This window comes from Cricetulus griseus, chromosome 3, assembly GCF_003668045.3.
Source record: "Cricetulus griseus strain 17A/GY chromosome 3, alternate assembly CriGri-PICRH-1.0, whole genome shotgun sequence".
NCBI lineage: Eukaryota > Metazoa > Chordata > Mammalia > Rodentia > Cricetidae > Cricetulus > Cricetulus griseus.
This window is the reverse complement of record NC_048596.1, coordinates 146,946,024-147,018,112: the sequence shown is the minus strand read 5'-3', so window position 1 is coordinate 147,018,112 and position 72,089 is coordinate 146,946,024. Positions and strand designations below refer to the sequence as shown.

The 72,089-nt window shown below is 46.3% G+C and overlaps 2 protein-coding genes across 4 annotated transcripts in view; both read right to left on the bottom strand.

Annotated features, from left to right (window-relative positions):
- Window positions 1-9,021, bottom strand: part of LOC100765471 (protein kinase C-binding protein NELL1) — an 864,465-nt gene extending 855,444 nt beyond the window's left edge. For all 3 annotated transcript variants that reach the window (XM_027410508.2, XM_027410509.2, XM_035442493.1), the window contains exons 1-2: window positions 8,967-9,021; window positions 1,096-1,224 (exon numbers count right to left, since the gene is read on the bottom strand). In XM_027410508.2, coding sequence (XP_027266309.1) covers window positions 1,096-1,224; window positions 8,967-9,021 — 184 coding nt within the window. The remainder of the gene's footprint in view (window positions 1-1,095; window positions 1,225-8,966) is intronic.
- A 9,763-nt stretch (window positions 9,022-18,784) lies between these two features.
- On the bottom strand, window positions 18,785-71,186 carry Slc6a5 (solute carrier family 6 member 5). The gene is made up of 15 exons (XM_027410507.2): window positions 70,653-71,186; window positions 68,162-68,300; window positions 65,628-65,759; window positions 65,013-65,186; window positions 55,679-55,820; window positions 53,149-53,281; window positions 48,591-48,725; window positions 46,654-46,757; window positions 43,835-43,959; window positions 39,592-39,704; window positions 38,618-38,749; window positions 37,084-37,183; window positions 30,668-30,768; window positions 26,144-26,311; window positions 18,785-23,276 (listed from the first exon to the last, which is right to left on the bottom strand). Exons 1-15 carry the CDS (start codon window positions 71,169-71,171, stop codon window positions 23,121-23,123), a joined length of 2,373 nt encoding a protein of 790 aa, XP_027266308.1. The 5' UTR covers window positions 71,172-71,186; the 3' UTR covers window positions 18,785-23,120.
- Window positions 71,187-72,089: the final 903 nt, after the last annotated feature.

Genomic DNA, 72,089 nt, shown 5'->3' with positions numbered 1-72,089 from the left:
TTCTTCTGTCCCTAGAGCTCAGATTTCTGCCTCTCCCCACCCCACACTTTCCTTTCAGCTTTCAAGTCCTAGCTGGCCTGCCCCAATTTCAAAGTGACCTTTCTCCAGTGACCACCGTCTCCCACCCAAACTGAATCAGAGCTGCCCATATTTGTCTTGATTGGCAGTCTATACACCCCCTCTATAGGTAAATTAAGCGACTTTGCTTCAACAACAATTTGTGGAATTTTCTGTTTTCTTTCTTATATTTTAGGGCACGGGCTGCATGTATCTTCTTTACTGTTGGAATGCTGTATAGTACACAGAAGGGTTCTAAAACAATGCCATCATTCACTAGACAGGAACTATATATGAGGCATTGTTGCAGAGGTCCCATTAGGGAGGTTCTGCAGGGATCTGTCATCTGGATGAAGATACCACGCACAGAGAAGCTAAGCCCCACAGGCAACAATAACAATGTTGGAAGGTGATTCCAGTCAGCAGGGCTCCAGAGCCCAGGCTTGGAAGCACTATTCTATCTTGGCTTTGTAGAGACTTGTTAGATGGTGTGTAGTCTGGTGTGTAGTAGGCAGAGCTAAGGAAGCTGCACCCAAAGAGAATGTAGCCATGGGCAAGCTCTTCCCACAGATAAAACAGAGGTGCAGGTACAGCGAAGATAGACACAATCTTGAGATAAATGGTCCATAAGCAAAGCATGGCTGATCAACAGCTTTCCAAGTTCTGTAACCTCATTCCACTACACCCAGCCCCAACAGTCCTCAAGGTGAGCATTCCACTACAGGTCCTCCCCACAGTCTTTGGGTAAGCATTACACTATGAGTGCATCCGCAGCATTCCTCTGGTGAGCATGCCACTACAGATTCCACACACACACACAGTCCTCAGGTGAACATTTTGCTGTCAACTGAGTATCTTTCCACCACATCCCCTCCTGCCTCATCCCACTCTCAGAATACCCCCTGTTTATCACATATTTCAGGAGAACAACACAAGAAAAGCAGTAAAGGTAATTCCCCAAACACAGGAACCGGAGCACACCCCAGACCCATCCTCCCCTACCCCTACCCCACGAAAAGAAGGATATATGCTTTTTACCGTGAAATAGAAATGCTTTGCTGGCATTGTGCAGTCCAGCCACCTGAGTGACTCCTAGGGTGGTGTTCACAAGGTCCAGTTCTGTAATAATGTCCATCTGAAGGTCAGGGTCCATCCCAAAGCCCAACACTGGGAAGAAACAGAACCATGTTGGTTTAGGAGACAGAATGCAGGCAGCAATCCATATAGAGAATATTACAGAGGAGAAGGATTCATCTGAGGCAGTTAGGAGTGCTGGGGAGCTCCCCTGGGGAGAACAGGAAAGCAACTCTCCCCTACACTCCCTCTCAAAGTTCAGTTCCTTTGTACCCTCCTCCCAACCCACTCCATTATAGATGGCTAGCCCCACACCCAAGCTCCCTGGGGCCAAATAATTTTCAGAATTCAGAATGTATCATAGGTTGAGAAGGAAGCATGGCCCACATGCTATGTTTTATGTAACATCCTCAGCAAAGTCTGGGTCAGTGCCCTATAATCAAATTCTATGGTATTTCTAGATTGAAAAAAAAAAGTGTGATTTGTTTCTCCTAAGTGAAATAATGACTTAAATAGCCCAACATCCTTTCAGGTCACATTCTGTCAACAAATGAATTCAACTCAGGACAGTTTTGTAATCTGATGAATTGTAAAGAAGTTTTGGGTCTCTAGACATTTTACGTGTGAGGATAGATTGGTGGATTTGGGACTGTGATGCTGATCAATCTGCCTCAGACACAGACACAACAAACCCTGCAGAGAGCAATCCCCATCACACAGGAAACACCCCCTGCAACACAGGGAAAGGAAGCAGGGAAGATGGGTGCTGTCCCTACTGGAGAACGGTAGCAGAAAGGACAATGCTCTGACTAGTAGGAACAGATGTCCCTCCCAAGGATTCTTGGATAGGAACTTAGATGCCTGACACTAAATGTGGCCGAATCCCCTAGTCTGGGAATGGCGGATCCCCCGAGGGTGTCTCTTACACAGGGTATGTTCTGTGGAATGGCTCATTCATGATTGCATAGTGATTTCCAATTACATGTATTAATAAGGCTACAGATCACTCTGAGGGACCATTGTTTGAAGCTGTTCGTGAAGGCTCTGCTTAGCTCCACTTAGCATCTCAATAGTGGGTTCTGATTGCGCAGTTGGAAATGTTTTAATCAGCAACAGCTGTCAACTTCTCTCTGATGGCAATGCAGTCTCCCAGGCGGGATGCAGAGAGCATGCACCCAATTTGTCCCATGGAGACTCAGTGAATATTCATCAGGACTTCCTAAGCCCCCACAGTCTCACCTGTCCTTCCCCTACCGCTCTTGCTTATATAGATTAAGGGAAGGAAAATTAGAAAACAGAAAGTGCCAGCCAAAGAGAAGGCTGGTCAGAAAGGGTGCTTTGGAGTTGAAACCCATCATTGTCAAGGCAGAAACTAGGTTAAACCAAAAGCATGGTGCATTTAACTGCCTTATCATTTTTTGTTGTTGTTGTTGTTTTGTTGTTTTGGGGTTTGGGGGTTGTTTTGTTTTGTTGTTGTTGTTGTTTTGGTCAGGCTCCCCCTACCTCAACCCCACCTTCTGAGCTGAGGGTGAGAACGTTCTCCTTGAAATGCAGCCAGTTACAAGACTGATGACCCAAACATAGCTCTCACATCCATCATTCACATTCCTTTATCAGCAGTTTGAGCATGGGGTCGCCTGCAGCACATACTAGGTACTGTACACGTTGAGGGCACTGAGGACATTCTCATGCAGGTTTTATTCCTGATAGAGTGAACAATGAAGATAGTTTGGCCAGCCAGGACCATCCTGGACTGTTCTAGAAACAGAGGAAGGATAGGCTGGGCTGTAGTGGAAGGAGTACAGAGGAGGGAGGCAGAAAGAGTCCAAAGGAAGTGTTCTCTCTTCTCCATTGATGTGATTAAACACTGCCCACAAGACATCATTGAGGGCAGTCAAGGCAGAAACTCAGAGCAGAAACCACGGAGGAACCTGCTTGCTGGCTCACTCACTGACACAGCTGCAGACTCATGCATAGCTAGCTTTCTTAAACAGCCCAGGACCACTTTCCCAGAGAACAGTGCTACCTAGAGAGGGCTGGGCCCTCATACATCAATTAACAACCTAGACAGTCCTTCACAGAAAGGCCGACAGACCAACCTGGTAAAGAAAATTACTCAATAAGTCTCTCTCTTCAAGGTCTGTGAGCTGGCTCATCAGGCAAGGACACCTGCCAACAAGCCTAAGCACTTGAGTTCAGATCCTCATGACCCACAAGGTGGAAAGAGAAAACCAACTCCCACAAGCTGTCACCTGACTTCCATCCTTGTGCCATGGCTAGCATCTCCCCACAGCCTCACCCCACATACACAATAAATAAATATTTTAAAAAATAAATAAGGACTCTCTTTGCAGGTGACCCTCTTCTCAGTTGATGGTTGGTGCTAACTATGGAGTGCAAGGGCCAGGTTAATAAAAGGCTTTGGGACCAGTGACAAGGACCTTGGCTATTATTCTGTTTCTAATGGACTATCAGTGGAAGGCTGTGGGGTGTGTGCTTAAGGAGAGGATGGAAGGGCTATGCTCTGATTTACATTTTAAACATGTGTTCATTTTTAAGCTTCCACTTGTGTGGTATTGCTCATGCTACATACCAGCTCGGTTCACAGTGCCCACTCTGAGCAAAGCAAAACCAGAAAAGATACCCTTCTGTCTTCCTGAGTCACAGCCCCACGAGCCTGCTGTCAGGACTTGTGAGCTTGGATGCCAGCCACTCCTGATCACCTTGAACAGGCAGGAAAGGAACTAATATTTCAGTTTGATCTATAGTGTTCTGAACCTATACAGCACAGATTAAATCAAAGGTGATCCCAGAGGACCTCCAAGCTGTCTTTCTCTGCCCAGGAACTTTGTCAGTGGCTGATACATGTGCTCTTATAATGGAACATTATAATGGAACATCTCTGTTGCCCCTGTGGCCTCCCACAGTACCTGGCATTTGACAGGTCCTTAATTCAGAATGGGGTTATTTGCTTGGTATTTGGGGATCTTTGGTCCTCACTGTGGTAGCAATGGCCTCAGAACACTAAGGAAGACCATGAAAAGACAAGAGGGCAGGCAAGTAAAGGAAACTTTCTAAACAGACTATGGTTGTCCTAGTTAGGGTTACTATTGCTGTGATGAAATACCACGACCAAAATCTATTTGGGAAGGAAAGAGTTTATTTGGCTTACACTTCATTGAAGCAAATCAGGGCAAGAACTCAAACAGTGCAGGAACCTAGAGGCAGGAGCTGATACAGAGGCCATGGAGGGAGGGGTGCTACTTACTGGCCTGCTGTCCTCACCCACAATGTGATGAGCTCACTCCCATCCATCACCTATTTAAAAAGTGCCCTGCAGGCTTGTTTGCTTGCAGCCTGATCTTATGGAGGCATTTTCTCAATTGAAGTTCCCTCTTTTCAAAGAACTACAGGTTGTGTCAAGTTGACATGAACTAGCCAGCCCAATAGTTGACTGAACTATTGGTCTCAAATCTTTACCCATCCCACATTCACCCTCTGTGTTGCGTGACTTCACAGTTCTTCCTACTGGAATGAATGAAGGCCACCTCTTCCTCGGCTCTGAACTCAGCTATGTACCTTGTCTTGTCTACTAGTGGCATCAGTGAAATTGCTTACAAAACCAGAGGTTATAATGTGCTCACATAGTGGGCCTTCCTCATCATGATGAGATCAGAGCCTTAGGAATTGGGCCTCTGGTTCATGAGAACAGTGCAGACACACAGTGCAGACAGCTTACCTAAATGTGGAGTGGCACTCAGCTGGACCCTGCCTACATAAGTCAACACCAGACCCACCTACATGCATCTGAACACAATAAATACTTGTTGCTGTGAGTCATGGCTTGAGATAGCATGCTGTGCAACAGTATTGTGGCAACAGTAATCACTGCAGAAACTGAAGACCCACTAAGGTGGTCAGCCTAAAAATACACAAGTCTCTCTGTCTAGGGAGTCTGCAATGGGACAAGTCTAAAAGGTGTCCAAGCAGATCCTGTGGGACTGGCAAAACACTCTAATAATGTCCTCAAGTCCCCAAAAAAGAACACAGTGCCCTCAATCCAGAAAATATTGTAGAAATACAAATCTTCTCTCTTGGGGAAGTATCACTCCTGAGAAACTCAGTTTGCTCATCTGCAGAAAGGACAGTGCTGCCTCCCTGACACCCAAGGTCTTGGTGGTGACATCACAAACAGGCTCGGGTACATACAGTAGGTACATACAATAGCTACATACAGTAGGTACTCAACCGGGGCTTGGTTCACATGCCTCTCATAAGACTAACTCTCCAGACCATTCCAGCCTTGATCCTGTACTCTGCAGAAGTTAAAGAAGAAACTCAGGTGGCCCTCCTCCTGGCTGCAAAATGTCTTGCTCCTTATATGAAGACACACCATACAAATGGTAAAAAAAAAAAAAAAAAAAAAAAAAAAAAAAAAGAAAAGAAAGAAAGAAAAAGAAAAGAAAGAAAAAAGAAAAAATAGAAAAGAAACCAATTGGCTTCCAGATGCAGTTCTGTTCTCTCCCTTTAATTAGTCCCTTTCAGGACAATGCCCAGTGCTGATAGAATAACACATTGCACATGGCATAGGGAATCAGGAAACCCATTAATAAGGAGCCATCTACATGGCCTTCCTGAACCTTGCATCATATGAGACACTGGCTCCATCAAACATGTTTTATTTTCAGGCTTCTGTCTCCTGTCCTTGCAGCCAGCTCCTGCCATTTCCTAGGAAACTCTATTAAAGTTTTCTACTTTTGACATAGCAGTTCTACAAATGGCTAAAAGTGGCCATTAGAATTAAGCAGGATAAAAAGCTCCTGGGGAGGAGATATTTTCAGAGCCAGCAAAGCAGCAGTCAGTATGACAGAGGCACTAGAGGTCTAGATCTGGTATTCAGAACTCACTTTAACTGAGATACCTGCTGTTTCCGGGGCCACTGCTGGCTGCTCCTCAGCCCTGGCCAAGGAGTGCTCCAGCCCAAAGCCCTTCAGTTTTCCTTTGATGCCCCAGACTGAAGCTTCCAGGCACAGCTTCCTCGGTCTGGCTCACTTCAGATCTAATCTGCCTCATGGTAGCCACTGCTTTTCTGGTTATGCAGAGCAAAGTGACACTAGAAGGAGACTCTACAACCTCCTCTAATGACCAGATTGCATGGCCACATGATCTCTTCTTAATGCCTTGAAGAGCAAGGTTCTCAAAGAGTATATATACTTCATCTTTCTACAAGTTGGCCCTTGCTTGATACGATTGGGGGAGGGGGATTGCTTCCAATAGAAAAATCTCTCCTTTCCAGCAGGAGGCAGCAGAGGCACTGAGTGGGCACCTGGAGATGTTGATGTTTGGGGTACCCCCTTCACTCTCTACCCTGATGAACCCCCCCCCAAAAAAAAGCTGGAAAGCAAGGAAGGCTTAAACACTGAGCTCATTGTACTGGCATTTCCAAGCTACAGGAGGAAAGAGGTGAATGCAGTATGCTCTATTAGTCTACCCATCCATTTACTCCAATGTGCCTGGAAAGCCCAGAACTGGAGAAGAGTGCACCCCGCCCCATCTCCACTCTGTGCTTCAAAGGTTCTCTGGGCCAGAGTGTTGTGAGCAGCTCCCTCACATACCTGCTATTAGATGGCTGTGTGTAAAGCTGCCTCAGCACTGCAGTTGTGCTTTAATTACAATGTGTCTGATATCATCTACTCATTTCCATTAAAAGCCAGTGAGATCTGAGTAGCTAAGTGGGCCACATGTTTACTTCATCTAGGACTGTTAACATCCCAGACAACAATTGTCTCACTTGAAAAATAAACTCTCCAAGCAGCTGTTTGGATTCTGATACAGTAATCACCAGTCGGCCTTTGCAACCTAACCATGAATGTGGGTTGGGGGGCTGCCATGTCCTTAGGTCATTCCTGTCTTTGTTCAGTGCCTCCATGGGTCTGCATTGAATTCCACCTTATCCTTCCAGTGCCTTCAAGACACAACCCACACACCTCACAGCCTGGGCAAAGCCTTTCAGGTGCACAGTCCCCCTCTCCACCATGTAGTCACACCTTCCCTCCCATGTAGGTCCTGAACACCAACTTCTCACAGGTAACCTCTCTCCCACATCACCAGGTGCAACAAGAATGCTTTCCAGGTTCTACCAAAATTCTCTGCAAAGCTTTAAGTTCTCTAGCCATGAAGAGCAGAGTCCTCTCTGTGTACAGCACCTAGCAAGCCATGAACAAGGAAGACCCCCAACCAGGGGTCTCTGCAACATAAGTATAACGGATACTCAGCCTGGCCCTGCATGGACACAGTTTTTGGCAACTTTTCAAAGGAGTAATGAAAACAAAGGATGTAGACATTTGGGTCATAATACGGAGTGATATGAAAATGATCACCAGGCTGCTTCTTTGCCATCTGTCTTCTCCCTGTCTTGCCTTCCTCTTTAGGATATACTCCATGCAAGATTCTCCTCCCAGTGGGTATAGCTGGGAGTAGCAGGTGGAGCCCTCATCTTCTTGGGGCTAGTTCCAGTTGCAAGAAGCAACTGTGGCAAGCTCCACTTAGCCTTTGGTCTGGCGGCTGCAGAGGGAGCTCCGGAAAGACACTGAGGTTCTTTTGTCCCTAGAGAAATGTTTCCTAGTCACTCTAGGCTTAGGCAAAGGAAAACGTATTCCACTCCCGTCGTGGGAAGTGAAAGAGGGCCGCTGGAAGCTCCCAGAAGCCTCCGTGCCCTAGAGGAGCAGCTGGAGCTACAGCAGAGGGAAGTTTTTAAGTCAACTAAAGGGGGTGGGAGGCTCCTCACTCTTCTCAAGGTAAACCAGCTGCCTGGCCTGGGAAGGAGACTGAACCTCTAAAGGGAGGTACGAGGGTAATAAAGGAGATGCGACAGAGGGACAGGGAATGGCCATGTGTCCATTCTAGGGATGGAAGTCTGTTGTCTAGGGCAATGAGTCTGATGTCTGGCTGCCAAGAACTCTCTCTTCCACTCTTGGCCCTGTTTGTCCACTTCCCACCCCACCTAACCCCGCCCCTGTCTCCTGACAGCTACTACAAGCTCAGTGAAGTAGGCTACATTTAGAACCCGCAGGACTTGGGGTCAGGGAAGCCTGTGGAAGAGGAAAGAGAGGAATGAGGGTCCAAGTCCTCATAACCGCATGTCCACAGGCAGAAGCTAGTGAGGACCAGTTCCCTTGGCCCCCGGTCTCCTCCCTGCAATCTTTGATGATAGCAAGAGAAACAGGGTTTAGGGGTGGAGAAAATCTTGGGTTGTTTCCACTGCTCCAATTTCCCTCCTAATAATTTTTCGCTCAGTCCTTTGGGCGGTGAGCGGGGTAGAGGAGAACACTCCTGGAGTTCTCCGGGGGCCATGCGGGAGCCACGGAAGAGCTCGCCGGTCCCGCTTTCTCCCGCAGCCCTCTCCCGCGCGGCGTCTGGCTCCCCCGGCACTGGCCGCGCCCGCCAGCAGCAAGCGCTCCCTCTGCGGGTGGGACTTCCGCGGCTCAGGGACAGTCGCGTGCGTCCACCGCACCCTGCAAGTTCAAGGATGTAAGGCTAGCTGGGCGCGCTGCAGAGGGTTCTGATTCCTCAGAACCTAGAAGCTGGTTGCTGGCCGCACCCCTCACATTGAATGCCCATAGCTGCGTCCCTAGGGAAGAGGACACTCGCGGAGGGGGTTGGGGGGATATCTTTACTAGCGTTTTTACCCCGAGCTGTGCTGGGTGATCAGAGACCCAAGCACGATGCCGCCCTTCTCTAGCCCGTTAGAGCTAGGTTCCGAGTCTCTGCAGCCCGGAACAGCGCTACCACCACCACCTTCCTCCAAAGCCCTCCTAACGCCCAGGCTTGCTTACCTGCCCTGGCAGTGCACACACAGAACCACAAAACTAAAATCACATCCATCGGCATCGCTCCGGAGGCTCCCCGCCAAGCAGGGGACACCAACGCCAGCAAGAAACCAATGCTTCTGGAAGCCGCGGCGCTCTGGGCTCGGAGCCGCCAAACTTGCTGGCGGGCGGCAGGGGAGGTGGCTCGTCAGCGCCGGGTGCCGCGCTCGGGGATCGCGCCCGGGAAAGCAACCCCGGCCGCCCCGCCCCCAGCCCACCCCCCACCGCGGGCGGCGGCGGCGCGGGGCTCGGGCCCTGAACCCCGCTGCGGCTGAGCTCCCCCTGAGCTACGGCGGGAGTGCGGGGTTCCGCCACTCTCGCAGGTTGCCCTGGGCGCCTGTGCGGATCCCGCTATCTTCCCGGGCTCCGGAGCCGCGAAGATCCCGGCTACCAGCGCCGCGCTGCTTCACGCCCCCGCCTTTGCCACTGCGCCGCGTTGCGGGCTGCCCAAGTTGCCACAGTTCATCCCCGCCGGGTCCGAAGCCGCCCAGCCGGCGTGCGTGGGTTTCGTTCCCTGGGGGAATCAGACCAATGAGGTGTCACAGAGTGCTCCCAGCCCCCCTTTGGAAAACAACTACTAGAGATTCGCTCCAGCAAGTGGGTGGGGATCAGGTGGTAGGGTGGAGGGAGGTGATGGCTGAGTCCCTGATGACCACCTGTACTTTTTGTCTGTCCCTGGCCAGAGGCCCCTGTCACTGGATGCTGGCTTTTAGGGGTGCTGGTGCAAGGTGCTGAGTCGGAAGGTACGGAACAAGTCCCTGAGCTTGGAACATTCTATGGCCGAAATGTAAGGAGTGTTTGCAAAGCCTCTTTCCACAGGCCAAATGCTGCCACATAGGGGAAGTTCTAAACCATTTTTTTTTTCTTGGTGACTTTCTGGATGGTTTTCTCCAAAACATGCTCTCTTGCTCTCTCTCTCTCTCTCTCTCTCTCTCTCTCTCTCTCTCTCTCTCTCTCTCTCTCTCTCTCTCTCTCTCTCTCTCTCTCTCTCTCTCTCTCCATTCCTTGGGGACCCCGAACGAACACCATTCTGTAGAGAGAAAAGCTGGGCTTTGTTGGCGACCAGTAAACAAGCAGAGGAGTCCCTCTGGTTTACACATTCGTGTTATGTGAGCCCTAGCTCCCCCAACACCCAACAACACTCTGAGATACATAAATCCATATATTCTCCGGGATCCCAGAAGAAAAAGCTCACTTCTCCAAAGAGCACTACTTTCATTTCCAGGGGTTCTCTCTGGTATTTGCACATTCTCCATAGCCTTAAAATCACACACCTTTAACCCCAGGGGACCAGTGAAGGTCACCAACTTAGTTGCACAGCTTATGAAGAGGAAAGGTTTCACATATACGTTCCTCTGACCTTTTTCCTATTATTCAGGACATTCTCTATACAAATCATTGTCCACTTATTCCATATATGACCTTCCCTGGGGAGGTGATGAAAGGGACCATGCAAGTAAGTCTCAGCTTGAGAAGTGCCCTCTGCAATGCAGTTGAACTGGACTGTTATGGAGTGGATGATGTCAAGGCTCAACTTACTCTCCATCTCGTGTGTGTGTGTGTGTGTGTGTGTGTGTGTGTGTGTGTGTGTGTGTGTGTGTGTGTGTGTGTGGAGGCCAGAAGAAGATACTGGATACCCTTCTGCTGGAATTACAAGCTATGTGACCTGTGTGCTGGATACGTATGTCCTGTAAAGAGCAGCAAGGACTTTTATTCACTGAACCGTATCTCTACATCCAGCTTGCATTCTATTTGTCTATCTGAATCCTGATCCTCCTGCCTTCTCTTCCTAAGTGCTAGGATTATAGGTCTAAGCCACCACACCCAGTTTATTTGGTGATGGGGTTGGAACCTGAAACCTTGTGTATTCCATGCAAGCACTCTACCAACAAAACTGCCTCCCTAGCCCCTTACTATCCAACTTACTCAAAATTCAACTTAGACTCCAGTCTTGGGGCTTTCCCTTCTTCTGGAGTATGTTGCATTTAACACCAATGTTAGAATCACACACTTTGCAGGAAATAAGATTTTCCATGTCTTATTGGGCATCCAAAGTAGGACACCATACACTGTGAGACCCATGTCCCCTTCCAACTCTCATTCAGACATCAATGCAGCTCCATAGCCTTTAGGGGCTCTGAACTATTTCCCCCAAGCCCCTTTTATTGACCTCAGAAGTCCCTAAAAGTCACAGTGATCCCCAAAGGGGAAATTGTAGCTTGAATTATATCTTTTGAGCCCTAATCTTCAAGACTGTGTGATCTGGTCCTGTGGGATGGGGGTTTTAGCGTGTTTCATTTTTAAAAGTTCAGTGAGACATATGTTCTGTCATAGGTCTGCAGCTTCACATCCATTAACAGTAACGAGAGTTAATCTCAACAAAATCATAAACCTTCCCTAGATAACTGAGTACCTCAGTCTCCTCTGGTAAGTGCACTCTAGAGTGAGGATTTAGCATGTTGGGCCAGTAGAGAATGGGCCCAGTGAGTTTCTGATGTGTGGTGAAGGGTCCATATGCTATGTACATGTCCAATAGTGGGAAGTGGCCATATGACCATGTCCCTGGAAGCCACTTACACCCTGAACCCAGGCCTGTGTTAAATCTTCTGGGGATAAAATGCCACAAAAAGTAGGTGCTTGGTGGCTGGAGACTGGAAATTTCTAGCGGTGCCTCTACAAGTAATGCCAAGAGCATCATTTATGTCACCAAGTTAAACTTGGAATCTCTCTTTGGTCTGTCTGAAAACTCCCCATTTCCTCCTCAGGAAAGTCAATCAACACCATGGCATGCATTCCATTTCTGTGAAATCCCCAGAAAAACAAATTTATAGAAATATGAAGTTGATAAGTGATTACCTCTACATGAGGAGTGAGAGGAGGATGGGGGAATGCTGGCTAAAGTATGTTAAGTTTACTTTGGGAGTCATGAAATGTTCTAAAGCTGACGGGTGTATGACTCTCATAGACTTCACAATATGCTAAAAAGCCTACTGAATTACGTACCTTAAGTAAATAATGTGGCATGTGAATTATATATCCAACTGTTTTTGGAAACTTCCTTAATGATATCTGTAATACAACCAAGTAGGACTCTTGGTTTCTGATTTCTCCCTCTGCCCAAGGTTGCTCCCTACTAACTTCTAAGGGAAGGCACTAGCTTTCACTGAATGATTCAATCAAACAAACCACAGTTACCCTTAAGTACCCTCTGCTGCATGAAAGCCATCAAACCCTGTAGAATCCATGAGAAAAGGGTTCTTCTCAGCAGCCCCAGTGTCCCCAACCTCTCTGACCCATTCAAATCTCTTCCCAGCTGCTCTCACTGCCTCCGTGCTTGTCACTTACAGTTGTCACCCCATAAAAGTCACAGTCTGCTTCCCAAACTGCATCAGATTGTACTATGAAGGCACCACATGCTTTGGTTGCAGGACACAAAGAAATCAAGCTGGAATAGAGCCAGAAGTGTCCTGCCTGCTGGCTTAGCTTTCATAGTCCTGGAAGGTACCTCACAGGCTACGGGGCTATTGTCATCAACAGTCTTACACACGTGTGAATCCTGCATGCTACACCACCTGTCTGCCAGACAATATGTGCCCATTGGCACAATAGTGGCATGACTGTAAAGGGAGTAACCAACCAAATTTTAAAGGTAATTATCAAATTGTATTCCCTTGTCCCTGTGTTTTATAACAGTCCAACTAGCTTTCAAGGCCCTTACTCAACTTCCTACCTCTCTCTCTGCCCATGCCCCTCACTCTGTCTAGGTGAACTTTCCTATTGTTCCTCCAACAGACCAATAGCTTCCCTGTGCTTTGTTTTCTTCATAGCTGGAAGGTGGCATCCATAAACCTTAGTGTAGTTCCTTTGAGCATGACTCCTGGATCTCTGTTGAAAAGTTAGTTCCATGGGAAGATGCTGCCTATAGCAGTATCTCATCAACCCTCAGAGCTCTTGGCTTCATTTTCTTTCCAGGTGTATGATTATGGGAAACAATATTATTCACACATTGACTTGTGTGTTCTGGCTGTAATACAAGTGCCCTGAGAACAGGGGGTTTACCTTTATGGTTCACCATAGCTTCTTTCTACCCGAGCAATGCCTGGCACATTTTAGAGGTTTGATAATTGCTTACTGAATGAATGAAGTGACACATTTTACCACAAGAACCAGCATGGAGAACCTGGCTTTTCTGATTGACAATGACCAAGGAAATAACCAAACTGCCTTGTCCTGTTGGTCTCTGGGGCTTCTCTAAGCTGACTTCCTTTGAGACAGTGGCTCCACATAGTGAGGAGGAGTGAGAAGTCCTTGTCAGAATACAAATTCAGTCCACAGACAGGGAGAGATCCAAGACTGAGAAACTATGAACCTCTTTTGTTTCTTTCTAAGCTCCCCTTCCTAAGTCAGTTTTCTTTGTCCAAACAGCATGAGAATGTCTTCACATTCAGGATATATGATAAATTCCCTTATGAAATGGGAGACAGTGGAGGACTAAAGAGGCTTCATCATTGAGAGCACACAGGACCTGAGTGTGTTGCACAGTGCAGTCATTGCACTGACACAGGACCTGAGTTCAGTTCCCAGTGCCCACATCAGATGGCTCACAACTGCCTGTAATGCCAGCTCCAGGGGATCTGACACCATCTTCTGGCCTCCACAGGGCCCAGACTCACATGCACAAACCACACACAGACACACATGCATTCACATAACTACACTTTTTTAAATTAACAAATTAAATAATAATAAAATAAATGTTTAAAATGGAGACAATGAGAGGTTGGTATTGTCACACACTGGATTTGTGACCCCCCCACCCCACCCCAAGACATGGTCAAGTCCCAGTCCCTGGTACCTGAGAATGAGGCCTTATTTAGAAATAGCATCTTTGTTCTTGTGATTAAGTTAACGTGAGGTCCTCAGAGAGAACCCAATCTATTATGACTGCCAGGCTCCATGTTTCTGGGAAGAAGACAAGAGGAGACACCAGGAAGAACAAGGGAAGACAGAGGTTCTGCAGACTATACAGAGCAGGAGCTGAAAGGGTGGGACAGCATACTCCTAGGAGGGTTCAAATAGAGCTCAGCCACTGCCCTTGATTTCACCGTCAAAGCTTCAGAGCTGGGAGTGGCTAAATTCCTGTGATTCAAAGTTCTCAGATTTTAACAGCTCAGTTAGCATGGCCTTAGGACACCAACAAAGTGCCAGTTTGCTAGTGGAGCCAGGAGGGCATTGCAGCATCCAAGCTTCCTGCACAGGCATGGCAGCGCAGCAAGTGCCCTGTGGAAGCTGGAGGGCTGGTAAGAGAAAGTGCTTTCAGTTCATGAAATGCATGTGCATTCAGAGACCGGTTGAGCGGATGTGCTGTTCATCTGTCCTCTGGACCACTATTTCTATGTGAATATCTAGGCTCTATTGATGAAAAGTTTTAGCTTTCCTCTAATGGATACAGTCAACTTCAATCACATCCAAATTAGAGGAACCTTTGTTCTTCTTATTTAACTATTGTACCCAGTCTTAAAACTTCAAACATTCTTAAAATAGAGCTGGATATAGGTCAGTAGGAAAAATAGGTAGAAAAATCTATAGATAGACAAATGAAGAAAGACAACTAATGATACTTATGATGGAACTGTTCTAATCCACTACACCAACAACCTCAGATGAAGGTCAGACTTCTCAGGACACAACCAAGGTGCTGATGATAAAGTGATAAATAAGCAGATGTCATCCAGTCCAACAAAAGAGGAACAAGCTGTCCCTCATCCAAGCATTGGATCCATGATCAAAGGGGACCATTCTCAGAGTGGTTACAATGGATTAACTCATGTGTCCCCCAAAACAACCCAATTAGAAGATGGGATTATTATACCTATTTTATGGATATGGAAACACCCATTGTCCAGATAACTAGTTGTGCCAAGCTCTAAACTCAGGCAGGATGACTACACGCATACACTACATTATTAAACTATGCCATGTGTCCTTGGATGAGGCCTATGAATTCATTCCCTTTGTTGAGGGCTTCAGGGACATCAAACAAACCACAAACCACAGCACTACACCCTGCCCAAGTTCTGAATTCACCAATTGAGAAATAAGAAAATTCAACAGGAGGCCAAAACATCTCATTAATATAAGGGGAAGTCCTAAGAGAGCAGAGCCTTCTGTGAGAGCCAGAATGGATTGGCCATCTGCCCTCCCTCCAGGCGAGACCTTGCCACAACCATCTGCCCACTGAGCTGGAAGAGAACAGAAAGCAAAGTGACCTCATCAAGAAAGAAAGGCTGAGGGTTGGCCTCCTTCCTCTGCATGGGATGGGAGAGTGGGAAGTGGGTTCAAAGGCCAGCAGTGTTCAAGGAACATCACTGACCAGAACCAAGACAGTAGGAAAGAGGCGATTGGGGGATAACAGTCCTGTGCCATTTAAACTGAAACTGTCATCCAGGGCTGTACACACAGCATGCACCCGGGCCTTCTTTCCAGGCCTTAAACAGTCCTTTATTCATGTTAGAAGCACATTTAGCTTTATTCTGCAGGAAAATGAGGAGAAAGGCATACTTTTCAACTCACACTGAGTTAGGAAAGACACTGCCTACTTTACTAAGGTGTGGACCCAAAGCTGGGACAAAGCTGCAGAACTCAGTGGTCAAGTCATTGTCTAGCATGCCTGAGGATGTGGGTTCAATCTCCAGCACCACAGAATGAGAAATAAAACATAAGGGTCAAATATAGCCCTCACAAGCAGGTCTGCTGACCCAAAGCAAGGGAGAACTACTGGGGAATTGCACACCAAGGGGTGGGCAATGGGAGAAATGTTTTTGATGAGAGAGAGAAGGTTCTTGTTACTTTATGCAACACATTTCTGGGTGGTTCTCTGGCCCCTCCTTCTCACCTCACTATGCTTTACTCTCTTATTAATAAGGATTTTATCTGGCACCAGATAATAGGGAAAAACTTCCAAGTAAATACCCACTATTCTTGGGTAAAAGAATTGTAGAGCTGGACAATCCAAGGCTAATGTACTTGCTCTGTGAAGCCCTTGGGGACCCAGGTCCTTTTAGATGTTTTCTCCATCATCTCTAAAATGTAGTTATTGGCTTTGTTGTTCTATTTGGCTGCCAGCACTCCAGCCATTGCACCTGCATTACAGATAGCAAACTGTGGAAGACAAAGAGAGCATGCCTTTTTGGGAGCTTCATGTAACACTTCCACTTACCTTTTATCAGAACCTATTCTCGTGGCTATTACACACACATCTGCTGCCTACTGCTGCATGATGGCCACAAAACACACTGCTGGCTTTTTTTTTTTCCTTTTTGTACTTGTGCTAGTCAGAATAATTAATATTGTCCAACTATTCATGCTGTTAGCAACAGTAAGCATTGGGTCTTGCATCGCTGTCGGTTGGCTAGGGTTCAGCTCCACCAGGCTGACCACTGATGGGCCATTCTGATGCACATTGCAGGAGGTGGGCTGGCCCTCCTGCCAATGCAGGTCTGTGATGTTACCCCAGTTGCTCTTCCTCTTTGATGGTATAGCTCAAAGAGGAACCAAAACGAACACAAGTGAGGCCTTCAAGGTCTAGACACAGACAGCCCATTACCACCTCTACCCACAGGCCACTGAACAGGTGCATAGCCAAGGCCAAGGGCCAAGATGTATAACCCACCCATAATGATGACTTCACAAAGGTGTGACCTAGAGGAGGTAAAGAAAGAAAACCAGGGTGATAACACACATGACTAGAGTCAGACAATCCTTGGGAAGAAAAGGCAGGAATCCAGAGACATCGGCCACCTGGACACCTCTTGGAGTACAGTAGCTGTGTGAGATATCAGCACATGGCTTCTGCAATCACTATGATTCTCACTCTTGCCTCAAGGCATCATGTAAATTAAGAACACTAATAAGGAGCCAGGGAGAGAGGCAGTAGCCTGCAAGATGGCCATGGTACTTTCCACTGTTGAAAAGATGAAGCAGGAACAATCCTTTAATATTATTTATCTAAAAATATTAAGCCAAGAAAGAATAAATTCATCTCCAAGATGCCTCTGCCAGGAAACACCAGCCCACTACCCCACAGATGTCTGTACTCTGTGCTCTGAGGAGGGGCATCTGTGCTCCTTGTTACACAGAAAACACTGGACTATCAAGTCCTAAACTGGTGTTTAGACCTTAGTCCTACTTTCTATCAACATTATGACACTTTCAAAATTCATCCATCGTGTGTGTGTGTGTGTGTGTGTGTGTGTGTGTGTGTGTGTGTGCGCGCGCGCGCGCGCGCGCGTTCTCGAAGAGACCAGAGGACAACCTCAACTGTCCTTCCTCAAATGCTATCCATCCTGTTTTTTTTAGATAGCCTCTCACTGGCCTGAAGTTTGCCCAGTAGGCTAGGCTAGCTGGCCAATGAGTCCCAAGCATACTACTGTCTCCACCTCCCCAGTGCTGGGATTACAAACTTGCACCACTACACCCAGATTTTTTCATATGGGTTCTGAAGGAATCAAAGTCAGATCCTCATGCTGGCAAGAACATTGTACTGAGACATCCCCAAGGCCCACTTTGTACTGTCATTGTATTTGCTTTCATCTACCTGCAAGCTCATCCCAGCATCTTCCCCACATGCCAACATCCCATTTCAAGAAGCCCTGACCAATCCTCTCAGCCAGAGGAAATGTCTGTGAACCTAAGTCACAAGCTTTTTCCAAGTGTGTGAATATCACTACCACAGGCCTTTCCCAGGTGTGAGAAGCTCACGGTCACAGGCCTTTCCCAGTTGTGTGAACTTCACAGTCACAGGTCTTTCCTAGATGTGTGAAATTCATAGTCACAGGCCTTTCCCAGGTTTGTGAACTTCACAGTCACAGGCCTTTCCCAGGCGTGGGAACCCCACTAACCCACGCCTTTCCTAGGACAGGGCTTGACCACAAAATAAACTCCATACTTCTGTGTGTGGATCCCAGTATCTGCTTTGAGCATCTATATTGCCTACAAAGACAGGCCCAGGCCATCCTGCAGCCATCTAATGCTCAAGCAAAAGATGGAGACAGAATGTGAGCACTTTGCTCATTAGAAGACAGTCTAGCTTCTGGGTTACGGCAATCAGATGGGGGAGAGCATAGCACAGGACCTCCTCTGCATGTCTCTGGACAGGGAGCCAGGGGCTCCACCTACTTGGATAGAGAAAAAAGGATTTATTGGTTTGTTTACTTAATATGGATGGTTTTCTACCAAGCTTATTTGGCGTGGAGCCTAGCATCCGTCAAGAACTATCTAGATGCCTGAAGCATAGCATATGTCAAGAACTATCTAGATGAAGTTAAATAAAATTGGAAACTGACAAAATAATAATTATACTACACACAAAGATTTATCTAGCTCAGTCTCTCTATTCAGATCTGCTCAAATTCATTCTCTCTCTCTCTCTCTCTCTCTCTCTCTCTCTCTCTCTCTCTCTCTCTCACACACACACACACACACACACACACACACACACATACCCTCCCTCCTTGAGGGCTAATCAATAATTCAGTGTTCAATAATGTGTTCTGATGGCTGAAAATATAGCAATTTAATTGATCTTTGTTTCTACACATCACAATGATATCTCATTTTTCCAGGAGAGTCATTTTTTCACAGCTGTGCCAGGCTTCTCACAATAAAACAGACCTACCCTGGGCACACCTGAAGCCCATTTGTAAAAGAAGCAATGTGGTGGTAATGGGTTTGTAACAGACACAAAGACAACCAGTGTGTTTTAAACAGTGACATTTATTTAGGGTTTTCAAGGACTCATACATTATTAGGATAAACTCTACTTTATAACAGTATGTAATAGGCAAATATATAATACAATAAATTGCATTTGTACACATAAATACAAAATTTGAGGTAGGGCCTCAAGAGTAATGACTTCTTAAATGAATAATGCACAATATATAATAAGCACTCTATACGATAGATATATATGATGCATCATTTTGTAACATAATATATTTTCTTCATGTACAGTTGATGAAAAAATATAAGGACCTGACTAGGAAACATCTTTATTCATGAACAATAGTGCCCACGTGAGATGCTTGCACTCAGAACATTATCCAAGTACACAATTTAGTAAGTAACCTACTCCTTGATAGGTCCATAATAAAGTGCAAAAGAACAAGGACAAATGAGAGACATAGCAGTTCCCAGTTGACGCCTAAACATCATCCCATGATAGAGCACACCTGTAAGGCATCCATCCGGTTACCTGAAGGTGTCATCCTTAGAAGCTAATCAAACTTCAGCTTGCTTTTCAAGAGTGGTGACACCCATCCAAAATCCTTTCTTGGCAGGCAGTTTACAGCAACCTATGCCAAGACCATACTTCATAGTGGTCCTTCTATGTAAGCACAGCTAAATGAGAGAAAGACAGGAAGTCTCACTCCCAAACCTCAGGCCAGCTCTGCCTAACACTCATTGGGAGATGGTGAAACAGGCTTGCTGGCCTCTGCCTCCATGCCTTGCATGTCAAACTACCATACAAAACACCCTCACTCAGTGCCTCAGAGAAGCACGTACAGACCAAAATCCAAATACCATGGGCAGGATGACCTTGCTGTTGCACATCCACCAACAGTTACTGTGCTAGTCTCTGGGAAGAGGACAATGACCCATGGCCAAGGAGATGAAGAGTAAAGTGTCAGTTTAAGGCAAGGGAAGCCCATGCTGACAGAAAGGAACTGAGAAGCGCTGAGGCACACATAGATAACAGAAGAGAAGCAAAACCCCTGACCCTCTCAGTGCTGTGCCGGCATAGAGAAATCTGAGTCTCGTCCAACCAAAAGTGCTTGTGTTCAACTCTTTCTAAAGTGCTGCTCCCTGAAGTACACATCAATTGCAGCTCTCAAAAATTAAAATCACATCAAAAATTCAAAGAACTCAAGGTCATCAGGATTTTGCATTGACCACAGATATCATGCAAGAAAGAAATACATAGGGGCAAATAAAAACAACTACCACGAAAGACCAGAATCAAACACATTTGTTCACAACAAACAGGGAGATTAGAAGTTTCTAGTGAGCAGGACAATTACACAAAGGTTAGCATAAGAAACCACAACACCAATAGTTAATAAATACATGGTGCTTTTTGTTTTAAGGATATTAAGGGGTTACTATTTTTCACATATGGCTTGTTTTTCTCTGAATGAGTTTATCGGTTGGTATGAAATCATCTCACAGATGGAAAACTCCCCACCAATCCACACAGGGAACCAAGGTTTTTCCAGAGCAACATTGCTTCTCCTTCAGTGTCTAGGGAGAATCTCAGGTGGCAGTTATGATAGCGCTTTCATTTTCTATTTATTCATTCATTTTTTTCTACCAATAGAGTGTGCATTTTAGTAGCATGGAAACAATCCACCCAGCTGGACACATATCAGCTCTCAGTATCTCACCCAAGTCCTCAGGAGGCATACTGCTGAGATACACCACGAATGGAGGCTACTCAGACACCACCCCTCCCTGCCAGGGAGAGCCTTGAAGTTGAACACGGCAATGAATGTGGGCAAAGCTAAACTTCAATGGCAGCTGTGCCCAAGTCAGCCTGCAACCTTTTATTTTGCCCTTCTAAGCAGTTTTTATATAAAACTAGAGAAAGAAAAAGCAACAACAACAAGATGGGCAAGTACTCAGGGCAGCTTCAAGGTGTTTCCTTAACATATCCTACTAGACACAGCTGTAGCTGCCCCAGTTACAAACACCCTAATCGATGAGGTCTCCAGTGAGCCAGCTCTCAGTTCACATCTGGCAGTGCCTCCCCACTCCCTTCCTGTAATCACAGAGGCAAAATGAGCAGAAATTGGTTTGGCATCCAGCACCAGTCCCAAACCCAGTCCAAATGAAACAGGAAGCCAGAAACCATTCATCCCACACAAGCACAAATCCCATGTGTGCTGAGACCAGCTCTGTGCTTTTCTTAACCTGAAAACTGGTGGGGCTTCGGGGAGTTTCCAACATCTTTGCTCTTACACACCACCCAAGTCTTCACAACACCCTGCGATACTGCAGCAGGAATGGGGCCACTCATCGGTACAGGGGAAACAGACAGCAGATAGGAGACAGCTGAGCCCACAGCTCATCTTCCTAAAATAGGGGAGGCCGAGCCTCCACCCATGTGACAGTCTAGCAAGACCTACTTCTGGGAAATGAGAGAAAAAAGAAAATGGAAGAGGGAGAGCCAACCCTGCCAGCAAAGACATGAAAGCCAAGAATTCAAAACCCACCATGGTCCCTTCCCTAAAACCTGTCATGGCTACCCTGGGAAACCCAAGTAACCATCATTGTTGGCAGGTGGTGTGAGCACTTACCCTAGAAAAAAGAGAGTCCAGTACAATGACTTCAGACACTTTACACAAATGGAGTCATCTTTTTTAAAGAATACATTAAAATTTGTTGTTGGGCAACATTGCCCTTGTGCAGGATGAAAATGTCACATCCACATACAGGATTTGAACTGAAAACTTTGCCTGAGACCCTGTTATATGAAGACAAACTAATAAGAAAATGATTGAACTAGTCTCCCCTACAGGAAATGATTTTAGGTTTAAATATTAATACAGGAAGGAAAAAATAAAACGCCCAGACTATGCTACTCTAAACTCGCCATCTTTGTGGTGCTTCATAAGATATTTGTAAGGACAGAAACACCACTACATGCTATGTGTACATGCTGCATGAGCACACGCCACAGCTTAAGAGTTTCATATATGCCTGTTTGGGAGACACTGTAATAACAGGTACAGCCTAGGCAGGCTCTGCAGATGGGGGTCTTATTCTCACTAGAGGGCAGTGACAATGAACACTGCAGATAAGGAGTTCCAGAATCTGAACTGGCTAAATGCATTCTTAAGAGCTATAGTCTTAATTGGCTTACTCACTACCTAGCTAAACTGGATTTATCAGAAAGTTCCGGAAATACAGTGACCTAAGATGTCCAACCCCAGGGATAAATAATAATATGGCTGTTTTCTACCAATCTCTTAATTTCTCTGATTTTCCTATGGCCACAATTGGTATTTACTGTTACTTAAAAAGGAGTAAAAATTGAGAAAGTGTCTTTTTAAGAGTTTATGTCCCATATATATAATATATAGACAGAACTGGGGCAAGTCTAATTTTCCCAGAGGTTGAAAGTCAAGGTATCTACAGCTTATAGAAAGAGATCTGGAGGCAAAGAGACAGCATATCGTGACACTGAACCATGGTGGTCAAGACATCATGGCAGATAGAACAGTGGTACAAAAGTTGACATGCAAATCAAAGCATGGCTTCTTGTGCACAGGGTGGAAGAAAAGACCCAAAGAATTAACTCCCAGATGTTATTATGAAGAAGGAGGAATAGGAAGAGGAAAAGAAGCAGGAGAAGGAGGGGAGGAGGAAAAGAAGGAGGAAGAGGGGGAGGACAGACAGACTGAGGGAAGAAAATGGACAGTCCCTTCAGATCCACAGTATGGAGAGATGAAGCATCTGAATGCATGGTATGCTTGGTCAAAATAAAGGAACAGTTATGCAAACCAAACCATCCAGCTGTGCCCAAATCCACCTCCGGGCCTTGTCTGCATCTAGAACAATCTCCAGCACTGCCACCCACCTAAATGCACCTGACCTGAACTTTCAGCTTCTGAATGAGATTGTGGCATTGCCCAGCTCAGCCGGGCAGTGTTGATGAGTCCAAATCAGCAGTCCTGAAAGTCTGAATTCTCCTCGTGCCCTCATACTCCTTCCAGCAATGAGAGCACACATCAGGATGTCTCTACTGCCAAGCCATGCACCTGCCAGCACTCACCTGGTCAACCTACCCCTGCAGGATGAGTGAAGCACCTGATCAGGGGACCAATCCTTCCAGACACTGATAGCACAGACACAGGCAGACAGCGCTTCCAGTGGTCTGTGTGACTCTCACTACAGCATGCGACAGACACTATGTCCTACTTTTCTATGGAACACTCTCATGCATGGCTGTGAAGCGAGGTGTGGGGAGAAAGAAGAAAATTGGGAATAAAGCTGGGGAAAGTGTGAAGGGGACGCAGAGAGGAAAATCAGGAGTAATACAGGACCATCCACACTACTGGACTAGCACTGGGTGCCCAGTTCCAAATCCTTCACTGGCAGTTTGAGTCCCAGGGAGGAGGTTCCCAAGGGGTCAATCATATTCTTGTAACGCTCCCCACGGTGCTGAGCTAAGAATGGGCCCCAGTCTGGCTGTGGAGAGCATACCAACTTCAGCCTCTGCAAAAAAAAAAAAAAAAAAAAAGTCAAAGGCACACATAGTTACAACAGAACTACCCCTTCCTCCACTATGGCTCCCCTAGCCATCTCCAACAGGCTAGGAACCACTGATCTGGCTCCCTCACTGGAGCCAAGAGGTTCCTGCAATGAGGGAGACAATGGGGAAGACTAGCCCACATTCATTAACCAGGCCAAGGGAAGAAGAATCAAGACTCAGTTTGCTTCACTTGAAGTTATTTACATCACCCTGAATGCAACATTATGATTACTTCATGTTTGCCTTGAACAAGATTAGTAGAGGACAAAGGGCCCAGATTTTAATTATGCATCTTCCCCCACCAAATGAAGAGAATCCATAGGTTTCTTCTTCTGCTCCCAAACAGCAGAAGTCATGGGCTCAATTACATTTGTTCTGTAGTCTCAATGGTGGGTTGCTACATCAAAATAATTGGATTTTGTTTAGCATATTTCCCAAAAGTATATAAATGGCAAAGGAAAAAGTCAACCCTTAAGATACATCACCAAGCATGAACAAAGATTTTAATTATCTGTTGACAAAAATATGTTTCTAACTTGGTTCAGCAATGCAGGTTCATACAAGTAAGTTTTAAAATTAATAGGGATGTCTCTAGTCTTTCAACTGAAGTTTTATAGCAAATAAAATCTGACAGAAACAGGTAGAAAAATAAAACTTATTTCTTACTATATAAGAGGGAATAATTATATGTTTATTACCTATTAAAGGGAATCTGGTGCTCATAGCTGTTAGTTTAATCTCTCCTTAATCATCAGTTTGCAACCTTTGTGTCCCAAATTAACCATAATAAATTTGCACAGCCAACCCATCAATCTAGAGAATTCTGGGCTGCAACACCAGTAGCAGAGGTTATAGCAGGTTCTGTTAGAGGAAAGAGATTCCTGGGTCTTCTGTGGAGGAGGTGGCTATGAGGGGTGGCACCCTGGGAGTGGTTGGGACCAGAGTTGATTTATTCCAGAGGATAATGAACAAAATTGTCTGGGGATGCAAACCAGAATACAACTTCAATGTGGGGATTCACCTTCATTTGGAGGTCAGTGAAAACAAAGGCTACCTGCTGATCCACCCCAAGTGACCACTTGTGTTGTGTGCTAGCCATGTGCTCACCCCCATCCTGCTTCTCCCCACAGCCTTTTCCTCATATGGATCTAGCTGCCCAAGAACAAACCCCACACAGTCATTCTCCACCCCAGTAAACAGGGATTTGTTTGCATTGGTCTAGATCAGCAGTTTCTCCGCCTGTGTTTTGCAACCCTTTTGGCAAACCTCTAGTTCCAAAAACATTTACATAATGAATCATAACAGTAACACAATTACAGTTGTGAAGCAATGAAAATAATTTTATGGTTGGGGTCTCCACAACATGAGGAGCTGTATTAAAAGGTCTCAGAATTAGGAGGATCGAGAACCACGAGTCTAGATGCTTTCCAAACTTGAGCACTCATCTAAATCACTGGAAGATTCCATTTTCGTTCAGCTCTATGCAGTCATGAGAACCTGACTGTCTGCATTTATGACACACTCCCAGAAGCCTCTGGGTCAGACCCCTGATCCAGCACTGATATGATCCAAATGCCCTCAGGATTGAGGCAGAGTTCATTCATTCTCATAGGGTCTCATACAGCCCAGACTAGCCTAAAGTTCACTATATAACTAAGGATGCCTTGAACTCCTGACCCTCCTGCTTTTACTTCCCAAGTGCTACAGTTACAGGTGTGCTTGAATGACTTCTCATAAATAACAAAATCTGGGTGGTTCCTCAGTGGCAGCTGAAGCAAATAGAAGTCCCATCCACTCTACGGAAAAAGTAGGGATCAGTTTCAGGGCAAGAGTAAATGAGTTCAGATAGGGATTAGCTGCTATGCTAGTTAGCCTGGCACAGCTACAGTCATCTAGAAAGAAGAAATGCCACCTGAGGAATTTTCTCCATCAGATGGGTCTGTAGGCAAGTCTTGGGACATTGTCATGACTAATTTTGATGTGGGAGGGCCCAGTCCCCTGTAGCAGGGCTACCCTGGGGAAGATGTTCTTGAGTTATATAAGAAAACAAACTGAGCAAGCCACCATGAGGCGCAAGCAGTAAGCAGCACTCCTCCATGGCCTCTGCTTCTGTTCCTATCTCTAGGTTCCTGCCTGGAGCTCCTGCCCTGACTTCCCTCGGTGAGGGACTGAGACCTAGTGACCTGGGAATACTGAGATGAAATAAGCCCTTTCCTCCCCAACTTGCTTTTGATCATGGTTTTATTGGAGCAATAGAAACCTAACTGTGACCGTTGATAAAGAAAAGCCAGTCTCCCTTACTCTAGACACGCCCTGGGAAGCATATATTACACCTTGAGAGTCATCATATTTTTAATCAGCTTGACTCTTCAGTCATTCTTAACCCAGGAACAATATGGGGGTGGTGGTGACTTTAAGTTTAATGGCAATAAACATTTGAGAGGGAGGAGGCTTGTATGTAGAGGAACACTAAGAAAGAGAAAACCTTATGTGTGGTTAAAAAATGAACTCCAAGATGTAAATAGCGGCCCCAGGAGGAGAGAAGGAAGCTCTAGGAAAGAGGAGACATTCAGATCATCCATCCCAGGGCTGCCAGCACAGTGAGGAATAGCACAATAATAGCTCAGCCTGACGATTGGCTGGGCTCCTCTGTTACAGGAATAATACATAATAAAAATGGGTTTAATAGAATCGGCGGCAACTGTAATCGCTTACTCACCCGGTATCCCTCTTGAATACGTTTACTGAATCTTTTGTTTTTAATGCATAGAGCTTTTAGGATCTCTCCCTTGGGAGAGGCTAGCAGGGGAAAAGGAGCCAGAAGAATTACCTCAATAAATCTGCCAGGAGCCAGATACATTTTTATCACAAACATAATCGGGATCCAGATAACAGAGCAGGCGAGCATCAGCCACCCAAGCACCATGGACCAGTTAGGGTAGCGATAAGAGCCATAGGTCATGGGCTCCCACTGGTAAAAGCTGAAGCAAAGGATAAACTAGGAGAGAAGAGAAAGGTACGTTAGGGTGATTATGTGAATCATTCATTCACTCAACACACATATGCTCCGTGTTTTCATTTCTAATGCTTCATCTTATGTATATATACTCTTGTCCATCTGAAAAGGGGTTTTCTAATTGAAGAAAGTAAACTCCAAGGAGATGAGAGTGGCATAGATGCACTCAGTTACCACTCCTATGTTTGTCATCCCATAGGAAGTCAGAGGGTGTGGGTATGTGTCTATACACAGAGAGGCCACACCAAGACAAACAGCACAGTGACTGACAGGGACAGGTAGGAGAAGGGATGCTGGGAGTTTTGAAGAGATTGTCTGACTATCATTGATAATCAAGCCTTAATTATAATGGGGAAAAGATGTGATGAATTTATACATTTCAATCTTTTTAATTGAATCCACTTGGCTTTGTCCTTGAACAAGGAATGGCCCACATATAGGAGCTGCCTCTAAAGTTGACTGTGTGAGACCCAAAATGGTCCCCCAGAGGTGACTGATCTAGAAGCCATGGCAGAGAGAGATGTGCAGGCCCCTCCCTGACTCAAGGGGAACAGCATCATTACCAGTGAGTCCAGAGACCTGGCTCTACTGCTAATGAGCTGAGAGGCCTCTCAGACTTCTCAGCTACAAAATGGACATATTTCACACCATGTACATAGTGCTGGGATTTTCTGGGGACAGAGGCCTGGCATTTACTCTAGAGTCCTTCCTCGTTTTTCAAAAGGTCATGATTTGGTTTTTGTCCATTATCTGCTATCAAATCATACTTCAACTGGCAACAGCTTTGAGATCCATCCAAGGGCTGGGCTGGACAGCTGAAGAGGGCCAAAGGAAGGCATGTGCTGGAGACAGGGGCACCTTTATAAGGAACCAGGCTCCAGACGGCCCCAGTCCAGCCTGTAGACACCATTTCCCAAGATAATGGTGGTTCTTTGTGTTCTCCCTGCCTGTGGCAGCATCAGCCTAGAATTGTCTCCATAAGTCCTTTCCCCAGATCTACCTCTGTCCTCCTGCCTTGAGCTGTAGAGTCACAAAGTGACTGGATGGAATTACCTTAGTGAAAATAATAGGTGGGAGCATTTTGGAGAAATGTGAAACCCTTCACAAGCACAAGGCATCCACACTACCACTGCAGCACCCAGGCTGCCAGGACTTCCAATGTAACAATAATTCATATGTTGATTCAAAGCAATGTGAGCCTGAAGACAAGGCTCCCATGGAGAATGAGGTCTACATTAGCCCCTCTTTCAAAGATTTGCCCCTGGAGTCGTTAGGCTTTATTAGCCAGTCTACTGGAAGCATGGCCCGATGTCACTACAGTGTGCTGCTCTGTTTCATTTACTATATAAATAGCAATGCATCTGCTTATGTGTGTGCCTTACTCAAGTAACGTGATCAGACTAGGCATATGATAATTGCATGAGGATATTTATGGCTCCATAAATCCACAACAGCATGTAGAATAATGATGGATCTTATTTCAGAGGCCCTGAAGTAATTTAAACCCATAATCTTACCCTAGTCCAAGACCACAAAGATATCTATGCTACGGAAGGTAAATGGCAAAATATAAGCAGGGCTGAGACCTTTGACACCCATTTCCACTTGTGCAAATATCACATCAAACTTTTGGGCACAAGCTGGTTGCTTGCCATAAATTTCCCTCTGCCAAGTCAGCTTTAATGAAAGCCTTCTCTTAGGTAGGTTTTGTCACAAGAGATGGGGATTTAGCCACCAAATCATGCCCACCCCTGCCTTTGGCTGACAGCCACCACAGCAGACACAGGAGACCACTGGCTGGTGATAACAGAACTGACCACATCTCTTGCTCAGAATATCTACCTCAAGACAATCCTAGGGCATCTCCATGGCTTCTGACATGAAATCTAGGAGCAAAGCTGAGGAGCTTTCCCAGGAACAAAAAAAAAAAAAAAAAAAAAAAAAAAAAAAAAAAAAACCAAGTTCCTGAAATCCCTTCTCCCTAGACTGTCAGAATGCAGAGGTTGGGCTTGCAGCCCAACCCACCTCAAAGACAATGTTTTGGCTCTGTGGCCTTGTGGCCTAGAGCAAGTGCCTTACCCTATCTGAGCCCTGATGCACACATCTGTAAAGTGTGGAGACAGCATGGGCAGAAATCTCAACAACACTGGTGAAGGACCTGTCTCAAGAACTCCCCCACACTGCAGCAGCAGGAGGATGGCCATGTGGCCTGATTCCACAAAATATGGCAAAATTCTAACATTCTCCTGGGACTAGAGGAAAAGGAGGGCAGGATCTAGATGATGATGGATACTGTAATACACAAATTCTAACATTAACTTGGCTGATAATAAAACCATGAGGAGAGGAGATGAGAGGGTCAAAGGTCATCAGGGACAGCATCTGCAGAGAATGGGCGGCACCCTCATCCTTACACCCAAAAGCTAAGGCCAGCTCCCCACACACTTCAACTCTGGGCATCTGTCTTTAATACCTTCCAGTTCTCGAGCCCCAGCTCCTGTGGGACTTTTCAGACCATGGGAATAGATGTGGGTAAGCTATTGGTGTCGACACAGAAAAGGAAACCTGCAGAATGTATTTTCTATCTAAACTTCTAGTGTTTCAGAAATATACGGTTTGGTTAAAACACACTTTGAGATGAGGGAAAAGGGCAAACAAATGAAGAAAACATGTATTTTTATTGCACCTGATTTTAACCATCCTGCATCTTAAGAGAAGCTGGTGGTGTTTGGTAGTGAAACACCTTTATCTGGTTTCTACTGCCACCTACTGGGACAAATAGAAAATACAAACAACTTCCTTCAGGCTTGCCCAAGAAGAACTCCCAAAAGCTACAGGAAGAAAAAGACAAGCCTCAGAGGATGGAAAAGACAAAATCTCTGCTAATTAATTTGCTTGGGGAAGAGAGTGAGACCACACTGACAGCTTCTGGCACAATAATGGGGGTGACAAAGTGTGATTCTAGGCCCCTGTACAGATCATGGGCACATGAAAGGTTCTGTCCCTTAAAAAGGTGAGTATCAGGTGAACTCAAAACACCATTACACTTGAAGATGAAAAAAATGGCTCTCAAAGCAACAAAATCAACAGTAAAATCCTGATTAAAGCTTTGTTAATTGTAGAGCAGACACCTTGTGTGGTGATTAGGAGCCAGAACATGTGGGTTCAAATCTAGACTATTGCCAACTATTGTACATTCAATGCTAGATCAGTCACATAACTCCAGGCTCACTTTCCCTGTGATATTTTACTGGTGGTGTTACTTCGGGTTTTTTTCCAAGACAGGGTTTCCCTCTGTAACAGCTCTGGCTGTCCTGGAACTCACTCTATAGACCACGCTGGCCTTGAACTCATAGAGATCCACCTGCATCTGCCTCTGTCTCTGCCTCTGATTCCTGGGTGCTGGGATTAAAGGCATGTACTGCACCCCCAATTGCCTGGCAGTGATATTTTGTTTTAAATGTTAACTTGACAGCACCTAGAATCACCTAGAAGGGAGTCTCAATGAAGGATTGCCTAGATCAGGTGTTCTGATTGGGTCTTGTCATGTTTATGTTAACTGATATGGATGGCATTATTCCCTAGGCAGGGGATTCTCATATTATAGAATTCGGGGGCTGGAAAGATGGCTCAAAGGGAAGGGCACTTGCTGCTCTTATAGAGGACTAGTTTTGTTTCTAGCTTACAGCCACCTGTAACTCCAGCTCCAGGGAAATAGCAGAATAAATCCTTTTCTGGAAAGTGGAAAGCTAGCAAGCATGGGTCCTTCATTTCTCTCTGCTCTTGACTGTGGGTGGAGCCAGCTGCTTCAGGTTCCTCCCACTGTGATTCTTGCTATGAAGAACTACAACCTAAAACTGTTCGTGGAAATGAATGATTTTGTCCCCTGGGTTGTTTTTGTTAAGGTACTATGGCACCTGAGATGGAAATAGGACATTCCCCTTCTACAAGACAGAGATACTTATGCCAGCCTGACAGGATTGTGAGAGAGGAGGCTCTATACAGGAATCACCCACACAGAATTGGAGCCAAGGCAGATGTGTGGTTTGCATGGCTGTGGACTGCTATCTGCTAGCACATAAGGCAGATGGATATAATGTACACATTCTACACAGATGTGCTGATGTCTGTCAATCAGTCCCAGCTCTGCCCCTGACCAGCTAGGAACCTGTACACAAGTCACTTCACCTTTCTGAATTTCAGTTTACCCACCTGGACGACAAGAGCAATACCCACCCCACCAGCTCCCCAGGTTCATGGGGAGGCACGCATGTTCAAAGGTAAAACACTGACAGGTGCACAAGGCAGTGTCTGTGAGAGAAGGCTCTCAGCCCTTACGGTTAAAATGGTCGGGGTGACAAATGCCCAGCAGACTTTCCAGAAGATATTGGGCTGGAATCCAATCATCATCTCGATGTCTTCACAGAACCTCTGCAAGCCTGAAAAGAGACAACAGAGGCCATGTGTGAGGTGCAGTGGGCAGGGGCAGGGAGAAGCAGACACCAGAACCCCTCACTCAAGAACCTTGGCTAAGGAAGGACCCAACTGAAGTCAACATAACCCCTATTGCCCAGGAAAAGATCAGACAGATGACTCACTCCCAGGGATGCTGGGGCTAACTGAATGTTGAAATAGTTACTAAACACTCTTCAGTGAGGCTCAAAGCTGTCACGGCAGTGCCTCCAAAGCTTAGTTCCAGGAGTCTTAGCAGTGGCCCATGCATGCATTTGGCTGCTTTAGGAGGTGGCTTGTTGACAAGTCCAGCAGAGAAAAAGGCTTTGGTAAACCAAGATACTATGTTATGAAAGGCCCAGTACTTAGCAAGAGTTTTTGTGGGCTGAATTTGTCTCCCACCCTCCAAGAGCACTTCCATTACATCCACATAGCTCTGCTTGGTGTACTCTGATGGTTACAGGTGAAACCAATGTAAACTCCAAGTGCCCATCACACTCAGCTGGAACTGAATGCCTTGTCTTCCTGGCCACTCCTCAACTTCACTAAAGTAAAATGCAAAGGAGGCAGTTCTTCATCCGGCCCCACATAGCCACCCTCCTGGTAACCTCTTAGTTTAGAAGTGGGGTTGGAACACTGCTTTGAAGGAAAGTCACTTGTATCATAAGTGGTCCCCATCAGAATTGGGGGATCAGTACGCAAAGGGATAATTTCCTGAATGCAAGTTTCTGCGTTGGGCATGTCTAAAACCCCATCCCAGTGTGTTCAAGATGTGTTCTCCATAGAGAGAGGGGAGCCCTGATGTCCTGATGACACAACCACAAATTAGTATTACCATCATGGGAAACTAGAGATTCCTCAAAAAATCAAAAAATGCAGGTTAACAGGGAACCAGTATTCCCACTATGAGCATACGGCCAAGGGATGTGGAACAGTGCGGTGAAGAATTGTGACACTATTCACAATCACCAAGTCTATCAAAGATGAATGGAGAAAAGGTCACGTACACATACATGCACATTAGCACATACATACACACAAAATATACATGCACACATATGCATACACACAATCATACATATATGCATACATACACAGGCTGTGTCATACTCAACCACACAAATGACCCTGGAGGGCATAATGCTGTGTAAAGTAAGCCAGATAGAGAAAGAGGCCACATAATCTCCCTTATATGTGGACTCTTAAAAAAACAGTCATGGATGCAAAAAGCAGAATGGCAGTTTCTAGAGGCCAAGGAGTGCAGATAGAGTCATACTGGTCAAAGACTATTATGTATCTGTTGGAATACACACTGAGGGCTATCAAAGATAATAACTTTGTTAGCTAGTCTGATGCAATCATTGCATTGCACACATATATTGACAGTGTCATTTGAACCCCATAAGAATATGCAGTATAATTTATCAATAAACATATAAACAAGTTTATAATTTAATAGACATTCTAGCCAGATGTGGTGGCTCACACTGTAATCCCAGTACTCAGGGGACAGATGCAGGAGACTCACCATGAGTTCAAGGTCAGCCATAGTGAATTCCAAGCCATCCAGGACAACATAGTGAAAACCTCTCTTTCCCTCTCTGTCTGTTTCTGTCTGTCTCTGTCTGTCTCTGTCTGTCTCTGTCTGTCTGTTTCTCTCTGATGTGTGTATGTATGTATTTCATGTTTGTGTTTGTGACTGAAAATGAAACTCAAGGCCTCATGGATGCTAGGTAAGCACTACCACTGAGTCACAACTACCACTGAGTCACAACTACCACTGAGTCACAACTACCACTGAGTGAGTCACAACTACCACTGAGTGAGTCACAACTACCACTGAGTGAGTCACAACTACCACTGAGTCACATCCATAGTCCTTGAGAATTATACAGTTTATGTAAAAAGGAGGTCATCTCTACTCACCACCATGCAAATAACAGATCCTGACATCATTATGGCCCTCGACTCTAGCATTTGCATCTATTTCCACCCAGTTGAGACCAAGGCTAGTCAGCCCCTTCAGGAAACCTCCAGCCCTGTGATGAGAGCTGCCAGAGCTGAGCTAGGGCTGTTTGCTAAACAGCAGCCTGCACTAGGAAAGGAAATGCAACTTCCCTCAAGTCACCCAACTGTTTCTCAGGTGGTATCTGGGTTCCTGATCTACTTAATAAGTCCGATGGTGACCTTCCATAAATAGGGTACATAGAGCATTGAACAAGGAGCTGGGACCCAAGTTCTCAACATATAATGGCCTTCGTTCTGAAGCAAGATTAGCCCACCCAACAACCTTCCTGCCCCAGCCTTCATACCCAAGTTCCTCCCTGTCAATGGTCCCCTGTACTTCACGCCCTTGCTTATATGGTTCCTCCTGTTGGTCCTATCCCTGACACTAATCAAAATCTGTCTTGCCTTCAGGGCCTGAATCATGATGAAAACACTGTTCATAGAGATTTGAGCATGCTTAAGAGAACTATCTGCAGCCAAGTGTTGATGGTGCACGCCTATAATCCCAGAGGCAGGCAGATCTCTGTGAGTTCAAGGCCAGCCTGGCTACAGAGAGAGTGCCAGGATAGGCTCCAAAGCTACACAGAGAAACCCTGTCTCGAAAAACCAAAAAGAGAAAAGAGAGAGAGAGAGAGAGAGAGAGAGAGAGAGAGAGAGAGAGAAACTGCCTGCTAGATGACCTTGAAAATGGAGGAGCAACATAGAAAAGGAAGCCAAGCAGCTGCTGCTCAATCAACTAACAGGGAAGGGGGGAGGGACATGAAAAGTGAAAAGGTGCAAACACATGACTACTACCCTAGACTCAGCAAGCAGATGTGGGGCTCAGAAACAGCCACCTTATGCTCCATCCTGCTGACCAATCCTGAACTGGGACTAAAACACTTCCTTCAACTGACTCTGGGCTTCTGGTTCACAGACCACACCCCTGCCCTTTGTCTGAACATTACTTCAAGAGCTGTGATCCCTTAGATGTGACCAAGGTCCACCAGGTGAACAGGACCCTGTGCTCTGAGGGGACCCTGCACCTGGTGTAACGCTCTCCACCCACCATCTTGAAATTCTGCACCAAACTTTAACAAGAGAGTCCACATTTTTATTTTGTACGAGGTCCCACAAATTGTGTCTCCAGTCAGAGCGAAGCAAGTGGGCAATTGTCCCAGTCATTCCAACCTGGATAGCACAAATGCCCATCTCTAAAAGCTAAACCCTCTCTTACTAGGTTTCTACCTTGGTTGAAACTCAGTTGAACCTTCCCTCGGTCTCCACACTCATTTATTTCATCTCTAAGGTATCATTTTCTTGGTTTCCCTGGCTACTCTCACACTCACACTCTCTTTTCTCTCTGAACAGCAAAAGAGCTCACAGTAGGGAAGCTCAGCTTAGGGCTGACCATCTTACTGTGTTTGTGGAGCTCAGCCTCTGAGCTATACTAATGGGAGTAATGGGAGAATGTCAGCTGGCTACTTGGCCTGACATGTAATAAAGTCCAGAATCATCCCCATCACACAGTGAATGTCTGAATGCTTCCTCTATAATACAGAGACTGTTAAAAGTGAACTGAAAAGCTCCAGTCTCTGAAGCTTACGCCCTTGCTCTCTCGACTCCACAGTCCGGCACCAAATCAACCAGGTTCATTTTCATTCTTCCCAGGCCTGTTCTCAGCTGTCTCTTGCCCTTTCATGGATTTGGGGTCTCATCATCTCAGAAAGAACACACTGTTCTGTTCTAGGGGATAAAGTTTATGCATTTGTGCAGGCATCTCTTTTCATCACTAACAATTACTATTAATCATTTCTCCCTGGATTTACTCCTTTGTGATTTTTGTTAGCATTCAAAATAATGACTCTCATTATGATATTCATATATATATATATATATATATGTAATATACATATACATATATATATATATATATTTTGATAGTTTGCTCACATTCACCCATCACCCTCTCTATTCCTCCCATCTCCTGCTGGTCCTACCAAACACCCACTTGTGCTTTGTGAGGAAGAGAGAGAAGGAAGAAGGAAGAGGAGGAAGGAAGAGGGAAGGAGGGAAAGAGAAAGAGAGATTGAGATTTGTTTTGTTAGATTTCTTATATTTTTTAATTATGTGCATGTTGTGTCCATGCACCTGAGTACAGTGCCCACAGAGGGCAGAAGAGGGCATCAGATACCCTGAAATTGGAATTTTAGGCAATTGTAGGTACTGGAAAGCAAACTCCAATCATCTCTCAAGACCCCAATTTACACACACACACACACACACACACACACACACACACACACACACATTTTTATTTTTATGTGCTTTGGTATTTTACTTACATGTGTATGCACCTCATGTGTGTGCCTGGTGACCACAGAGGCCAGAAGAAGGTATTGGATTCCCTGAGACTGGAATTACAGGCAGTTGTGTGCTCTGTGTAGTGCTGGGAATTGAACCCGGATCCTCTGGAAGGGCATCCAGTGCTCCTAACCTCTGAACCATCTCTCCAACTGATTTACTTCTTAAATCACCATCAGATCCAATTCCAAGTCCAGCCTAGGTCCATCACAGTCTATCTGATTCTGAAAGGGTATCCCATACCATTCCTTAGGGACTAAGGGATTTCCTGTCCCCAGGAAAATCATCATAGCCCAAGTACTGAAGCGCTTGGATGTTACTTATTCCTTCTCAACCAAGAGATCTACTGCCAGACTTGGTTGGGGTTTGGGGTGAAAATTTAACTTCTAGAATTAGACATGTCAAAAGGTGTCTGGTTTAATTGCTCTTAGCCCTCACTAAACAAGCATGCTTTACAGAAAAGCACTTCGCAATTGTGCCTTTTGTGGCAATTGACAGTTGGGAAACAGGTGAAGGGAATAACTCTCTGCACTTGGGCCTGCAACCCTGTAGATGGGTTGCAAATGAAGCCCACTTCTTTTGCCAGGAGTTACACTCTCCCTGTAGTGATAAGATGATCTCTAGCCTTACAAAAATTCCCTTTGAATTCCCATCCAAAAATAATTGCAAGGCTGGAGAAATGGCTCTATGGTTAAGCACATACAGCTTTTAGAGAGAACCAGAGTTTGACTCCCAGCACCCACAGCAGGTGGCTCACAACTGCCTGTGACTTCGGGTCCAGGGGACATAACACCCTATTCTGACTTCCATGGGAACTGCACTGGTGCACACATGCACACTCAGACACATACACAATACATGTGATTGAACTTCTTTTTAACTAATGGTTGTAGACTCTTCCAGTTTCTAGGGTGCCCAGATTTTACATGAAAGATTTCTATTTTCTATTCTGATTCTCTGATCTTCATTTCTCCTTTATTTTAATGAAATTACCAGGAAATCCAGAAACTGCTACATATCTGCCAGTAGGAGACTAACAATCACTTGAGAATCAAGACACTTGTCCAAAGGACACATAAACGTAGGGGAGTACTTTCCCCCAGTCTGGAGGACATAGCTCGGCAGACACCTCTGGCCTCCCCACATGATAGTCTGGGGCACCTGCAGCCTCTATCCAAGCAATTCATTTCCTTTACTTTTCGTTTAGGACAAGTTGCTCTCTTCTGGAATTGCAAGACGATTAGATCAATGAACCTCCCGATACTTGCTATTTGGCCTCATCCAGTCTATACACAAAGAAGTCAACAGTGCCTGAACCAAACTAGGCAGAGTGACCAGGATGGCCCCTGGTGTGACCTCCAGGACAAAGACTTATGCACAAAGGGCAGAGATGGCATCTGGTGGCTGCCATCCTGCTGTCCTTGATAATAGCTTTACTGTGGATGGGATACAGGTTGCCATGGTGATGGCAGAAAGGTTAAACCATTAGGGAACTGGAAGTTTCTTTGCTGAGAAAATCTGGGACTTAGATACTGTATGGCAAGTTCCTTCGGGTGCATATTAAGATTGGAAGGCTCTGTGATCAGGTGACCTTTGGTACCCTGGGGCTGTGGAAAGCCACCCTTCACCTCAAGCATGTGAGTGCTTGATAGTACTAAAACCAGGAATAATGCCACACCAAAAAGGAATCCTGCCTCCTTATCAGGCCACTGGCCACAGACATTACCTGTGCCAGACTATACCCAAGGCTGGATCCTACAATTTCTGCCACATAGTGCTAAGATTCACCACCAGTCACCTTTGGTTTCTTAATCAGTTCTACCACAGTGATCCTGAGGCAAGCTCAGAAATAGAGACATTGTGAAATCCTTTAAGTACAGTGAATATGCTTGCCAGGAAGGCCCGCCATACATTCTGGTTCTCCTTTGTTAACAGGCAGAGTGTTCCCTTACCATACACATAGGAGATGCCAACAAGCTCAAATATAGCGATGATGACGAGGGCATAGGAGGCAGCATAGGTGTCCACGAGCTGAAACATGTAGATTCCACCCTAGCAAGAGAGAAAGAGAGCCACCATCACATAGGACCCTGTGGCCAGGCTCCATCTCCCCACCTTCTCTTCCCTCCAGAGGGCATCAGGTGCAGACAGAAGTCAAAAGTCCTCCCTTTGCCACATCAAGAACCTACGCCTGGGCTAGGCGTAAAGTGGAGACTTGGCCAGGTTAACAAAGACATCCCTCAATGGCCTCTCAATTGATCAATAAAGCAAGCACACACACACAAAAAGCTGATTTAGTATCTTCTATTTTTCCAAGGCAAAGGTCACCCTCTGATGGAGCTGTTAAAGCAGCCACCTGCCTTGTGTTCGCTGTGAGCTGTCGATTACCACTCTATCCACATAGATGCACTTTATTGACCCTCACGTGACCTTTAGCTATGGATGTAAATTTAGTTTGGAATCACCTAAGCAGGGAGCTTCATTGTGGAATTTTCCTGATTGCCTTCACTCACTTGGGAAGACCCACCCTAAATGTGGCTGGCACCCTCAGGGAGGAACCCAGTTGTAAAAGGTCACAGAAGAAGGAAGAGTAGTCACCCTTTGTGAGCTTGGCCTTCCCTCTCCGATCAAGTTAATTTGCCGTGTTGCCATTGGCTCCTTCGCTCATTTCAGAAGTAGCCTTCCCAGACCCTCAAGGGGAACTGAGGACTAGTGGCTCTCCAGGAACCCTCCAGGTCTTCAGCACCAGACTAGTCTACTTGAAGCACAGAGAGCCTCATGGACTAGACAACCCTTGGGTTCTCAGCTCTCTCTCTCTCTCTCTCTCTCTCTCTCTCTCTCTCTCTCTCTCTCTCTCTCTCTCTCTGCCTTGCACTTTAAGTCTCCTTGCTACCGATGAGGCCTAGAGACCTAGAGACCATCTCATTCCACTCCATCATTTTATAGATTTAAGAACTAAAGCCCAGAGGAGTGAAGTGTTCAAGGTCACAGAGACAGCAAGTCCACTGCATGTCCTGTGTTACTATGCACAGGACTAGGAAAAACTGTGTTTATATATAACAAGAAATATCTTGGAAATTTGAGTAATGGATAAATCTGGACGTTCCTGTTTTCTGTTTTCTTTAAGTAGGACACACCTGTCTTGTTGGCTCAAGAGGATTACATCTCAATTATGAAGATGGCCTCGCTAGGAGCCAAGATGACATATTTCCCTGTGTGGTCAGAAATATTATTGAACCTGTGCCATCTATGGAAATGGCAGTGATTTGGCTCTGGTTGTGAGGTCTGAGAAGTGAGAAAACAAGGATGACAGCCATCACAGGTCCCCCACATGCTCCATATCAGGCCTGTGGCTGCAGTGATGACAGACAGCCATCACACATCGCCCAGCCGACCCATAATCACAGCAGGCTCTCACCCAAGAGTGATCATCGATACTCTTCATACATCCCCCACCTTATCCGGCCATGCACAGTGGGTTCTCACCTGTGTGATCATTGGGAAGCCCATAATGAAGAAGCAGATACAGCAGCCCAGGGTGAACACAGGCTTGTGTGTGCGCAGGTACTTGGGGAACTCATCGGAGATGGAGGTCACAATGGTCTCGATGGTGGCAAACTGAAACAGTACCAGGACAAAAGCATTTGAGTTCAACTGTCCCCCTCAGAAACCTCCCAGCAAAGTCCTTTGTGGTGTCACTAGGGAAAGTTGTGCTTGGGTTCAGTCTGATTTTTAGGGTGCCATCCTTCTATGGGTCTAAATGACCTTACTGGGTGCCAACACACAAAGTCAGGAGACCTCAAGCAGAGTATGAGCTTCAGAAACTCTACCTCCAGCCCCTGGAGAGTGCACAATCATCCATCAGGCCATTTTAGCTTCATTTTGTATTCATGAGATGCAAATTCCTCTCCTCTGGTTATCTGCCATTTGATCTCCTACTTGAGGAAAAACCCTCTTTGCACCCAGTGACTAAACTCTGAGCACCTGTCAGCATGATTTGTAGTAGGTTCAGCCTGGTGGCAATTTTCCTAAAATTGACTTCATATTATCATCCCTTATGCTATCTCGTAGAATTCGCCTTGGCAAAATGATGACACCAGGAGAGGGTGCAGGCCAAAACTTGGCACAGAATACAAAAGAGGGAATGGAGGAGAGAGGAAAGCTCCTTCACATTGTTATCTGATCACCAAACTATGTGACGTTAAACTGGGTGAGATGGTCAGCCTTGGGAGGCTGAGGAAGGAGGCTGAAGAGTTCTAGGCCATCCTCAGCTACATATTAAAATCTTAACTTAAAAAAAAAAAATACATACAAAGTTACTGTGACTCTAGACAGGTGCCTCACCATCACGGCATTACCCAGGAGAAAGCTCCTAAGTCTTGCTTGCAGGCTGGATCTGGGATCTCAGAAAGAGTCTTTAAAGGGTGTGTGGGGCAGAGATGGGAAGGACAGGGACTCACCATAGTGTCAAGACCAAGAGTGAGAAGCATCAGGAAGAAGATGATGGCCCAGAATGGAGAGAGAGGCAGCCTGGTTAAGGCTTCCGGGTAAACCACAAATGCAATGCCTGGCCCTAGGAGAAACAAGAGAGATGGTGTCAGACAGGCCCAACTCAAAGTCCCTCTCCCCAGAGCCCACAGGCCTTCTTGCCTCTGAGATCCTGAAGTATTATATGTTATAGTTCTTTCCACTGCCTGTTATTTGTGCTCATCTCTGCTAATTAGATCATGCTAACTCTCATGCAAAAACTAAGAAGCTACGTTCTTTTATTTGATAACTGGAGGCAAAGATAATTATTACCTTCTGGTAGAATTGTTGATATTGAGCCCTGAGGGGTACCTGGCAGTGTCTGGAGACAGTTTTGTTTCTCACAACTGGAATGAAATGGGACAATGTGATGATCAATCTGTCACCTTGACAGGATCTAAAGTCACCCAGGGAACAATCCTCTGGGCATGTCTGTGAAATAGTCCTTATATTGGGCTAACTGACATGGGTAGCACCATCCATGTAGGGGTCCTAGGCTGAAAGGGGGGAGAAGTAAGCTGAGTACAAGTGTATGCCTCTCTCTCTGCTTCCTGACTGCAGAGGCAATGTAACCAGATGCAACAAGTACCTGTCCTCTACCTTTCCCCACCATGAGGAATGTATTCCCTCAAACTGTGAGCCAGATAAACCCTCCATCCTTCAATTTGCTATTGCAGGTATTTTGTCAAAGCAGGGAGAAAAGTAGCTCGCACAGAAAGCTACTGAAATTAGAAAGCAGAAGCCAGGGGCAATGGCTTCCTAAGAGTACCACATGCTGTCAGGGGTTGTAGGAATGGCATTGGGTGGGAGCTGCAGATCTTGAGTCTTCTCAGCACACAAGTGCCCATGGCATCCTAAAGAAGGCATCAGCTCCCCTGGGGCTGGGTTACAGGCAGTAGTGAGCTGACTGATCTTGGTACTGGGAATGGAACTCTGGTCCTCTGAAAGAGCAAGTGTTCTTAACTGCTGAGCTATTGTTCCAGCCCACACACCAGCACTTTTTAAAACTGGAATTTATTGAATTATTGGTTCCTGTGGTTGTTTGAAAGAAAATACCCCCCAAAAGGAGTGGCACTATTAGGAGGTGTGGCCTTGTTGGAGTAGGTTTGATCTTATTGGAAGAAGTATGTCTCATACATGCTCAAGTCACACCCAGTGTCTCAGATCACTTCCTGTTGCCTTTGGATCAAGATATAAGGACTCTCAGCTCCAACAATATGTCTGCCTGCATGCTGCCTTGCTTCCCTACATGATGATAATGAACTAAACCTCTGAACTGTAAGTGAGCCATCCCAATTACATGTTTTATCTTATAAGAATTACTGTGGTCATGTTGTCTCTTCACAGTAATAGAAACCCTAAGACATTTCCTAATGTTGCATAAGGCCTCAGGATATGTAAAATATAAAACCTCAAGGTCCTGAGATATCCCCTATCCTATACATTTATTGAACAGACTGTAGAGCCAGCCTTCAAACACTCCTTACATGAATCATAAAAGGAAAGTCTGTTTTAAACTACAGTTAAAATAGGTCTCAAACACAGACCTAGAAAGGCAGCTCAGGAAGCCGACATAAAGGCTCTGGAATGGTTACCACCAGAGGACTTCACTGTGGTGCTTGAACACCATTCTGTCCCTTAGGGTGTTACTACTTTGGAGGGGGTCAGTAATTTTGACAGACACACCTCCCTGAGAAGGCAGTGGTCATTGCAATCAATTAGCTTTATTATGATGCCATTTATTATGACCAATCATAACATAGTGGTCAGCGTTTGGATCAGCAACTGTCCGCATGTGGATATGCTGATACTGCTCATCAAGGCTGGAGTGAAGCTGACCCCACACGTCCTGCAGAGCCTCCTTTGGGTAAGGGGAAATACACTTTGAAAGAACAGATAGGAGTGTGTGTGAGCTGCATACATAAAGTCTCACCAACATGACTGCCAAAACATGAGCCAAACATGGACAATAGACATGCCACAGAAGACTGGAAAGATCCAGAGGCTTCAACCCTATGCAAAAATCTAAGCAACTAAGGGATGCTGAGAGCAGGAGAAATAGTTTTCTCCAGGTAAGAGCATATCAACTGGTTATCTAGTATCAAAGTTCTGTGCTGAAAACATACATTCAAGAAACATTACACAGACCCAGCAGATTATATTTAGGAATATATATATATATATACATATGTATATATATATATATATGTATGTATATGTGTGTGTCTGTGTCTGTGTCTGTGTGTGTATACATGTACATAATGCATACAACAGTGATTAATGAAAAGAGGCCATAAATTTGAAAGAGAACAAGGAGGTGTATATGGGAGGAAATTATATTATAATTTTAAAAAATAAATAATAGGGGCTGGAGAGATGGCTCAGAGGTTAAGAGCACCGACTGCCCTTCTAGAGGTCCTGAGTTCAATTCCCAGCAACCACATGGTGGCTCACAACCATCTGTTATGAGATCTGGTGCCCTCTTCTGGTGTGCAGATATACATGGAAGCAGAATGTTGTATACATAATAATTAAATAAATCTTTAAAAATAAATAAATAATAAAAATATATACTATATAAATTTTTAAGAGCATATACGAGTCCCACAAGGGGTCTGGGACAATGTCTCAAACTTGTTGTCCCTCCTGGGGAATAAGCCCCACTGTTCCTAGGCCTGAGTTAGATGTGATCCTCTTCCTGTAAAATGGAGGGAGTGAACAACTACAGAAAGGGGAATTTCAGTGAGACATGCTACAAGTTTTCTGCTGCTTTTCACATTGAAGATATGCATATTTTTATCTGACTGCTAATAGCAACTGTCCTCCCCGGGGGCCGCTCAGAGCAGCTAACTTAAGTGGCCTGTGTGTCCCCAATTACTATTTTTGTCACTTCATCCACTAATTCCCAATAAGATGGGTTTTTTAAAAGAAGCAAAATGCCTCAGATATTCTAGAAAGTGGGGCGGAAACTATCGGCCTCAATAACTCTGTTGGAAGAAACTGAGGTTACAGAACAGCTAGGGGTGGCTCAGTGCCTGAGGATAAGGCCATCTCAGCATGTCCTGCCTCCCAGGGAGCTGGAGAATTCTCAGCCAGGAGAAAGCACTGCACAGCTCACTAAGACAGAACCAACATCTCTGGGGGCTCACACTCTCTCCAAGGAGAGATAATGACACTCCTGGGATATGCTGGAGCCATAACACCTTGAGGCTGTGTTGGCACAAGTGAAAGCAATGATTAATTGTCCCTGGTGAACAGGAAGATACTGGGTCGTCCCTTCCAAAAGGTGACCTTCTAGAACTTGGCTCTCCTGTCTACCTACTCTGATAACCACTGGGAGCCACTTGAAGTACTGCTACCAAACAAGCCTCTCACCTCTGGAGGCCTGGGGCTACACCTGTCACAGTCCCCATGCACTGAAGCCCATATGCCTGGCCAGAGTCCAACCAGAATGATCAACAATCTCCACAATGAAGGTCCCTTAACCCTCTGCGGAAGCAGGCAGAGTGGAAATAAAGTTAATAAAACTTTAGCTACTCCTTCTACAAATGCTGTCCTAGAAATATAAGTTAAATGTAATGAAATGAAAGTTCCTTACAAACTCAAAAGCACTATGCAAATGTTAGCATCATTTGGGCGCAGTGTAAACATTTATTCCACACTTCCACCCCCACCACCATCCAACCTTCTCACTCACTGGGGAGAAAACTGCAGGTCTGCAATGCTAACTAAGCAGAAAGCCTTGAGAACACACTTGACCTAACAATTAGGAAAGTGCTTCGTAAGGACCAGGCTCCCTGAAGTCAAGCCGAGCTCATTAAGCATCAGCACTAGGTTTCTAAAGAGCCCTGTGTGAGCACTGTCATCTGCAGCAGCCACCAGCAGCAGCTGCAGGGCTGTGGGCTGCCTATTGAATCCCTTGCTCATGCCTAAAAGTTTAACAGGTACAGCCTTGACCAATGCAGCCTGGAGCAGGTTCAAGAGAGCAAGGAAGACAAAAGAAAAGAACAGAGAAGGAGTGACAGGCCTAAAAATAGCCCCTCTTTTTGAAAGGCCAGCTCTAACTCTGCTGTGAGCTTCCCACTGGAGCCTGTCTCGGTCATTATCATCATACTTGAGTACCCCATCTCTACCCATCCAAGTTCCTGACATAGCAAGGTGACAACTGCCCTGTACCTTGGTCAGCCACATTCTCAATGTTGACTTTGCGTTCGTTGGCCATGAAACCGATGACAGAGAAAATGACGAACCCAGCAAAGATGCTAGTGGCACTGTTGGTGCAGGTTACAATTAATGTGTCCCTGGAAGGAAGAGACCAGAGTTTGGTTAGGTAAACTCCGTGAGTAAGAAAGGATGGGGAAGGCCAAATGTGTGCCCATGTCTGTGTACCCACGAGCACGTGTGTCTACCTGTGGACTTATCATTCACACACATATATAACATCCAAGGAAAGAAGTAGGCGATCCTGAGAGCAGATGCCCTTCTGCAAATCCAAAATGCCTAAAAACTCAAATGTCACTTTCCTAAACCAGTATAATGTCTAACTGTATTCTAATTAGTCCTGATTTCCACAGATAAAAGAGTAGCTCTCACACCTCACCAAAAACTTCTTTCAGCAGACAGAGACTATTGGAGAAAGCCACAAAGAACAACTGACTACAAGGTGCCAGTCTCCATTCCCCAACTGATACTTCTGTAACACAACCTCCATACCCAAAGCTCAGAGACCATCACAGAAGAGGGGGTAGAAAGATTGTCAGAGCCAGAGAGAACCAGGATGTCTGCTGTGAGACAGTCCCTTCTGTCAACAAAAAGACACAACGTAAAGGAAGGAGAAGGAGGGGTGCAATTGGGAGAAGGGAGTGAATATGACCAAAATACATTGTGTAATATTCTCATAGAATTAATAAAAATATTATAACAACCCCACCAAGGACCTCTTGTGGGAAGCACTAGTGCCTTATGCTTAGCCCAGGGTCACAACTACTTCACAGGGCTAAATGCTCACATCTCCCCCAAATTAGTACAATGAAGCTCAATTCCCAGTGTGGTCAGATTACAAGACAGGGCCTTGGAAGAATGGCTTCACCCCATAAGTAGAACAATGTCTTCATGAAAGACACTATGAAGTGTGTGATGCCCTGATGCCCACCAGTGTGCAGCAACCAGGTACCATCTGGAGCTTGGAGGAAGACCTCACCACACACTGAATCTTCTAGCACCTTCATCCTGGAATCCCCAGTCTCAATAAATATGAACAATTCGTTTCTATGATTTATAAATTACCCAGTGTGAACTAGCCCATAATGACTATGATGTCATGATAGGAGATAGGTGATGGGACCTTGGAGAACTCTGAGACAGGAAGCAAATATGAGAGATAAAAGGCAGTGGGACATTGAGGTACCATCCATATTATGAGGGCACTTGGGGCTATGGTTCACAGGATTGAGAATGGCAGGAGAAACAATAGGAAAGATACAGCCATCGCTGCCTTCATGCTAGAGCAGTGGTTCTCAACCTCTAGGTTGTGACCCGTCTAGCAAACCTCTAACTCCAAAGATATTTACAATATGATTCATAACAGTATCAAAATTATAGTTATGGAGTAGCAATGAAAATAATTCTATTATTGGGTGTCACCACAACATGAAGAACTGTATTAAAGGGTCATGGCATTAGGAAGGTTGAGAAAGACTGTTCTAGAGCCTTCTGTTGATAACACAGCCAGGGTTCCCTGTCTGCCCTAGGCTCAAATGTGAGGTCTCAGACAGATGGAGCATTGGACCTACATTGAAATCCTGGATCCTGGTCCTCACTCTCCTCTTCCTCTCCCCCACCCTGGTTGGTAGCAACCACTTGCAATTTTGAATGAAAGCATATTTCCTATGATAGCTCCTATGACCTAATTACTCATCAAAGCATGGCCCTGAGATCACCATACCTGGTTGCTAGGATGCTTCATGCATGACCTAAAATGACCCTGAGCAGTTCCTTTCCACTCAGACTGCAATGTTAGCAATGGTGTCACCTCTCTTTTTCAGGGGCTGTGAACACAGAATAGGTGATGTCTGCAGCTCACTCAGCCTGGCACAAAGTGAATATGAAGAAAATATCTGCCCTGCAAACCCCTGAGCTTCCTAAAGAGCAAACTGAGGCAAGGGAGTGTTGTGGACTAGTTGCTAGTGGGAGAGAAATTGAATCAACTGTATCTAGCTCTCAGCCTAGGCCCCTTGCTGCCATGCCAAGCAACCTCATCTCTGTGAGGCGCACAGCAATGCTCTACCCTCCGATGTTATTCAGACCAGTTGGTCTCTGAAGCTGTTGAGCAGTGTGACCAAACTCTTCAAATGCCTGAGTCTGGCACCTGTCCTTCAAGGAATTATAGGCTGAATTTTGTATCCTGATTCTGGCACCTTAATCTTGAATTATGATAGAGATTGCTGTTGCCTATTGAGTACCTACTATGTTCAAAATACTCCTCTGGTAACTGCCTGCATCACCTCTTACAAACAAAACATTGTACTCTGTGCTGCATAAATGAGAAAACAGATGTCCAGAAGGTCACATCCTACCTATGCCTTGCATTTGTAGCACATGGCAATGCGCTACAATCTTCAAATGCCCCCTACCCCTATGCTGCTCCTTCCTCTTCATCAGGCTGTCTTTCCCATGAAACCCCTTGAAAAGTATTTATCAAGTGATCAGTGACCCTACTACACACATGAGTATTCCATGACTGTTTACATGGACTTCCACGGGACACAGCCAGACACAATGACCTCTCCAGGGATACACTGCATCCTGTAGGTAGCAGTCTCCACTCAGTGCCCTGGTCAGTGGGGTCAGCTGAGATGGAGGAGTTAGTGACCAGGCATTGGCCAGTGGCTCCTCCTGAGCCCAAAGCATATGTCTATCTCTGCTTGGTGTCGGCTGAGGCTTCATTTTTGCTCCTTTCACTGACCTTCCCCTCTGGTTCTCATGTCCACATGTACCTGTAGCAGTTGTTGTGGAATTTGTTGTAAGAAGAAAGAGTGATGAGCCCTCCCCAGGCAGCAGACAGTGAAAAGAAAATCTGAGTGGCAGCATCCTTCCATACCTGGAAAGAAGGGAGAAGAGTCAGGTCACTGAGGGAGACCAGCATGTCACCTTCCCAAGTAAATCGGAGGTGATCAGGGACAAGAGCGCTGTGAGCACACAAATGGGAACTATGCCTCTCTTGTGCCTGAGACCAAAGCAGGAATCAGCTGGGAGATTCTGTCTAATCGGAGCGAGGGTTAGGATAATCTATTGCAGACTTGTGTTTACATGTCCCACCACATCCAACCAGACAGAAGAGGACAGCCCTCTCACAAAGCACTTAACACACCTGAAGGATGATCTGTGGCAACAAAATATAGTCACGGATACAAAACAAAAATCTGTTTTAATTGACAGTCCTATGTATTATGACAATTGCTATTCAAAAGCTGAAATTCCACAGTCCCCAATCTCAGAAGAGTGGCAACAAAGTAGACAGACTTCATGGGGCCACTTCCTTCCTGGGCTTAGCTCTAAAGGGTGATTTTTGCTGCCACCCTCACAAAGTTCCAGGTCACTCAAATCTTTCTACACTGCATGTATATGGCATCTACAATGGACCCAGGCTTATCAATTTAATCTCGCCTTGAAAATGTCCTTAAACGGGGAGGTGAGAAGGCTTGGTAGTTAAAGTCACCTGCCAAAACAACTGAGAACCAGGACCAACATGGCAGAAAGAGAGAACAGACTCCTGAGACCTGTACACCACACACACACACATACACACACACACACACACACACACACACACACACACACACACACACACACACACACATAAATGCATAATAAAAATTTTAACGTATTTGAAATAATGCAAAAATAGATTTCAAGTCTGAGGTTGGTAAAGTCCACATTCCCCCAGCAACCATTCTCCTTGTCTGCTCAGAAACAAAGCTATGATTGATGGAAAAGCAGTCGTGTGTGTCGAGCTTCTCTATGGGGCTTAGTGGGGAAAATCACCATGTCACTTAGTCTCTGGCCGATTGTGTGAAGATAAATTACTATATGTCTGCACTCTCTCTGCTTTCAGAGGAAGAATGCTTCTCTCTGCATCTGCTCTCACACCTTTGTGCTACCTGTTATGTTGATGTGGTGGCCGGCACAGAAGTTCTGAGGCGTCTAGTCACTAAGGAAGGTGAGGAGGGAAGACCAGACTCTTCATCCCTCATGACATCACAGAGAGTTGAACTGTCCCTTAACCAGCCACCGTGAGAATGACACCAACTACTATCTTGTTTATTCCAGCAACAGCTGGAGACTTTGTGGTATGTGCAGCCAAACTCAATTCTTCCATGAGTTTTTAATGTACCCTAGAAAAGGAGGTTCTCATCAAGGTGAGAAAATGCATCTGCAGATACACAATCACCACCACAGGAAGCAAGTTTTGTGTGTATGTGTATTTTTGAAAGTGTGATGTGCAAACACAGAGAAAGTTCAAATGTGTGCTGGTCTCGCATCAGTGTGTGGGAAGTATTCAAATGTGTCTGGGGCCTTTAAAATCCAAGACCTGCTCACACTCTGATTTTCCAGCCAGCAAAGCTCTACTTCCAACATGCTATAATTAGTAACAAATAAGTGGCATGAGGTGGCCCAAAGCTATCAAAGGATGCGGGCTTCATTAGGGCCTGCACTGGGACTCCAGCAGCAGAGCACTGCTTCAGAATCTGAAAGCCTTCAACTGCCCCATCAACACCTAGCACACCAACGTCCCCCAGACCTGAAGAGTAGGCATGGGGGTTCCCACAGGGGCAGGGAAGGCTGGCTCCTGCTCCACATCCAGGAGTGTGACCCTCCCTGATACTCACCCCACCCACCCTCCACTTCCAGTCTGCTATAATAATGAGCTCACCGTGGCATCTGTGAGTTTTTCCCACTTAGGTGTGATGAAGTACCAGATGCCAGCTCCAGCTCCAGGCAGTGTGACTCCTCGAATAAGGAGGATGACCAACACAACATACGGGAACGTGGCTGTGAAATACACCACCTGGAATAGCAGAGGGATGGAGATGTTGGTAAGTAGGCATCCCAGAGGATATCAATGAGGTGAGATGACAGGGGACCTGCCCCCCAGGCACACATGCCCAACAGTGAGGTCCCCCTGAACTCTGACCACACCGGAGACCCACACAAAACACTGGGATCAAAATCAGATGGCAAAGAATACAGGGTACTTTCCTTCCTTCCCTGCCAACCAAGCCTGGGAGATGTCACCCTGCCCAGCTACCCACTAATCAACAGTGTGAAAAGCCACAGGTGGGGAGGGAAGCTTTGTACTGTGTTCCCCAAAATTCCTACCCCATCTCTCCTGGAGGGCCCCAATTTCTCCATCCTTTTGGCTTACACCTTTCATCCTGGATTACACAGACACCCTAAGTAAAATGGCTTCACTGGGTGAAGAGATTGTGATTCTAAAATTAGGCATACTTCTACTCCAATAACATCCTATCTCTGACACTAAGGTGTGATTTTGAGCAGGCCCCTAAGGCCCCTGAACCTCAGTTTATATAGCTGTAATATGGGCACAGAGTTACTGTCCTAAAACAATATTGAGAATTATACAAACTGCCATGTGGAAGCTCCAGTGCAGGGACTGACCACAAGAGGGTCATTAAATACAGCCAAATACAGGCATCTGTGGAGGGTTCCTGTGAACTGACTGCTGCGACAGGCACCAGCAGTACAGAGAGGGGGTACATAATGGAGAGGACACAGTATCTGAATAGGGACTAAGTCACCCATAGGAGACTCGAGGGACTCAGGGGAAGTATGCAGTGCCCAGCCTGGGAGTATCTGAGGGTTCATGGAGATGTAGTTCAAGCTGGGTATTAGAGCAAGTAGGCAATCTCAAAGTATGGAGGCATGATGGGAAGGTGAAAGAGGGGAGAGAGTGAGTAAGGCAGGAACACAAAAGTGATGCTCTGTCCCCTCACTACAGGATGGCAGAAGTTCAAGGCCAACGGTGGAGAGAAGGGAAGCTAGGAGATCAGAGCACAGGCCCAGAGTGCAAACAGGTAGTTGTGGCTTCTGGAAGAAAGGGAGGGACTGAGTAAAGGAACATCTGGAGGAAATGTTAACAGAACTTAGGGATGTGTTGGATGAGGGTAAGTTAGTGGTACTTTCTTACCTGTCAACCAAGCCTCAGGGTGAAGGAGGGGCTTGAGATTGAGACTTGGTAGATGGGGACAGGGAGTGAACTGTGCCTATTCAGCTCCATAGTCACAGGGGCCAGAGTTCAAATCTTGACTACTCCACTTTGGGAAGTAGTTAAATCTCTCTGGACATAAATGTCATTACCTGCAGATGGTAGGAACTGCATGTTCCTCTCAGAGTGCTGTAGGAGCAGCATGAGAGGAAGAAGACTGACATGTGAGGCATCTGGATGCAAGGCTTCGGAAGGTGCAACTAGCAGGGACCTACAGACGAGTGTGAGTGTCTCCTTAAATTCACACCCCAGTCACTTTCTCACCTCATCCTGTCCATAGCCCCATGTGTAGGTGTTCTAGACCCTTGGTTGGTGGTGAAATGAGAGGGTTATGTTCAGCTTACACCTTGGATGTGAGCAGGGAGGAGGTGGGGACTTCTTGCGTGCTGCTTTCTCGAACGCTGCTTGCCTGGTCATGTGGGCTTTGGCATGCACCTGTTTCATATGGACTATCAGGACTAAATGTGAGCAGTAATGAATCGTGCTTGGCAGGAGAGACAATGACTGGCCTGGCCCTTGCTGGCATCCTCCTTGCAGCAAGAGCCCCCACTCAAACAGCTAACTAGGTTAGCTTGGCTGTGCTACTTTGACATTCTGGCAGAGTAGCCTCAGGGGTCAGGTGGTCTGCCTGCAACCTTCCAGCCCTTTAGGCTGTCTACTGATCATCTGTGAAGTTCTACCAGTTCAAAAGCGGTGTCTCCAAAGAGTCAACTTTGTCCCCTCAGATCCTGCACTAGAGGAACTGAGTTTACATCACCTTCGGGAAAGAGTGCATCTCTGTTGGCCAGGACAGTGCTTGTGGAATCTGCACTGGAAAGGAGGCAGTCACATATGAGCCCCTCAGTCCCACATCCTCTCTGGCTCTCAAATAACTATCTTTGATTTATGTCAACACAACCCAGGACAGGATGAGAAACTGCAGTTCATTATCCCTGCTGGCAGCCCTCATTTCAAGGAAGAAAAGAGTCCTCGTTGATATTTGATTAGAAACCTTCCTAAGTGAAAGAGAATTAGTATAGCAGTTGTCAATGACAAGCTTACTGGCTCCAGAGTGCTTCTAACTTCCTCTTCCCACAGACTACAAAATCCAGCCCCAAAGATTAACTTCTAACCACTTGAAAGAGCTAGCTGTAATGCCACGCCAACAAAAGCACAGACAAATGGAGCTTAAAAGAATCTTAGAGGCCAGGTGTGTGGTGCACACTCAGAGACAGCACATAGGCGGTAGAGACAGGCAGATCTCTATAAGTTCAAGGCCCGCTGATCTATATAACAAGTTCCAGGGCTGCACAGTGATGCCTGGCCTCAGAAAAAAACAAACAAAACAACAACAACAAAAACCCTCACAAGAGATTTATTTTAGTCCTAGATTTTGCAAATGAGCACAACCCTAATGCACCCTGGGACTTTCCAAAATTACAATGATAGAGAGAACTGAGACCGGCTGGGAGAACTGGCATCCTGACGCCTCATGTAAATGGGGATTCATGGTTCCTTAAGAGAAAGTCATGTAGATTCTAGGCTTTGCAGTATGCTAGACCCATGTTAAATGCCCCTGCTGCCACTTACAAACTGTGACAGCAGGCAGCTAGCTGAGTGCAGCCTGTCTGTAGACGGGAATCAGTGGACCCACACGGCAGGTGCTGTGAAACTGAGGTAGTGATGCATGAGGACCAATCAGTGGTGTGTTGATATGTAAGAGAAAAGGCTCCACTTCATCTTGTCTTAAGGTCAGAGAGATCAAACCTATTGCTCTCTCAAGGTTAAACAACAGGATACTTGGCCTAAGAAGTAACTAATGGATATCTTACTTTAACAACAGGATATTTAACCTAAGGTGTGGCTATTGTCTATCTTGCCTTGACAACAGGATACTTGGTTTAATGTGTGGTTACTTGTTATTTTGGGTATTGAGAAGGTAATTATACTTTCTTGTTCTTTGTATCTTGGTAAGGAAGTCTCTTTGCCTTCCCCCACTTTTGATTGGGGTATATAAAGACTTTGCCCCCAGTATTCACTGGAGTGTCTTTCTGATTCTTCCTGTGTCTCTGTCTTTTCTTTAGTACCTATAATTTTTCTATCTGCCATTTCTCATTTTATTAATTAATGTATACAGTGTTCTGTCTACATAGATGGTTGTGAGCCACCATGTGATTGCTGGGAATTGAACTCAGGACCTCTGGAAGATCAACCAGTGATCTTAACCACTGAGCCATCTCTCCAGCCCTACTGCCATTTTTTAATCCACACTCCCCCTCTCAGGCATGAACAAGGCAATGCCAGTTATGCCCCACACAGAGCTCTCCACAAGATGTCTACTCTTTCCACTTCCCCAGTGAAGCCATTTTTTTTCTGAGATGCCCAAGGAGATGACCATTTGCAAAGCGAAAGTTCTTGCATTCATGAAGTCTTGGCCATCCACCAGGTATTTTGCATGCATTCTTATTCCCTTGTGGAAATCTACAGGGTGTACCATCCCCAGGTTAGGTGGTTGAGGTTTAGGACACAGGTTCTCAAGGTTGACTGGCTTGTCCAAAGTTACACAGCTAGTAAGTGATTACAGTCTTTCCAGTGGACCTGATGAGGCCACATCTTTTCCATCTCTAGCCTATGGTATGGCTGAGCAGACACTTGGGTAGTTGTGCTAAGCATTCTTAGAGAAGATGGAGCTGCCATTCAGCTCAGGTCCAAGACATGGGAGGCAAGGACATCAGGAAGCCTCAGGCCAGCCTAGACATGTCTGTGTGGTCCTTTTAGCATCCTCCATCTTCCTATAGCTCCACAGTGCTCATCTTGAGCAGTGGGGACCTCAGGCTTCAACCCCAGCTCCCATTTTACAGACTGGAAAACTAATTTAGAGAATGCCTGGGCCCTGAAAGCTCCTTCAGCAAGTGCTCAGACAGAACTAGAAGGCCTTAAACACCTCCCAGCTCAACAACTTTCACTTTCAAACTGAGAAAATGGAAGTTCTCTGAAACAGCTAAGATGAGAATATTGGCTTTTTATTTGCTGGGGTAGAGAATAAAAGAAAAGAGGAAATCAAAAGCTCTGCCAAGTTTCACATCTCAGAGGCAACAAAACAAACACCATAGGGAACCTCCAGAGGTTTGGAAACCTGTGGGAGGAAAGACCTTGCTTTAAAAAAAATGGCAAAAGAGGAGAAGAGGAAAGAAAGAAAAAAGTTCACATAAAGCCAAGTTCTTACTTTTCCTGATGTCTTAATTCCTTTCGCCAGAGATGCGTACACAATCACCCAAGCCAGGAAGAGGCAGAAGGCCAAGGGCCACCTGATCTCACCCGGATACTCAATTCCTGCAGAAATCTTCAGCACAAAGTACCTAAGGATCAGATAGAGACAGAAGAAAAAGGGGGGGAGAGAAAGGAGGGGGAGGGGAGAAGAAAGAGGGAGGGAGGGGAATTTAGTGTCTGTGACCTTCAATCTCCCATTGGAGCATCAGATCCAGAAGAGTTAAACACACCCAGCACCTCCCACAGCCTCCACCTCATCAGGCCTCAGGCAGACTAGAGGGGCTGGCAGGCTGGCTCCTGCCAGCAGCTGGCTACTGAGCACTTGCTGGTCTCTTTAACTGTAAGCTGGGATGCCACGTGTGGTCAGTGGATGGATTTTGTGTAAGACAGTTGGCACATCATCTGGAGTTGCCACACAAAAAGTACAACAGGAGGGCTGGGGATGTGGCTCAGTTCTTAGAGTGCTTGTCTAGCCTGCACAGAGCCTGGGTTTGATTCACATACCTGCAATCCCAGGGAGGTTGGGGCAGGAAGATCAGGAATTCAAGGTCATCCTCAGCTATATAGCAAGTTCAAGCCCAGGCTGGGCCACATGAGACCTTCTCTCAAAAAAGAAAAATGAGAGATGCACAATAGAAACTGGGGGCTGGGGGATTGCTCAGTAGTTAAGAGTGCTGACTCTACAGTCCTGAGGGCAGGAATTTGGACCCATGTGATGAGCCCAGAAGCCCACAAACACTCAGAACTCCAGTTCTGAGAGACCTAATGTCCTCTTCCAGCCTCTACATGAGTATTTATATCCATACAGGCATACACTCACACACACACACACACACACACACACACACACACACACACACTCTCTCTCTCTCTCTCTCTCTCTCTCTCTCTCTCTCTCTCACAGACACACACACAATCTTATTTTTAAAAAAGAAGAAAGTCTAAATAGTCAAGAATGATGCCAGGCTTTTCTGTACCATCCCACTCTCCATGCGTGAGTATTCAGGCAGTATTACACTTGTCAGGTTTAGAAAATAGGAATGGCACAAAACAGGGACTCAAAATGCACCTCTGCATTATATTGACTAAAATGTGAAAGCACACACTGTGCAGTGCTTCCCTGGCACACATGCAGTCCTGGTTTTAATCCCCAGCACAGCATGAACAGGTCATGATGGTACGTTCATGCCTGTAATCCCAGCACTTGGGAGATGGAGGCAGGAGGATTTGGAGTGCATTTATGCGCAGTGGACTCACAGGGAGTTCAAGAGTGGGCCACTCCAACAGCACTGGCTCATATCACCTCAGAACAGATCAGCTAGAGCCAAGTACCCTGGCCTCTTGGCACATGGTGGGGCACCCTTTAGTTTGCCTCAGCCCAGCACTCTCCATTGTCTTGCTATTCCCTCATTTACAGTCCTGCCCACACCAGACTGCATTTGAACTTAGGATCTCAGTTTAGCTGGATGGCACTGTGCTGCCCTCCAGGAAGTGTCTACACCGCCCTCCTTCGAAAACATTCAGCAAGTACATTTCCCAGCTGTGGGGCATCTAGTAACCCTGAACCCCATTTTCAGCATTCAATAATACTCACAGATAAAGGACAAAACTCAGCCAGGCATAGGGCCTCATGCCTGTGATCCCAGCCCCAGACAGACTGAGAATTCCTGTGAGTTCAAAGTCAGCCTAGATGACCTGGTGAGTCCCAAGCCAGCCATCACTAAAGAGGGAGTACCTTTCTGAGAAGAAGGGGAGGAAGGAAAAAGGAAAGGAAAGAAAGAAGGGATGGGAGAAGGAAGGAAGAAGGAAAAGGATGGGGAGGTGGAAGAAATGAAGGAAAGGGAAGAAAGAGAGAGGCAGGAAGAAAATGAGGAGTGGAAGGAGGGAGGGAGGGAGGGAGGGAGGGGGAGGGAGGGAGGGAGGGAGGGAAGACTGTTTCTTCCATTCAACTAAAACCTGAAGCTGGGCCTTGGTGGCACACGCCTTTAATCCCAGCACTCAGGAGGCAGAGGCAGGTGGATCTCTGTGAGTTTGAGGCCAGCCTGGTCTCCAGAGTGAGTTCCAGGATAGGCTCCAAAACTACACAGAAAACCCTGTCAAAAAAAAAAAAAAAAAAAAAAAAAAAAAAAAAAAAAAACTAAACCTTGAACCTGGCTTGTGTTCTTACTTTTGACTTCTCCCTGGATGTCAAGTTGGGGAGGGACAGAATGACCTGGCTGGCAGATGTCTGCTTGGATCACATGAGTCAAGGTCAGAACTTTTTTCTCATCAGCATGATGGATTGCCACAGCACCGATCTCGCTTGTACCTACCATCACTTGGTCACCCCTCATTTCCAGGCCCAAGTGCACAGCAAATGGCTTTTGGAAGCCCAACCAGGACACAATCCCCCCTCTGATCCTTGGCATCTGCAAGGAGGGTGCAGAGGGAGGCCACCTGCCCCTCCCACCTCACAGCTCTGTTCTGCAAATCATCGCTAGGCTTACTTGAAGTACTCTTCACTCCCACTGACAAATGTCTTATTGGCCTGGCTGGTGAAGTTAACCATTGTCAAGTTCGGATAGGCGGTCATGCAGAAAGTTGAGTTCTTGATCTGTATTTTGGGATGGTCACTGACAACACAGGAATCTGTTCAGGAGACAGCCAAGTAGAAACAATGAGGTATATATGGAGAATAGACAAGGTCTCTCCCTGCCTGCTTGTGGTCAAAAGCCAGACAGTTAAGTGTTGGGGAATAATGGGGAAATATCAGCAGAGCACTTTTCTTACCCCACACTCTCCAGCCCTGCAATACCTTGTACTAATAACTAAAACCCACATTTACAGAGCACTGGAATCTTTAAAATAGGAAGATGGGGCTTTGGCCCCAGCAAAGGCAGGAGGATCTCTGTGAGTGAGCTCCAGGCCAGTCTGGTCTATGTAGTGAGTTCCAGGCCATCTAGGCCAATACAGCTCTGTTCTGCAAATCATCGCTAGGCTCTGTAAGACTCTGTCCCCAAAAACATTAAGTAATCAATTAATTTTTTTAAGTAAAGAAGTGGTCTTTTAAAAGGTCCATAACTCTACTGAAGTCCCATAGGTAATGAGAAAGAGATCAAAATTTAAACCCAGATCCTTAGGACACTACAGAAGACACTCGAATTGTGTAATTCAATTTCAGCAGGGGTGATTGTGCAAGACACAGCTCTTTTTTGTTGTTTTGGCTTTTTTGTTTTCCTAGACACAGTTTCTCTTTGTAGCCCTGGATGTCCTGGAACACACTATGTAGACCAGGCTGGCCTCGAACTCACAGAGATCCTCCTGCCTCTGCCTCCCAAGTGCTGGGATTGAAGGCTTGCACCACCACTACCAGGAGACATAGCTCCTTAAGTGCTATTGCTACAGAAGGCTTGCTAGCAAGTGCTCACTCTGGCTAGAGTGGGAGCAGTAGCCTGTAATCCCAGCAGTGTCAAATAGAGGCAAGAGGATCAAGGGTGTTAAGTTCAAATCCCAGCACCACATAAAACCAGTTGCCATGGCTCACATCTGCAATCCCAACACTAGGCAGGTGGATGCTAAAGAGTCAGAAGTTCAAGGTCACACTCAGCTTCACAGCAAGTTCTAGGGCATCCAGGGCTAGATTCTGGGTCAAACAAAGAACAATGTCTAAGCCTGACTTTGAAACACCACCTTGTTTGTCCTCCAGACAGCACACAGTAGGTACTCTGAGAACCTGTGCAGTGTCTTCCCACCCTTGTGAGATAGCAGACATAGTGACCACACTGTGTGCTAAAGAGCCTTCAACAAGACCTAACAGTGTGTCTCAGTGAATTTGATCATTGTGGGATATCCACACACATTTTTAATTTTTGCATCTGAGAAGCTGGGCACTATTGCCATCAAGTGCATAGAGACCAAGGATGCCATTGACTCTGCAATGCACAAGTCAGTTCTCCCACAACAAAGAAATGCCTGATCCAAAATGTCAATTGCATGGAGGCTGAGCAAGCATGGAATAAGGAGAGAAAAATCAAGCACTCCAGTGTGAGCATGCCAGGAAGCATGCTCAAGAAGTCTTCCTTAGAGTCTGCAAGCATAGATGACTTTACCTTCACCCTCAACAGGAAGAAGCTAGGATCTTCCTGGCCATCTCCCAATATATTTCTAACAGCATCATAAATAGACACACAGCTGGGGATTAGCTGAGGGGTAAAGCACTGGCCTAGCATATCTAAAGCCCAGGTTCCATTCCCAGCACCACAAATAGGAATGCAGGGATACAAACAGACAGACATTTTAAATAAAGAGCCCACCGGGACTCCCAAAAGACAGTTTTATCAAGTAGCAAATAACAGCACAACTGGCACTCAGAGGACTGTGTTTCAGAGCTGTCTGAAGTATTCAATGTCCATGGCCCTCACCATTACGTCACCCCTTCCGAGTCATGGAGTCAATTGGCACCCAGAGCTACAGCCACTTGCCAAGGTCACAAGTCCTGCCAGGAAGAACAGGGCACTCACGATTTGGAACCCTCACTTTGATCTACACCACACTGAAGTGACATCAGGGCTCATGAACTCAGGTACCTAGAGAGTCCAGGATGGAGGCCCAAGGAAGAAGGTACAAATTGGGGGTGAAGGTAGCAGTAGACAGAGTGTTCCCACCAATCCACATTGACATTTTCCAGGTAATTCTGGTTCAGATGCAGAAAGTGAATCTGCATGCAGTCTGCCTTTCCAAACTGAAAAATGTGTTAAAATTGTTCTAGATACGATGACAAAATGCTTTCGGTGGAGATGCAGAGTGTTCCCAAGGCACACCCTCTGTGAGTGCAATCACAGGGGCAACAGTAGAGGCTCAGGCTTCCACCAGGCCTGAGAACAACTGCTGGGGATGGATAGATCTCAATCACAGGGCTATTGCGGGGACTGAGTTAAGTGAGAAAAGAGGTTTAAAGACTCATACTCAAGCGGAGCATCGGTGGCGCACACCTTTAATCCCAGCACTCGGGAGGCAGAGGCAGGCGGATCTCTCTGAGTTCGAGGCCAGCCTGGTCTCCAGAGCGAGTGCCAGGATAGGCTCCAAAGCTACACAGAGGAACCCTGTCTAGAAAAAAAAAACAAAACAAAAACAAAACAAAAACAAAACAAAAACAAAACAAAAACAAAACAAAAAAGACGCATATTCAATAAATCCTAGCAGTAACTCAACCTCCATCATTGTACCTGTTCATGGAGTGGAGAGTGTTCAATACCACTTCCCTGAGAACACTGGCCTGCCTCCATTCCCTGCTGCTCCTCCCCACCCCAGCTATCACAGACTACTAAGTAAAGATTCGGACAACATGGGCTGGTGATGGTGCCCAGTTGGCGGAGTGCTCATCTAGCTGCACAAAGCCCTGGGTTTGGCCTCCAGCACCACAGAAAACCACGTGTGCACACCTATAACCCCAGCATTTGACAGGCTGAGACAGGTTTACCAAGGGTGTGAGGTCAACCTCATCTCAACCAAGCAAGGTTCAAATGACAGTCATAGACCCCTTCCCTCCTGATTGCTTCCTCAGACTAGGATTCCTCTGTGAAGTACTATGACTTTCCAGGTCAGATAATTCTTTGCTGGTAGAAACTGCCCTGTGTGTAAGAACCACTTGCTACTTATTGCTCATCGAATGGAAGTAGCCTGTTCCCTGGCCGGATGCAAAACCAAAACTAGCTCTGCTAAATCTTAGGCTGAGAACCTGTTTTTAGTTGTTCCTTAGCAACCACCTTTTTAATAGTCCATTTTTCAATAATAATTTACTAAAAAAGATAAATAAACAGCTTCAAGAGGGTTCCAGACTGACAACTATCAAATCTGGGAAGATGTCTTCTTCCCCAGCAGCAAGCTGAACCAGGCGATTAAAGTTCCATCCAGATCCTATCCGCTAAGAGCGCAGCCCCCACCCCACCCCTGCTTGCTTCCAAAATTGCCCTTGTAAAGACTCCCTAGAGTGAAGCCTCACAAGGTCAGGTTCTCCGCCGCAATGCTGCAGAGCCATCAACCTAAGCCTCCTGCAACGTCCCTTCTCACCACTGGGAGGCAGGAGCGTGCTTCCCGGCGCTCCGCCCTTTCGGTCCGCCTGAGAAGTGGTGACAGGCCATCTCATCAGAGCTCCGCGGCCGAGCAACCCCAAACAAAGAACAGCGATAATGATCAGCTAAATTGGAAAGCTGTTGGAATGGGATTCTCTTTACTCGGGCAATTATTAATAAATGAAAGCACAGGAAAGACCGGGGAGAAAAGGGATCATTTAATTAAAGTTCTAATGAAAATTAAGCCATTCCAGAAATAGAAATGGTGTTTATACTGTTCCCATTTGAGCTGACCCAGCTAAAGCCCTGTTTGCATGAAACAGTGGCTGGACTCATTCGGCAGGGCAGGGACAAATTGTCCTCCATTGCGGATCCTCGGAAGGCTGCCAGCCTAAGCAGTAGCCTGTCCCACAAGCTGCACCTTAGACAGTACAAGCTTTGTGACACAAGAAGCTAAGACAGGAGGATTGCTTCGGCTCTATAGAGCAAGGCCTTATCTTAATAAAAACAGGAAGGAAGGTCAAAGTAGATGAGAAGACTGGGCATAATCTACCTCTATCTGTAGGTAGACCCAGGGCTGGTCTCAGGCTGGAGTGGGCACAGTACTTCATCTGCATGGTGACTTAAGCAATCAGATGGCATGATCCCAACAGCACCAGGCATGGGACAAACCTCCATCCACTTTGTGTGAAGGTGACAATGTCAAGCCATTCATTCATTACCACCTCTCCTGGGAGAATGCCAGTCTGGGGAAAAGGAGGTGGTTATAGGGCAGAGGGAGTGTGCTGTATGGTCATTTGGGAAACACTGATGGAGGCAGACATCAGGCCCATCTCACAAAAAAGTCCGTCTTGGGGATGGCATGGGAAATGCTATTGTCTCAACTTCCCAATAGCTGTGCCAAGCAGAAGGGCTCTAAAGCCACCTATGTCTCTGCAGATCAGGCTACTGTCACCTTTTCTAAGTCACCTCAAAACCACAACAAGAGTGACACCCCTACGGAGGAGAGCCTGACTAGAGGTGTAGACTCCACCCATGTGCAGGTGATGCAGAGGCTGAGAGAGTAGTGGTATAGAGAGGAGATATTGATACTTTGTTTCCTTTAACTAACAAACAACAACAACAAATATGAAGCCTGGGTAAGAAAGCAGCGACTCATCCAACAGGCTCCTGGGAGTAACAAGAGTGAAATATGCCTGTGGTCTGTGCTCTGAGCTCTGGCTCTGTGTAGCTGGTGAGTAGACGCCTAGTCATGCCAGGGCACCATCCCTCTCCCTCTCAGGTTTACTTCAAACTACACCTGAAGAGAGACATGAAGCCAAACCAAGGCTGGGTCCTGCCTGTCTCTTGGGGCACCATCCATGCTCCTGGCCCAGTCTATCATACCCAGATGACTTTAAAAAGTATAAACACGTCCATATAAACTACACAATAAATGCACATCTATGACAGAAAATGGAGCAAATAATGGCCCAAAATTATTAACATTCTTTATGCTTTCCATCCATGTAGGTATTGCTAATAAAAGATAGAATTTCACTCTGAACATACACCTTACATTTAACATGATATGGGAAGGGTTTTCCCCATGCTTTATGAATGATTATTTTTAATGATTATAGATAGAATACCTTATCCTTTGTATGAGCCCATAATTTGTTTGAACTATGAATTAATGCACTAATTTTATGTGGACTTGGTCACATACTAAGTTCCTACTGTTCTCCAGTACTGTGACTGTGGTTGCAACAGACACCTAGATGGAGATAATCACTCCCTTAACTATTGTGAACATAAGCTTTCATATCTCACAGAATATCAACCATAAAAATCACTTAGGAAACACCTGGGATGATGTCACTTTGCTGGGACTTGATAGAACACAAGGACCAACGGTTCTTTAAACACCCTGTACAGGCAGAAACCTGGGGTCTCAGGGTCCAAAGTCCAAGCCTGGATCTACCTTGCAATTTATAGCTTAAGTTTGAAAATCCCCTTAGCCACCTAGAAAAAAAATGATCATGTCGCCTACCATCTGTAATTCATAGGGCTCTATTCAGGAAGGATGGAAATGTCATTTATGAACCAGCCTTGCTGACTGGGAAGCTTTCAGCACTGTGGTGAGTTCATGGCCTTCAAGGACATGCACACTTTGACTCCAGTCCCAACTCAACCAGACTCCTAATTCAGAACTTATGCTCAAGGGTTTTCACCTGTAAAATGGAAACAATGAAGAAGCGCCTGTGCAAGGTTGTTGTCCATATTAACACTGGCAATTCAATGAACGTTTCTCACAGAGATCCAGTGGAGGTGGCTGGTTTTGGTATGCTTCACAGATAACAGTGGACCTTATTGGTAGAATTGTGTTTCTGTTCCTTTATTTTTGTTTTTGTTTTTTGTTGCTGTTGTTATTCGTTTGTTTTGGGTTTTTTTTTTTTTTTTTTTTTTTGAGACAGGGTTTCTCTGTGGCTTTGGAGGCTGTCCTGGAACTAGCTCTTGTAGACCGGGATGGTCTCAAACTCACAGAGATCCACCTGCCTCTGCCTCCCAATTGCTGGGACTACAGGTGTGCGCCACCACTGCCCAGCAGAATTGTGTTTCTGAATGACTCCCACTTGGACACTAGTCACTGTGACCATGTTGTGTCTCAGGCAAGCTCTGGGAAGCATCCTTGGAGCCTGAATCCAGACAACAGCTTGACCCAGCACTTACTCATAAAATGGGACTTTCCTTCCAGCCAAAGTCTGGCAAGAACAAGAAAGGCTCTGGGATGGGTTATGACATGAGGTAGATGTCTCCACTCCAGACTGCAGTTCCTGGAAAGTGTGCTTGCTCTAAACTTGGCAGTTGCTTCCAGGAAGACATTCTGGCAGCTGATTGCTGGTTGTGATTCTGGGAAGAGCTACAAAGTGGGTCTCTCCAAGATCACAGATTATAAGTGGTAACTGCTGCATAGGGCAAAGAAGGTGGGTCACTCCATTTCAAAACTGCTATCCTGGACCAGGAAGAAAGTGACTTCCAGCCTGGCACTTCCTACGTTGGCTTGGACCTGAGCAAAAAATATTATTTCTTTTTTGAGACTGGACCTCATGTAATCCACACCAACCCAAAACTTGTTATAAAGTCACGGATGACTTTGAACTTCCACCCTCTTGCTCCATCTCTGGGGTGCTGGGATGGTCATAGGCATGCACTGCTACACCACACCAAGTTTGTGCCATGCTGTGGATCAAACCAGGGTTTCATGCATCCCCAGCAAATACTCTCTCAACTGGGGTACATCCTGAGTCCAGATATGAGAAATTTTTGAAATACTGATCCCTAGACTGATTGCCACAGTCTGGTTTTTAATTCATCAATATTGTTCCTTAAGTGATATTGCTCGTTCACAGGTGATTTTGATATGCAACTTCCAGACTTGGGTGCCACTGTCCTACTCTAAGAAAACTATCAAGAGGTGCTGTGGAATATGAGTTTATCCTATGGAATATCTGTTTAATTATGCAAAGATGTGTTGCATTCTTTTATGTTGCATTTGTTTAATTCTGTAAAGCTGTGTCACTTTGCCTGGCTAAAACACCTGATTGGTCTAATAAAGAGCTGAACAGCCAATAGCTAGGCAGGAGGGAGAAATAGGCGGGGCTGCCAGGCAAGAGAATAAATAGGAGAAATCTAGGAAGAGTGAGGAGATCGAGAAGCAAGAAAAGGAGGAGAGGAGGACACCCGGTGCCAGCTGCACAACCACACAGTCACACAGCCAGCCACAGAATAAGAAGGAGGAAAGAAAGATATATAGAATAAAGAAAGGTAAAATCCCAGAGGCAAGATATAGTTTGGGAGAAACAGGATAATTTAAGCTAGAAAAGCTGGCTAGAAACAAGTCAAGCTTATGGGCATTCATAAGTAAGAATAAGTCTCCATGTATTTATTTGGGAGTTGGGTGGTGGGGCCCCCAAAGAGTAAAGAGGAAAAAAACTACATTTTGGCATTCCAACATGAGGCCTGAATTTCCACATAGGGTCTGAGAAAGCCAAAAGAAAAAAAAATGCAGCTCCTTTAAGAAACTCTACCATACAACAGAACACTTACACAGCCTTTTTCACACTAAGTAGAAACAAAAAGCTAAGTAAAAAATGCCTGCCACAGTGTAGGGCCCTGGCATTCCAGAGCTTGGGGTTTCAATGCAGTTCTTGGTCACCTACCTCACAAGCTTTAGGCTTGGCTTTCATGGACCTGAGGATGGGGCAGAGCCCCCAAGAGTAAAGAGTTTTAAAAAAAAAGAAGGAAAGAAACAACTAGAAAGAGGAAAACAGTAGAGATGAGAACACTAGTCCCAAGACACTGAGGGACACTTAGTCATACATTCAGAGCAGAAGCTTGTACTTGGGAACCTGTGCAAGCCCCATGCCCCATTCCGGAGCACTTTCAGGTGTGATGCAGTTTGAATCTAAGGGAAGCATCTACTTCAACACCATGTCTGCCTACATGCTGCCATGTTCCCCACCCACCCTGATGACAATGCAACTGTAAGATGCCCCCAATTAAATGCTTTCTTTTGTAAGCACTGCCATGATCATGGTATCTCTTCACAGCATTAAAACACTAAGACACCACTTTCTAGTTTGTTCTCTATTTCCTGATGCAGTCTCTTGGTTTCTTGCTCCTTTTACCATGCCTGCTGATTGTTCCTTTGCCTTCCCTCACAATGGAACCATAAGGCAAAATAAACTCATTCTTTCAAAACTCACCTTTGGCCATGGTGTTTTATCATAGCAACAGCAAGTAACTAATACATGAGGGAAGAACTCATTTTATGCTGTTAACACACCCACAGGGGCAAATAATGTCCAAATTTTTGCAAGGTATGGGCTCTGTAAGGGAAAGAACTGTTGGGGAAGTGAGTATTAGCAACAAATCACAGAGATCAGATGCAACTGGCCTCAGTGAGAACCCATCTTACATGGAAAACCACGTTATCCTGGTACCCATTTAAATGGCCACAGTTTCCCAAAGTGACTGACACTACCCACCACCCACCACCGCCATGGCCTTTAACACTTTGACAGCTGCTGTCATATAATGACCCCCCCCCCCAGTCCTTTCTCTGGTCAACATAAGGAGGCATTCATTTTTCTCCTTCCACCAAATAAACTGAAGATATATTTCCAGACTCCTAGACCCAGTGGATTTCACACACCCAGCACAATTTTCCTTTCTCCCCACAGCAGGCAGCCCTCTTCCTGACCCTCATACTATGTAGATGTCTAGCAGAGTCTGTACACAGATATCAGGGATCACATGTGTGGGATTCCTGGAGTCTAAAACTTGTAGCACTATTTTCAGAAGTCTTTCAAGGAGGACCTTGGCAAAAAAAAAAAAAAAAAAAAAAAAAAAAAAAAAGTCAAAGAAGGCTTCCTAACTCCCTACCAGACTGACAAACACTCTATGAAACAAATCAAGGTCCTAGATAACGTGGTAAAACTGCCAATTTCCTGGTTTAAGCCCCTCTAATAAAGCCAGCATCCCAAGTAGGAGTGTTAACCTGCACATTTAACAAACACCAGCTCTCAGGAGCAAACAAGACTTTTCTCTCTCCCAGCCCCAACCATGAGCTAAGTGTTTAGAGTTAAGTGTGTTTGGATGTTTGAATTCACCGCTGTGCCTTACAACCTAGTAGAGGGCCTTACATGCACATTAAGTACTTACTGAATATCTGTTGAATGACTGAGTTGCATAAAAACACATACAGCTAAAGCATGCCCAGACTTACCTAGTAAAAGTTTGGTTTTATCTTTGCATTCTGGTGTGTTCCATGGGTTGTTGCAGGAGCCCCAGGGCAGCACAGATACAAAGGAGGCAAACAGGTAGAAGAGTGTGTAGCAAATGATCACGTTGTAGTATATGGCTATGAGGACCGAGATGATGAGCATGGCAATGCCACAGCCTGCAAAGGTGAAGTGCCTGTGTTATCATCCCAAATCCCATGCAAGACACACACACACACATACACACACACAGAGAGAGAGAGAGAGAGAGAGAGAGAGAGAGAGAGAGAGAGACAGAGAGAGAGAGAGAGACAGAGACAGAGACAGAGAGACAGAGAGAGAGACAGAGAAAGAGAGAGACAGAGAAAGAGAGAGACAGAGAGAGAGACACACACACACAGAGAGAGAGAGAGAGAGAGAGAGAGAGAGAGAGAGAGAGAGAGATGCTCTACACGAGTGGATGCACAGATAGTGGAGTGGATTCTGTCTACCAGAGAAATGCAGACAATCTGCCCCAGGAGATGATCAAGGGGAGGAAGGACAGAAGAGGTCTCCCTCCCTAAGTCTGGAAGGTAGCAGGGAGAGCAGAGTCAGGAGGCAGAGGGGAGAACTGCACTCACCCTGTAGAGCTGGGATGGCCTTCCACACAGACACAGGCCCCTGGCTGGCAAACTGGCCCAGTGACACCTCTAGGAAGAAGATAGGCAAGCCAGCCAGTGCTAGCATCATCAGGTAAGGGATGAGGAAAGCACCTTGGAAAGACAGGGGGAAGAAAGAGTCAGGAGCCATAGGCAGGGCTCTGGCCCAACTTAACCCTCTGGGCTGGGCTGGGCTCCTTAGAATAAACTGAAGAGGCTTTGGATGTCCCAGCTCAACAGAAGGCAACCACAGGGTAGTTTAGGGCCATCTTACAAAAATCATAAAAACATCCGTGGGAATACAATTCTTGCTTCGATTTCCTACCAGACAGGAAGATGTGTGCTAATGGTCTTTTGTTCTTCACAATGCTTCATTTCCCACCCACTCCCAAATTAAGCCCTTCCGTAGTTCGATAAATGCATGCCTTTCACTGGAGGCAGATTTAGTGGATTCCCATCAATGTCTAGGCCCTCTAAGGACCTACACTCAGCTAAGCTGGATTTGGGGAGTCTCTTATATAATAATCCAAGGGAACCACACACCTTCACCCCACCAGAGCTTGGCCTGTTCTGCCTGAGGACAACTGTATGGCCACTCATTCAGCCAAGTCTCTGCCCACACACACCAACGCTTCAGGGGGCATCACCTTCACACATTTCTCAACTTCCTTCTCAGCTCAGAACTCACTCCTCAGCCCTCCTTCTCCGGAAAAGTCTTCCCATGGTCCCTGGCCCCCAGCGCCATTATCTTCAGAATATTTATGTGGCTATCTTGTCTAGACTGTGAGCCCCCAGAAGTGTTTCTCCTTCAACTCTGTTCCTCAAAAGGCCCAGAGGAAGCTGCAGGGCCTCTGCTGCCTTGCTGGATTCTGGAGAGTTTTTTCTCCGCAGGGATTCTCAGGCCCAGAGGGAATTACCAGGGACACCCTCACAGGAGTCAGAGTCAATTTGGGGAGTAGAGATAACAGAGTCCAGAGGCCTGTGCTCAGGGGAGGGAACTACATTCCTCTCCTTCCCCTGACTTCTTCCGGGTTGGTCAAGCAGAAGGGTGGTTCCTGCTGGAGCCTCCAGACAGGAAGGTCCCAGCAATTGCCGGGAACTACTGGGCTGTAGGCTTGGGCTCCCCCTCTACTCTCTCTAGATAGAAACTTTTTAAAAATAACATTAAAATCCTTTATTGTGAGACCCTTCCTGTCCTGAGGAGGTAGAGCCAAGCTCCCCACTCTTGCTGTAGGGCGCCTGAGCCGCACTGCGGACAAAGCCGGGGCTTTTCTCCGCAGCCCCCTTAAGGCCCCCAGGACTGGGTGAATCAAAGGCGGGCGTTTGCTCGGGCAAAAGCGCTCTGTTGGAGCTCTCCCCTGGCTCCATCCCCACACACCAACCCTCTTCCGGGTTCCTGCAGCTATAGGACCTGCACCTCCTCCCACCCTCCTGCACTCACTAGGGACGCCCTGCTGGGGAAAAAATAATGAAAACCCAGCTGGGGCACTTAGCCCCCTCAGTTTCCGGAGCACCCCTGACTACCAACACTCCGCAGGCAGGCCGCATTAAGACATGTCAAGTGTCTTGTTCGGAACTGGAGGTGCGGGGTGTGGAGGAGGATGTCTTCTATCTTACATCGTAACTGTGCCCGGTTGCAGCACGCGTTCCACTCCGACACCAAATACCTCCTGGAGTGGACCTAAACCCGGGCCAGAGGACTAGGCGAGGGGCGCATTCCTTGCACCTTTAGTCCAATAGAGGTTGAATTCCCCCTGTTAGCTGTCCTGGAGTGAGCAGCCAGCCCCTGGCCTCAACCTCAGGCGGCAAGCCAAGGGACCCTGACTGTATTGAGTCCCTTCCTGGTGGGAACACCGGAGATCCAATGAGTTCTAATGCATGCGCCTTGGCGCCCCCACTCTTCTTTCAAAGGCAGCGTCTTTCATAGAGTGGGAACACGAGGAAGAAGATTCATCTTTGCTGAACGATTGAACTAAAATCAAAACACCTCCTGCCTCTTCTCAAGGGATGTTGAGGTGGGGTTCTCCTGAGAAACCTCCGATTAGGTACATCCCAAGCCCCCCACTGCTCGCTTGCACCCTGTATTCTGCCAAAGTTGTTCTTTTCACCGCCTCCAACCTAGAAGGAAGCTCGGATTTCTCAGTTACAACCAGACACAATTCAACCTCCAGGACAGCAGGGCATCCGGCTCGAAAGCGCATTTCCTGCCATCAAGTACAAGCTTCCAGACTGACCGGCATCTAACTAAGAGTTCACGCATCCCTGCTTCCCTGTACACCTGGTTGGAGACCCAGTACCCAGCCTGAGCCAGTTGAGGATCTCTAACGTGGCCTGTGCCTCAGCTGAGCCCATCTCCACTCTGAAATCCAACGAGTTCCATTCGCTCCTGCAGTTTGGCCTGCAAAAGCAGGCTGCCCCAAGCTTCCCTCCCAACCTCCGCCTAAGGTCTTCGGATTCATCCCCCAACCCTCCAGTGCCCGCCCCCTCCGCAGGCGGAAAGAGCTGAAAAGCCATACCTCCCCCGTTCTGGAAGGCCAGGTAGGGAAACCTCCATACATTGCCCAGCCCCACTGCGTACCCCACCATGGACAGGATGAAGTCCAGTTTGCTGGACCAGTTCCCTCGGGCCTTATTCTCATCCCCTTGCTCGTCCTCCTGAGGGCGGAAAAGCACATTGTTGGATAGCAGACCCAGATAGGTCGTCAGCAGGCCCCATTCTGCCCTCCCCCAACAGCTGAGGGTCCTTCCCCCGCAAGCAGACCCCCAATTTCCAAGAGGATGCATCGGCAAGCAATACCCCAAATCCGAAGAAAGGATGCATCTACGAGCAGAGCCCTCACCCCTCACCCCTGCACTGAGTCTTTTAGCAAGCAGGCCCCCAAATTTTATTCTAAAGATCCACTTCAATCAGACCTCTGACCCTGTTTCCCAAATCCTCCAGTCAGGGCACACCAGCAAGCAGCCTTCCCCAAACCCTACTCCTGTTAGCAAGCACGTCTGTCCCTTCATATCCAACCTCTCACCAGGAGTTCATTTGGCAAGCAAACCCCCAATATCATGCCTGGAGTTCCCAGCAAGCAGGTTCCTAACCAATTCCTCCCCCCAACCCCACACCACACACCCCTCCTCAACCCTTTCTTCAAAATGTGTGCCAGAAATAAGAATTTTAATGCTTAAAGCCAGCCATAGCCCCTGCCTCACTTTCTCTGCCAAAGTTTACAGCAGGCAAAACCTGTCTAGTCAGCTAATTTAAAAAGGTTCATCCTTCAAACCAGGAGCAAGGGAAATGGGCAGGGCGGAAACCTGGAGGTGAAAGAGAGAAAGAATCGAGAAGATTGAAGTGGTAAAAGACAGGCCAGCCAGAACCATGACTTCTGAGCTGGATCTTACTACTAAGCCAAGACAACTCCCTGCAAGTGGCAGGGCCTCATCCTGTGTCCACATCCAGACAATGGGGGCCTCTCTGAGGCATCTGCCAACTTAAATAGTCTGTGAATCTTGACCTCCTGTCTCCAACCTCATGTGCACCTGATTCTAGAAATCCTCAGCCAAATGATTGGGGGGCACCCTGTTTGAACTCTGAAATCAGTGTTCTTGACATCCAGACACTGGGGTAGCCTGCTCCCCAGCTCACTCTTCACCTAGCAAGTGACAGCTTGGAGTGCTTCACAAGGTTCTCCGGGTCAAGGAAGATAAGGCAGCCATGGTCAAGAGAGAAGACAGCCTAGGAGCAGGAGATGAAGGACTGAATGAGTGTCAGAAGGGGCTGAAACATTGGCACTCTTAGGCTTCTCTGGCTCTTTAAAGTTCCATCGCTGTTCCTCCCACACTCCTAGCCCCACCCTCCAACACAGCTCCTTTTGTCGCAATGCAGAGGTAAAGGGAGGTGTGTCGAACATAATTTCTATTCCACTACTGGGTACATGCTGTAAGAAGCACCTAATATGCAGAACAATGTTCTAGAAAGAAATGCCCAAAGCAAAGAAATGTGTAAATACAAGTTTATTTCTAGTTACTCTGATGGCTGGGTGGCTGAGTTCCTACTATGTAAGTTCTGGGGGATGGGATGCAGGTGATTAGGGACAGAAAGCTCTCTAAACCCTAAATGGTACGTGGTGGTAGGTAGCAATCTGACCACTCTCAGCCTGCTCTGGCCACACACCTAGCTCATGAGTCCAAGGTTGAAGGGAAGCTAGAGGAAGAGCTGGAATCCTTGAAACAGCACTAGGGAAAGAGAAATATGAGAAGGGAGAGAAATCACTGGGGTGAAACAGAAACAAACAAAAACCTCTAGAGAGGGAAGATTGCCTTTATCACTGGTCCAGAGATTGGGGTTCACTCTGCAGGCTTCTTTCCTGTCTCTGGTTAAGGGGTAAATACAGGAGAGATCCAAATGGAAAGGACCTGAATTGAACCTTATGCAATTCAGAGGGCCTGTGTTAGGGGAAAATTTCTAAATTAGATACTGAGATTTGGAAGGGCCTAGGTTAAGAGACCCTGATTCTTAATAAACTTCAGCAGCCTTTCATTAAAAGAGTTCACAGGTAGTACATTTGGCTCACCAGAAAAAGCTCTCAAAATAAGCTTCATCCACCTCCCATACCACCCCAGGCTTGTCTCGGGGCTTCTTTTTGAATCTGAGTTTTTATTTTTGAAGACACGAAAAGACATTGATAGGATAGGTACTCGCGTCTGTGGCAAGATGCAGAATCTATGCTTATATTTAACGGATCTGCACCAGTTCTATCGCTGAGGCTGGGAAGGGCAAGTCCGAACCTTGCTGGCACTGTCACTGCACACATTCGTACACCCCAAACCTTAACTGATGACCTGACCCCTGCCCCCCCCCAGCAGTGCGAGCTTCCGAAGCCCCAAAGCTTACTCCAGCATCCACCACCTGGCATTGGCAACCCGTTTCCCCATCAGCATACGTGCACCCGCCAGGGCCCAGCCTCCTTCTCGCGGTTGGAGAGCAGCAGGCAGCACAGCCGCTTGTGACCTGCTTACCGGTATGGTAGTGGTGGCCACGCTGCCTGGAAGCACCGACGCGATGCCATCGGTACCCAACACCACAGTGCTCTGGCTCATGTTCACCCAGCCCACGGCTGGGGTATTGTTGTGCTCCAGCGTGCCCTTGCCCACACTCACATTCACGTCCTCCTCCGGGCCACGCAGAGCTGGGATCTTGCAGTGCAGCGTGTTGCTAGCCCCAGCGGCCACGGAAGGGGGGTTGGCCTGTGCGCTGTGCCCTTCGCTTAAGTCCCGGAGGGCCCCGGAGGTCGCTTGTGCCCGGGGGCTGCTGAGTTTACAAAACCGCACTCCGGGCTGCTGGGCCTCGTAGGTTCTCGCATCCGCGGACTGGAAAGTTTGGGCGCCTGTGGAAGCTGACCTGGGCACACGTGGTGGCGCGGTTGTAGCCGCGGCGGCCGCTGGCAGGTCCTGCTCAGGGCTGGTCCTGGGTGCACGTGGGCTATCCCGGTGGCCCCGCACTGCTGCCTCTAGGCTGTTGGCTGGTTGCTTATTCATTTCCTCGGGAGCACTGCAATCCTGCAAACACAACGTCAAGTTCGTGCAAAACAAAAAAGGTCACGGCAGCACCAAAAATAAAATATATGCACCTGCATACACAGATGCTCGCATTCCAGGTCCAGACACAAAATACACAGGGGAGCAAACGGAATCGGTGTTTCTCAACTCGCCAGGCCAGTGCTGTTTGTAACCCTGGGACATGAAGATGCTAATATCCACCCCGCCTTGGAGGATGAATTAAGAAAAAAGCACGAGTGGTTTTGGAAGGGGAAAAGAGGCGGGCAGTGTAGAAATAACCCTACAGACAGGAGCTCCCTGCCCTCTGTGGATTTCAAATCAAGGCTATGGGTACCACATCCCCTTCGCCATTGTGAAAAGATTCTTTAATTTTCCGCCCCATTTCCTTTGTCATTCAACAATGCACATTGCCTCCCCCCCCCTTTTCTCATAGACAAGCTGTGATCACAAAACCGATGCTCTGGCCTAGACCAGGACTGGAAACCACATGGGTAAATTCAAACGCCAGTACTCCAAACCTACCTTGGTCACCTAGGTAGCAAAGTCAAGGATAAAGGGTTTTTATCAAAACATTACAAACGATAAACAGACCACCAGATAGAATAATAACTGAAGCAATAAACCAGATAGAACACACAAAGTAGTAACTGGCTTTTAGCCTTACACACTCTACACTTGATTTCACACCCCTAGAATTGTATACAGATCTTGCCAAGTATTTTTATTTTGCTATTCATTCCCTGGAATATAATATCCTTCTTTTCCCTGGACTTGATTGAGGACCAAAACTCGCCAATAATTTTCATTAGCTTTCTCCCCATTGAATTTGAACCTAAAGACTTGCCAGCAGTGGGTTTCCCTGTGGCTTCTTCATGCTAGTGTTACCTTCCAGAGTTC

Coding starts and splice junctions, on each gene's coding strand:
- Slc6a5 (XM_027410507.2), bottom strand. CDS start 71,171: ATGAATAAGCAACCAGCCAACAGCCTAGAGGCAGCAGTGCGGGGCCAC. Junction 68,301..70,652: donor TGGCCACCACTACCATACCG/GTAAGCAGGTCA, acceptor TTCCGCCCTCAG/GAGGACGAGCAAGGGGATGA. Junction 37,184..38,617: donor GCTTCCCAATGATCACACAG/GTGAGAACCCAC, acceptor CTCTCTTGCTAG/GGTGGAATCTACATGTTTCA.